At 47.6% G+C, this 70,533-nt stretch overlaps 1 protein-coding gene across 10 annotated transcripts; it reads left to right on the top strand.

The window, feature by feature from the left end:
• The first annotated feature begins 18,424 nt into the window (after positions 1-18,424).
• On the top strand, positions 18,425-52,657 carry P4HA2 (prolyl 4-hydroxylase subunit alpha 2). 10 transcript variants are annotated; one of them, XM_073878636.1, is made up of 16 exons: positions 18,425-18,867; positions 19,604-19,737; positions 27,306-27,405; positions 28,038-28,134; positions 28,492-28,643; positions 31,726-31,863; positions 35,407-35,646; positions 36,909-37,102; positions 37,885-38,061; positions 41,776-41,846; positions 42,095-42,194; positions 47,472-47,525; positions 48,044-48,109; positions 49,863-49,931; positions 50,279-50,375; positions 52,161-52,657. In XM_073878636.1, exons 3-16 carry the CDS (start codon positions 27,318-27,320, stop codon positions 52,229-52,231), a joined length of 1,614 nt encoding a protein of 537 aa, XP_073734737.1. In that variant the 5' UTR covers positions 18,425-18,867; positions 19,604-19,737; positions 27,306-27,317; the 3' UTR covers positions 52,232-52,657. The 10 variants fall into 10 exon arrangements, with proteins under 10 accessions (XP_073734737.1, XP_025716765.1, XP_025716764.1 ...); XM_025860980.2 differs by having other exon boundaries at positions 19,601-19,737; XM_025860979.2 differs by lacking the exon at positions 18,425-18,867 and adding an exon at positions 18,927-19,062.
• The last annotated feature ends 17,876 nt before the right edge of the window (positions 52,658-70,533 follow it).

The raw sequence follows: 70,533 nt of genomic DNA, 5'->3' as shown, positions 1-70,533 counted from the left end.
ACATTGGCTATTCAATAGCATTATCATTGTTATAGGAAATATCATCTTGGCTCACCCCTTGGCCACCACGCAGAGAGAGGCAGGGAGGGCGTGAGGGGCCAGGAAGGGGGAAGACTTCTGCTCCTGCTGCCGTGGAGGTCACTCTCAAGGGACCCAAGTGGCTCAGGGCACTATGCCCAGGCTCTCTGTGAGCAGCCAAGGTCAGGAGAAAACACAGTGCTTTTTCCTCAACAAGCTGGCAAACTCTAGCAGGAGCAGAAGTGGTTGCAAGATGCCCTTGGGGCTGAGGCTACAGTGCAGGAGAGGGAAGCGCTAGGAGAACCTCAGGCCAACCTGAGTATGAGGCCAGCCTAGGGGACAGCCCAGCATAGGAAGCAGACCTGGGTTGGGGGGTGGGGGTGCAAAGTGAAGCTGATGGAGCTGCCCATGAGGATACCTCCCTGCGAGGTGCTAGAGGTTAGTCGGAAAGCTCAGACCTGGACCTGCCCCATCCTGGCCCAGTGGCCACAGGTCTCTGAGTGGAGTCTGCCCCATTCAGGCTCAGCTCCTCAGGTCAATACCTCCCTTTCTGTAGGCCCAGGTTCCTCCCCCAGTCAGTAGCCTGGATTCCAAGGGGATTTAAACCCTTGATGGGTCATCCCCTCTTCATGAGGTACCCAGTCCACAGCACTGACTACTGCAGGGCCCCAGAGGACAGTGAAAGAAGAAACTGAGAAGCCCCCATTTTAGGGTGGCCTGTTTGGCCTCGCTCCCGGTCCTGTAGCTTCTGGTCACCCAGGGGTCTGCTCTCCACGAGGCTTGCTGCTCAAGGTTAGGAGTCTCTGAGTCTGCAGGATGGAGAGAACAGCAATCTGTGGCAAGGCTGGATGAGGAGGGGCTGTGGGGGCCTTCTGTAGGGCTAGGACTTGGCCCTACATTAGTAGGGAGCCAAGGTGGGTTCTAGGCAGGGTTTGAGGGGCTCTGAAAGGAACAGAGGCATCCAGGAGCATGGGCACCAGGCAATATCTAAAAGGAAATCTGGGGTCGTGTAGCCTGTGAGGCGCGTGGAGGGCTGATGCGCCACACATCCTGGGTGGACAGGATTCGGCCAAGGAGGTAATAAAGCTGGCTTTTGAGCTGGGTTTGGTGCCACAGAACACACGGGGGAAGGTGTGCCTGTGACCAAGGGAGTTTCCCAGCTCTAGTTTTGTGCCATTAGATCCCTCAACAAACACGGAGTACCTGCTGTGTGTGTAGCCTAGACCTGATTAACAGGACTTGGAGGTTTGGTGGGGACTTCCCACCCTGCCGCAATTCCCCTGGGGGCTGAGAGGCTAGGGGCTCCAGGGGAGGCCAGTGTCTGAGGGTCCAAATGGAGATAAAGCTGATTTTGACAACTGAAGCCTAGTTCCTGGCTCTGAGCCAGGTTCCAGGACAGGCACAAAAGCAGAACAAATCCCGGTCAGGAAACTCAGCCCTGGGGAGGGCAAGTGACCACCCCAGGCTCATCTAGCTTCTCAGCAGTTCATCTGGGGCTTAGACCCTACCCTGGTGGCTTTAGGCCATGCCCCTTGCAGCAGGTACTGGACATGTCTCAGTCAGACCTGCAACCCCTAACAGCACCCCTGTCAGACCTGCTCTGTGTTTACTTTCACAGAGAAAACCTGTCTACTCTGGGTCCCAACAAAGGGGCTGCCAGGCAGTAGGGCGGGGCCAGGTTTACCCAGCTGGGCCCAGGGAGGCCCTGGCCCTGAGGCTTGGGAGTGGTGGATGTTGGGAGGAGTGCCATCTCACACAAGGGGGAGGCAGCAGACAATGGGAGAGGCAGCTCAGCCAGCTCAGGCAGGGAAGTGACAGAACAGGCCGGCAGCCTTGGTGGTGAGATTGAGTGGGATTGAGTGTTGTGCGCCGGGGCCTCAAGAAGACTGCTTCTAAAGGCACCATGGTCTTGCTCGGCCACAAGGATACCCCCGTCCTTACCTTCCATCCTACTTCTCATTCAGGCCAGAGGGTGCAGACAGCCTGCCCTGGATTACCCAGCCTCCCCTGGCACCATATGTCTCAGTTCTACTTGTATCCTCCAAATAGAAGCCCAACCCAGGGGTTCTCAGGTTTCCAGCTTCCCCTGACAGGTGAGGGCTGCTATCAGCCAACCATGCTGGGCCTTGTGCAGAGAAGGTACCTCCTTGTGTAAATCAGCTGCTCCGGCTGCAGCAGCAGAAGAATCGGGGAGCAACTGGACCACGTACTCGTTCTGTGCCTTGGACACTCTTTTTTTTTTTTTTTTTTTAAGATTCTATTGATTTGACGGAGAGAGACAGCGAGAGAGGGAACACAAGCAGGGGCAGTGGGAGAGGGAGAAGCAGGCTTCCCTCCGAGCAGGGAGCCCGATGTGGGGCTCAGTACCAGGACCCTGGGATCATGACCTGAGCCGAAGGCAGACGCTTAATGACTGAGCCACCCAAGCGCTCCTGTGTCTTGGACACTCTTGACCTTGGCCTGATCATCACCATGCTCTGGCACAAGCAGGGGTGCAGGGCCCTCCCCCTCCTCAGCCCAGGGAGGGAGACATGGCTGTCAGGTGTGGGTAAGGTTCCACCAAAAACAAAGGGACGACAAAGAGGAAATAAGCATGGGATGCATGGAATCCCATTACCAGGGCTCCGCATACACATACCACCACTCATCGGTCAACCTGGACTGCAGCCCCGCCCCAGTCCACACAACCACAGACACATTCAGCTGTGCCCTGGCCAGTGCGCTCTGGTCTGTTGGCTGAGGACCCTCCTCTCCTCCTGACCACTAGAGCTGAGATCCAGGACCTCTCAGAGAGCTAGAGGCCACTTCCATAGTTCTAGGCTCCCCCAGAAAAATAAAAATGGAAGTAATGTAAAAATGGTGTTTTAAGAATTATGGCCTATGTTGTTTATGCTTTGCTCATTTATTCCACAAAATATTTTACTCAATTTTACTCAATAAAATATTCAAATAGCTTTGAGAGGCTTTTATGTCTCAGGCACCGTTTTAGGCCTAAGCACTGAACAATTAAATGTCTGTAACCCACATACAAAACGTATAGCATCATTTGGAGATAACTTCAAAGATTTAAATTCTAGACTTCCTGGCTCTCTTCCTCAGGCTGGACCTCCACAGTCCTCATCCCCCATGATTTTCTTTTTTCTTTATTTAAGGAATCTCTACACCCAACATAGGGCTTAAACTCATGACCCCAAGATCAAGAGTCGCAGGCTCTACCAACTGAGTCAGCCAGGCATCCCCATAATTTTCTCACTGGTATGGGTTAGGCTCTGTCCCCTGCTCCAAGAGGTCCTGTGGCCCACAGTGAGATTAGTGGACTCAGCAGAGGCTTCACTGGGAGTCCAGCCAGCCTAGACTGTCTCTAGCCTGTCCTCCCAGCCCTGTCCTTTCTATATCTTACAGCTGCCTTCTCCTCTGCAGCACCAGCCCCTTTAGTCACTGATCGGTCTTGGTGAAGTGTCCTGCCCAGTGGTGCGCAGCACCGCCCCGTGGTTCCTGTGGTTCCTCTCGTGGCTGAGTCACAGGCTGGCAGGACTGTTTGGACTGACCTCACCTCCGGGCCTGGCCTTGGGACACCCCAGCTGTGGCCACCTGGTGTGAGCCTGGCTGCCTGTGTTGCTGGGAGACTGGGGCAAGGCTGTGCCACCAGTGCGCTGCAGTCTGGGAATCCAGGTGCGGGGGGCCACGGGGATTAGAGCAGGAAGAGCCAGATCCAGGCCGGCAAGGGTGAAACTGGGCTGAGGCTGCTTTAGGCCTATGCTGAGAATGGACTGGAGCAAGACCCATGAGGCAGTCTCATGTCCTGGGTGGCTGTTTGCTTGGCTCCCAAGAATCTTCAGAATCCTTTTCCACTTACCTTCCCTTCCAAGGTTAGGTCGATAGCTGTGCAGAGCCTGGCTCAGCAGTGGGGAATGAGTGGCAGAGCCCCGAGGGGTGGGGGGGCTGCACTCGCACCCCACATCTCTCATACCACCCCACAATGGCAAAAGCATATATTTGACTTGAGCCCCCACTGATCAGATCATTTGCTGCCTGTGAGGTCAGCGAATTTGTGGGAAGGCAGTTTTGCCTAAGCCACAGGGAGGGGACATGCCTCTCCCACATGAGAAGCCAGAATCACTTCAAAAGAATGTATAATGACAACTTCTATGGGCTGAGAATTAAACAAGAACTGTCTCATCTCAGGGAAGAGAAAGAGAAAATGGCAGGTCTGGACTAGGGATGCACTGAGTGTTGGAATGAGTGCTGCCCAGAACCCTGGGACCAGAGGTCCATGAGAAGTGGCTGTGTCCAGGATTAACACAAGCTGACCACAAAGAGCTGTGACATTTGGCATTCAAGCATGAAACATTGTTGGCCCAGAGAAGGAGCACACACATTCTCCCTCACAAAACCGTGATGTTCTAGAGCCAGGGAGAGATGAAGTGCTTCCCTAATCCTTGTGAAGATCTATTTGTTATCGTAACACCAAGATAGCCCCTGCAAAAAAACGACAGATTGTTTAAATTCGTGAATATAACAAATTGTCTTCCATAGTATGTTAAAATAGTTACCAACTTGGAGATTTTCTTGGATTACAAGGTTAATTTAATACTTAAAATCCATTGACTAAGAGATTAAAAGGAAAAAAAGAAACCCTGTGATCATCTCGAAAGGCATTTGATAAGATTTACCAGTCATTCACAGTAAAAAGTTGGAAAACCATGAAGAGAAAGAAATGTTCTTGGCACTTTATTCATTTTTTTTTTTAAAGATTTTTTTCAGACAAGATCGGGCGTGTTCAGTGCACAAGCAGGGCGCCGGGGGGAGGGGGAGGGCCAAAGGGAGAAGCAGACTCCCCGCTGAGCAGCCTGAGCTCATGACCTGAGCCAAAGGCAGACACTTAACTGACTGAGCCACCCAGGCACCTCTTGGGATCTTAAAGAACATATAGTGGAAAGCAAAATCCAATATCGTACTTCACCTCTGAAATTCCCATTAAATGTCTAGATCCAAACAATGTCCCTTTCACTGCTCTTGCTCAGTATTGCTCATGTCCTTACTAGGACAAAAAGGTGAGAAAAAGAAATAATGCTTAAGCACAAGAAATACGTAATAGAAAGCATCAAAATGATCGTTACTGGCAGATGATATTATGATTGTGCCTCCATAAAATCCAGGAAAATCAATTGAAAAACTATTATGACTAGTAGAGGGATCGAGTCAGGTGGCACAGAATAAGATAAATTTGTATATGTGTACAGATTTTAGTAGTTCTTAAAAGTGCTAAATCACAACGAATTAGAGAATATGATGAAAATAATTTACGATTCACAATAACAGTGACTCATAAGAAATATGTGGAAATTCATTTAGGGCACACAGAAAGCATATAAACTTTGTTCTAGGACAGATATAAAAGAAGACAAAATAAATAGATGCATAGGTCACGTACCTGGAAAACTCGATATTTTAAATTTGTGATTCAATAAATGCAATTACAATCAAACTTCATTTGGGTGGAGGGAATTGACAAGGTGACCCTAAGGATCAAATGAAAGAGTTAATATGGATGTGAGTATTGTGATTTATAAAAATTATATATTTGGTCATTCAGATGACTGAAATCTATTTCTCCTATGTATTTGGTCTTCATCCAGCGTCCCTGGCTCACGCCTTAAAACCCTTGGAATTTCCTGCGATAAAGGCAGTAAGTGTGTCTTTTGTTATGTTCATGAAGGTGACTTTTGGTCTTCACTCATGGGGGGGGGAAGCAGGAAGGCCACTAGTTGCCAGGGCGACCAACCAGGTGATTAGAAGATTGGAACCTTCAGTCCAACGCCCTCTCCTCCACCTCTGGGAAGCAGAGTGGCGAAGGCCAGGTTGAAGTAGCCAATGTTCAATGACTTATTTAATCATGACTATGCAGTGAAGCCTCCATTGAAAGCCAAAAGGACAAGGTTTTGAGAGCTTCCAGGTTGGTGAACACATGGAGGTAGGGGAGAGTAAAGGGTCTGCAGAGGGCCCCGAAGCTCTGAGCCCTTTTCCCATACCTTGCCCTATGTATCTCTTCATCTGGTTGCTGATTCATTGTCATTAATCATATCCTTTAATGAACTGGTAAATATTAAGTGTTTCTCTGAGTTCTGTGAAATACTCTAGCAAATTAAAAGTACTGAAGGAGGAAGTCGATAGAACCGCCGCAGTCTTTAGCCAGTCGGTCAGAAACACAGGTAACAGTCTGGGGCTTAAGACTTGGTATCTCAAGTAGGGGGTGGAGGGCAGTCTTGTAGGGCTGAGCCCTTAACCTGTGGAATCTCATGCAATCTCTGGGTAGTGAATGTCAGAATTGAGTTAAATTCTTGGACCCTCTACTGGTGTCTGAGAATCACTTGGTGTTGTGTTGGTGGGGGTGGAAAATCCCTCCACATTGGAATTGGGTTTGGCAACACAAACAGAAGATGAAAAACCAGAAATTGGGTTAAAAGACTAATAAGGTAAGATTTGCCCATATAGGCATCCAGTGTGTGATAAAGCTAAAGTAAAGTAATTAAAGAATGTGGTGGCTCCACAGGGGAAAAAAATACAGTGGAACAAAAGAGAGTTCGCAGCAAGTGATAAAGGAAACATCTTAATTCAGAGGATAAAGAGTAGTTTATTCAATAAATCAGGTTGAGCCATTTATTATGGCCTACACACAAAAACCGATTACAATCCTACATACTATGTACTTCTTCACACTATAAAATGAATTACAAATTGGTTCACCATGGGCTTCTGGGTGGCTTAGTCGGTTAAGCGTCTGGTTCGGCTCAGTTCATGATCTCAGGGTCCTGGGATCTAGTCCCACCTCGGGCTCTCTGCTCGCGGGGAGTCTGTTTCTCTGCCCCTCCCCTGACTCTCTCTTGCTTGCTCACTCTCTCTCTCTCAAATAAATAAATAAAATCTTTAAAAAAAATTGATTCACCGTCTTCCCAACATGTATATTTTCGTAAACTATTTATATACTTAGACACAAGGTCTGGTAGAAAATATAGAGAAATATTCTTTTTTTTTTTTTTTAAGATTTTATTTATTTATTTGACAGAGACACAGCGAGAGAGGGAACACAAGCAGGAGGAGTAGGAGAGGGAGAAGCAGGCTTCCCAAAGAGCAGGGAGCCCGATGTGGGGCTCGATCCCAGGACCCTGGGATCATGACCTGAGCCGAAGGCAGACGCCCAACGACTGAGCCACCCAGGCGCCCTATAGAGAAATATTCTTATAATGAACATCTTTTTCATCAAGGTAAACATTTTACTTTTTTGTTTTTTAAAAAAAGATTTTATTTATTCATTTGACAGAGAAAGAGAGAGCAAGAGAGAGAACAAGTGGCGGGGTGGGGGGATGGGGAGAGGGAGAAGACTCCCCGCTGAGCAAGGAGCCTGATCCCAGGACCTCGGGATCATGACCTGAGCTGAAGGTAGACACTTAACCGACTGAGCCACCCAGGCGCCCCAAGGTAAACATTTTAAATATGTTTTTCTATTACATAGAGATAAAAAGTATCAGAAATACAGTGTAAACTATTGATAGTTGTTATTGCTGACAATAGCATTCGGGACATTTACATTTTCTAGGTTATGTATTATCTAGTTTTAATTTTATATAAATAAATTTGTATTATGGTTGTAACTAGAAAAATGATAATAAAATGGAAAATAAAGGCAAGGAATAAAGGATAAATACTGCTTCTTATATAATGTAAGAATCTTGCCATAACATACTTACCTTTACCCCTCTCTATGTTAGTGTCCTTGTACATTTGCTTGTACAAATGTCATCCACTCCATAGTACATAGTTATTGTTTTCACTTTAAACAGTCAGTTGTCTTAAGTAATTTAAGAAACCAGAAAACATTTTATATTTACTTATTACATTTAGTGATCGTCTTGGTTCTTTTTTTTAGAGCCAAATTTCTGTCAGGTATCACTTCTTTTCAGCCTTAAAATTTTCCTTTCACATTTCTGGTGGTGCACGTCCAGTGGCAATGAATTCTCTCAGCAATATCTTTATTTCTCATCCCCTTTTAAAAGATAATTTCTCTGGATATAGAGTTCTAGGTGGTTTTTTTTTCCCATAGTATATTTAATATTTAACATATTCTGTTTCCATGTTTTTTGGCTTGCTTAGCTTCTTTTTTTTTTTTTTAAGGTTTTATTTATTTATTTGACAGAGAGAGAGACACAGCGAGAGAGGGAACACAAGCAGGGGGAGTGGGAGAGGGAGAAGCAGACTCCCCGCTGAGCAGGGAGCCCGATGCGGGGCTTGATCCCAGGACCCCGGGTTTATGACCTGAGCTGAAGGCAAACGCTTAACGACTGAGCCACCCAGGCGCCCCTGGCTTGCTTAACTTCTGACAAGAGGTAAATAGTAATCCTTATCATTGTTCCTCTTAATGTAATATGTTTTTTCAGTGTTTTTAAGGTGTTATCTTTGGTTTTAAGATATTTGACTATGATGCACCTAGGCGTGGTTTCCTTTGCATTTATCCCACTTGGGGTTTCAGAATCCTAAACTTCTAGTGGTGGTGAGTTAATTTTTACAACCAAATTTAGAATTTAGCCACTTTTTTTTTTTTTTTAAATTTTGCTTCGGTCTCTTTCTCCTCTCCTGGGACTCTAATTTTATGTACATTAGATGTCATTTCACTGAGGTTCTGTTCTTTTTTGTTTTTGTTTCATTTCTTTTTCTTTCTATTGTATATGTTTCTATGTTTCCATTTAGATTGTTTCTATTGCCTTGATGTCAAGTTCACTGAGCTTGTTTTCTTCAGTGTACCCTTTCCTCTTAAGCCTACCTAGTAAAATTTTAATTTTGATATTTTCCAATTTTAGAATTTCCATTAAGTTCCTTTTTAGTTTCCATTTTTCTGCTGAGATGACTCATCTGTTTATTTATTATATCCATCTTACCATTTAAAATTCTTAGATATAGTACAATAGCTGTTTTAAAGTCTTTATCTAATTCCAATATCTCTATTATCTCTGGATCTGTTTCTATGCATTATTTTTTTTTCCTGGTTATGGATTATATTTTCCTGCTTCTTCATGTGCCTGGCAATATTTGAATGTATGTTGGGAATTGTAGATGGTACATTGTTGAGAGTCTGGATTATGCTGTCTCCTTTACAGAGTGCTGAGTTTGTTATGGTAGGCAGTAAATGTACTTGAGGCTCGATGTGATCCTGTTGAGGCTTGATTTTAGGCTTTGTTAGGGTGAATGTAAAGTAGTGCATACAAAATGGCTAGCGTAGTTCCTATTCCTACGCCATGGACTTTCTATGATTTTAATTAAATGCTCATCGTGGGGCGCCTGGGTGGCTCAGATGGTTAAGCGTCTGCCTTCGGCTCAGGACATGATCCCAGGGTCCTGGGATCGAGTCCCGCATCGGGCTCCCTGCTCCTTGGGAGCCTGCTTCTCCCTCTGCTTCTCTCTCCCTCTCTCTCTCCGTCTCTCATGAATAAATAAATAAAATCTTAAAAAAAAATAAATGCTCATCGTATTCGGCAAGGTCTTTCCACTCTGGCTGGCCTGTGTGACCTTGGAATCCCCATTTAGTTCACAGACCCAGGAGTTGGTTTTGTTTTGTTTCGTTTTTAAGTAGGCTCCACATCCAACATCGAGCTGGAACTCACGACCCCAAGAGCAAGAGTCACATGCTGCACTGACAGCCAGGCACCCCACAGACCCAGAATTTTTAACCCACCAGTCCTCAGAGAGCCTTTCCCTGATGCATGCAACTTAGGTGAAATCTCAAGACAACCTCTACGCATATTTCTAGAGCCCCTTCTCCACGTGGTTCCCTCCTCTTCGATGCCCTGCCCCTCAAATTCATCCAGCTCTTCATCTTTTATCTCTGATATCTGTTTCCTTCACCCAGCGAGACCATTGCACCATATGGGTTCCACTTTCCTCTGCCATAGCTTGGAAAGTGCCCCAGGCAAAAACTTCAGTGAATGTGGAATTCACCTTTTGTTTTCCTTCTCAAGGATCAAAGCTATTTGATGTCCAATGCCTGTAATCAGTTGCTATAAATGTTTTATCTAGTTTTATAGTTGTTTACAGTAGGGAAGTAAGTTTATTACCAATTACTCAGTCATGTTTGGAATCCAATAAAAGTTTTAAAAGAAGAAAGGCCATTAAGAGTGAAAGGAAAGAAGGAGAGGGGAGGGGAGGGGAGGGCAGGGGAGGGGAGGGGAGGGGAGTAGGGAGCCCTAATTCAGGATGTGGATCTGATGCCACACATGTCTAGGAATCTAATTTAGCAGAAGGCAGCTGGGCCAGTAGGAGCTACCCATCTCCAGTTCTTTCTAATCTGGCATCAGAATTGTACTGAATAAAACATTTCTGGCCATAATGGTATGTTATATCAGACTAATCCTCCTGCCAAAAACAACTGTAACAATTGAACAAAATATATAAAACAACCATTTGTCGTTGCATTGGAGAACAACCAATACAGGTAAGAATTGAAGGATTATGGTCCTTGAGATAAGGGAATAATGTGTGTTGAGTTCCACATTTACCCTGGTTTTTTCCCTGGGGGCATTTCCTACATTGTTGCATGGTGGAGGATGGGGGGTGGGGGAGAGACCAAGCAGAAAGCATCAGTCTTACCGGACAGGGACAGGGTGGGGGGTGGGTTTGGAGTTTGGGAATGCAGAAGAGGCTAGAACTTAGGGGCAGAAGATTGTGGAAAGGAGGGAATATCAGAGAAGGAGCCCAGTGAACAAATTTCTCTGAATTTATGGGTGAGTGAGGGTGTAGTGGGCTTCTGAGACCTCAGGCTGAGTGACCTTGTGTGGAAGCCCTTCTAGAACAGATGGGCCTAGTCATTCCTTAGCATGGCCAGGGCAGCCCAAAGACGATCCTGAGGCTACACAGATCACTGAGCCAGGCCCACAAGTATAGGCTGTAGGCAACTTCCTCAAAATCCATTTCCTCCCCCTGACTGATATTTCCTTGGTATTCCCCATTGGTTGGACCCAGTTAGAAGTCACAAAGCAGGAGAACCTGTTGATGTCATCCACACAGGTCAGCATCCAGGGGCACAGAGCAGGGGCAAAGGTGGGAGAAGAGGAGAGATTTGAAGAGACTAGCAGAGGTTGTCCAAGTCCGGCAAGTGTTAGTTACACTTGGTACAGGGAAAGTGCTCCATATGTTAACTGTTCAATCACAGAAGCAGCTTAGAGCATTAGAAGAACCCACATAAGGACTGCCTGTTCCTGCTCCTCTGGTCCCTCTCCTCCAGGGGCTCGTTTCAACAGGAGCCAGAATATTCTAGATATGTCCAGAATGCTGTCGGTTGTCTCCCCTATCTGTTTCTCTAACCTCACTGCACTATAAGCCTTTGTTTTTTCATTAGGCCTACTGGCTTCTATGCCCTGAGCCTCCTGTAAAGCTCTAAGTTAGCTTAACTGGCTGTGAAAGGCCCTGGTCCACCATGGCTGAGTAAGGGCTTTGGGACCCTCCCCACATCCTCCCCGCCTTCCCCACCACTAGAGGTCGCAGCATTGGTCATTGTCTATGAAAATAGCTCTATCTGCCCCACCTGCTCATGCTTAGTCAGCTCTAAGCAAGGGTTCTGGCTAAACGTTGTCAAGTGGGAGAGATATAGCACTGGATCAGGCCCCGAGGGACTTTTCGAAGGAGACAGGGACTGCTCCTTTAACTGGGTGTCCTATGGTGGGCTCCAGGCACCCTCTACTGGCCGTCCTCATTTCTGCAGCTGCAGCTCTCTGGGCAGGACCGGAATTCCCCCAAAGGGTTCTGACGCCCCATGTGTCTTTGCCTGGGGACACAGATAACTGCAGGTGTCCTGGGATGGAACAAGAGAAAATCTCAAGTCTTGTTGAGGGTAGGGAACAGCCTGGCCTGGAGCTGTTGGGGTGGGAGAGCACGGCTTGCTTCTAGGACTGCTGAAACCCCACAGTATCTAATGGCCCAGCCATTGTGGGAAAGCCATCTTCTCTGCCTTCACCCACTGGATTGCTTACTCTCCAGCCAGGCAGAATCCTTGTTCTAGGCATGCCTGCTCCCCTTTGGGCTCTGGTTCCTGCAGATGATGGAGGTAGACATCTTCCTGATTCCAAGCCTTATCTGGCTGGCTCAGGATCAAGGATAAGGTCAGATTCTGGTTCAAAGTCAACATCAGGTTCTGAGTGAGAGTCAAGGTTAAGGGTAGAGCCAGAGTACAGAGCAGAGGGCTTCTTCCTCCTCGTGCGGGAGGCCAAGTTCCACAAGCGTGTGCATTCATGCACATTCCTGTGTGCGTGTGCCTGTGTGTCTAGTGGTAAAGGACCCTTCCACCAAAAGCTGTGGCCAAGTTGTTATGTCTTTCAGGTGCCAGAGGCACAAGGATCATCGGCTTCTCATAGGTTCACACAAATGCTGGGGACAGGAAAAAAAATGTGGAAAACTATAAAAAGAAAGTATAAATACTAAATGCTAGCAAATGTAGCATTATGTCATGGAAACTAGTCCATTGTGGCTCAGCCATGTTCTTGCTGGATAAGGATAAAATGTACTTCTGTGGGATATGGGTGCGTTAGAATATGTTTGATGTGGTGTCGGGTAGTCAGGCCCTCTAGAGGAATGAGTGCTCTGGCCTTTCTGTGGTAGGTAGGTTGGATTCCCAGGCAGTGTCCCACAGAGGCAGAGGACAGGGCTCACCAGCAAGTTTGGATGATAGTGTCTATTCAAGGGACGGGGGGAGAGTCAGAGTCACAACCAGACCTGATACAGGCAGGAGAGTGGAGGGCAGGAGAGAGCCCACAGGAGAGTCTGGAGTCTTTGAGGCAGGTGTAAGCAGGCCTCTGTCACAGGGGTGACTCAGGCTTCTTTGGAGGTAGATCTACAAAAGCATATGGTGATTTTGTATAAATTAGCAAAGGATACCCGCTTTTCACCTCACTTTATGTTTGATCTACTGGAAAGTTGTTGTAATGAATATGTAAGTCTATAGTGTCTATGATGCGAATGGAGTGCCCCCATTTACAAGGTACGGAATTTGAACAAATTCGTCTGGGCTGGGCAGACTCACAGATGGAGAGACTGACACCCATCACATCTATCCAAAAAGGCACTGAAGGTTCCTTACAAACATGTATCACTATAGCAAGAAGAACTCAACACTTCAGAATCTTTAAAGGGTTTCTGAGTGTATCAGTGTATTAGAATAGTGTTTTATCACCAGCTGCCTTTGTTCCTCGTTAGTGTAACAAATATTTCATAGATGTTTATTAATTTGTTTATCCAAACCATTAATTTTATTTGTTTCTGTTCTGTCTTTGTAATTCAATAAAATTTGAGTACCATGCAGTGGTAAAAAAAAAAAGAAAAGAAAAGAAAAGAAAAATTGGAGGGGACATGAAGCACAGGGAGAGGAAGGGTAACATTAGTGAGCTAGTGTTGAAACCACCATTAAATGGGTGGTTACCTTCTGGTGGAAGGAGTCTGGTGATTAAGGAAACCAGACATTGTGATTACGATTCCTTGTCAGTCTGAAAGCTCGAAGGCTGCTGGTGTGTTCTCTGTGGGTAGCCAACTCGCTCCCCATTCTTGTGCTGTCTGGGGGCCACCACTGATTCCCTTTAGCAGGACCTGCTCTGGGAGCAGGGCAGAGGTGGAGCCATGGGTGAAAAACCCTCATTCTGGACAAGACGTAGGTCCTCATCCCCAAAAAGGAGCTCAGAATAGGGAGCAGAACATTTAATAAATGTTTGGGTGTTTTGTTTTGTTTTGTTTTGTTTAGTTTAGGATTTTACTTATTCACTTATTTGAGAGAGAGAGAGAGAGAGAAGGAGAGAGCAGGAGAGGGAGAGAGAATCTGAAGTAGCCTGCACTGAGCATGGAGCCCGACGTGGGGCTCAATCCCACGAAATCAAGAATCAGACGCTCAACCGACTGAGCCACCCAGGCACCCTTAAATGTTTGTTGAATAAACAAATGAGTGAACGAACACAGCCCTTCCTTTTTTTTTTTTTTTAAGATTTTTAATTTATTTATTTGAGAGAGAGAATGAGAGAGAGAGAGTACATGAGAGGGGGGAAGGTCAGAGGGAGAAGCAGACTCCCTGCTGAGCAGGGAGCCCGATGCGGGACTCGATCCCGGGACTCCAGGATCATGACCTGAGGCGAGGGCAGTTGCCCAACCAACTGAGCCACCCAGGCGCCCTGAACACAGCCCTTCCTATTTTAGCTCTTTATAATTCTCAAGTCTGCCCACTTCTCCCTGTATGCATTGCCATTTCTCAGTCTGGGTCACCATCAGCTGTCGTCTAGACTCTGTACCAGCTCCCTGCCGATCACCTCCAGGCTCTGCTTTTCTCCCTCCTTTCTCCTCAGGGCCCTTTTCCTAAACCCCCAATGCTCTTCCCAGGTCATCTGCCCCTGGGACCTCTGCAGCCTTCCCTCTCATTTCTCCCCTACCTTCTCTACTGGCTCCCTGACATTTTGACAAGGCCTAAAGAAAACAGTAAAACGACTGCACTCTCAGCCTTTTAAGAAAGTAGCTAAGTCAGTTGTCCAATAGCTATCCCAACCCTCGCTCATCCATAATCCCCACCCAATCTCAATTTGGGCTCAAGGTTCGGGGAGGAGGAATTACAATAATAATGACTTTTAAAAGTGTGATTTATCTGCATATATCAAAAATCGGGATTTGTAAGCACCATACCTAGCTAACTCCCAGCCCTCTGGGCATTTGCGCCAGCTGAAGCTTCTTGCCAAAGATGGAAGGGAGGCGTGCGCAGTGAGGAGGGAAGCCAAAGTCTAAGCCTGCTATCTTTATCACAAGGGCTTGCCCTGGACCTGCTGGGTAATTACAGCTCCGAAGGCCCTGGGACTCCTCTCTCCACCCTGTAATGACAGCCCAGCTTGTGGTGGCTCTGCTGTTCTGGGCTGCAGAGGTCCATGGGGGAGGCAGCTGGGAAGGGACTTCCCATGGGGCCTGTCTTACTTTTTGTATGCACCACATGGGCTCAGGGATTTGGGGAGCACTTTCTGGGGACCTACTTGGCTCTGTCCAGGGCTGGCCCCACAGAGTCCTGGGGATTCTGCCACTTTCTCTCTCCTGTCTCGGGGGTCATGCACCAAGCTGGTCCTGGACCGGAGGACCTGGGACGCCCTGCTTCTGAAGCAGTAGGGCCACCACTAGGTGGCCCCACTTAAACTGCACCTCCTACCCTCTGTTGCTGGCCTGGAGTCAAAGTACCTAGTCAGTTGGGACACCCAGGCTTTCCTCAGTCCCCAAAGGGAAGAAACTGGAGTGGGGAGGGTGGTGGTCCCGGAGTCCAGTGGACAGCTGTATGCTGAGTGTGCCGCAATGTACAGATGTGCGTCAACATATACAAGGCCTTCTGTGCAGCATCGGTTGGCCCTGGGGGCCCTGCTCTGGGGAATTTCATGGTGGGACCAGGTGCTCATAAATCCCGGCCAGGCCACCACCGCTGCTGTGGTTGCCAGGGTCTGCAAGAGTCATTAGCAGCCAGGGAGGCCTCAGTGCCAAGCAGTCCAGCCCGCCCCCCTCCCCTTCCCCAGAGATCACAGCTAAGCCAGGGAAATCAGGGGCAGTCTGAGGAGGCCTCTGTTTAGAGGCAAGTACTACACCCACATACCTCATCCAGTTCCCTGTCCACTGAGTAGGGGGTATCCAAGTATTTTTGACATCCTTCCTGGAGAGACACCAGGTCCTTCCCTTGGGATAGCGGTGGTGGGCAGATAAGTCTAGTCTACCAGATGACATCTATAATGGGGGAATGTGGTGGGGAAAAAGATAGAAATGACTGGGATACAGAAAATACTGGAGTAGAAAGAGCGCCGGGGTGTGGGTAGGGTGTGGGGAGATAATTAATTCACTGATCAAGAGGCTGCAAATAAAAGGCTATGTGGGTCTAGAGTGGGTGTGGGCTAGAGATTCAGACCTGAGAGTCATGGATTTCACCCAGGCCCAGTAGTCCCTGGAGGGCATGTTGGAATATCAGGGGTAGAGGGTTGAATGGTGGCCCCTAAAAAGATGTGACCATGTCCTAATACCTGGCCCCTGTGCGTGTGAACTTACTTGGAAAGAAAGACTTTACAGATGTAATTAAGTTATAGATCATGAGACGAGATCATCTTGATTACCGAGGTGGCCCTAAATTCGATGGCAAGCATCCTTATAAGAGACAGAAGATAAGATTCAGGCACTAAGGAATGAGTGGGCTGCAGGACTCTGAGGGCCTGTGGAGGACTTAGCCAGGTCTTTGGCTACTGGTGTGTGGTGGAGCAAGGCGTTAAAGAGACACACATCCCTTCATGTAGTCAGCAAGTATTTATTGAGCCCAGTTCTGTGATTGGAGCCGAGGATATGATCATGGGCAGAAATACAGTTAATGTACTCCTGGGGGTCCCAGGCTGGTGGAGGAGGCAGACAGTAGTCAAACAATCAATCAACTATATCGACTGTGGCAAGTGTTACAAAGCACATAGGCCATGGGAGGCTGTTAAAGCAGGTTTTGACCTGGCCAGGGACATGAGAAAAATCCCTCTAAGGGTAAGGGAAGGATTTGATTGGAGAGGAGGGAAGATTTTCTACACAAAAAGAAAAGCATGTACAAAGGCCTGGGAGTGTGGTGGGTAGGGAAAATGGTCCGTTAGAGGGATGGGAAGAAGGTCAAGCGTAACTAGAGAAGTGAGCAGGGCCCAAGCCATGTGGGGCCTTACAGACCACCTTTAGGACTTTAACTAAGAACAGTGCAGTTTACTAAGCTGGGAGTGATGGGTTCAGACCTGAACTTTAAGGAGACGACCATAGCTGCAGTGTGCATGGATTGGAGAGAGATTTAGGTGGTAAAAGTGAATGCACACGGGATCTGGAAAGACAGGGTCTGGGGGCAAGGCAGAGGGAGATGCTGGGCGTGATTCCCAGGCTTCTGGTTAGGTACCTGATGGAGGGTGGCTCCTTCACTGATGCAGGGAGTGGGAATGTTGGCTGTGTGGAGAGGAGAACGGGAGAGGCCATGAATTCAGTGGTGGGCATGTTGTGGATGAAGTGCCTGTGGACACTCCGTTGAGATGTGGACTCAGCAGGCAGTCATAGGAGTCTGCAGCTTGGGAGTTAGGGCAAGTGTAGAGAAATACGTGAGCCATCTGTGTAAAGGAAGAAATCAGAGAGGAGGCAAGTAGGGTGCTTAGGCCTGAGCTTTGAGGAACCCCCAAACTTTACTGAGTAAGGAGGAGAGGGGGAGGGGAGGATGTACTGGGAGGGAAGAAGCTGGGGCAAGTGGTGGGAAGAGAGGGCCATGGAAACCACGAAAAATGAGTGTTCCAGGGAGGCAGGGGTCAGACACTGCTGGGGAGTCAAATGCTGCTGGGGGCTTCCGCAGAGGAGAACTGAAGAGAGGTTATTGAATTTTGAGACTTGGAAGTTACGGAGAGTTAACTGAGACCTGGTTTGGTGTTGTGAGGACACCAGAGAGCCCGGTGTCGGAGCCTGCAGGGTGGGAGAAATGAGGACAAGGGCCGACAGACTGTTCTTTACGGGGATTTTGCTGGGGTCGAAAAGGAGAGAGACATTGCAGTAGCTGCTGGAGTCAAATGAGGGTTTTGTTTCCACACTAGAGGCCTAAACGTATTTAGAGGTCAAGGGAAGGAGCCAGTTGAGAAGGGGAGGTTGAACCTTCAGCAGAGAGAAAGGATGATCCACAGGGCAAGCTCCTGAGACGGGGGAGAGGTCGGGGAAGTCTGGGCAGACAGAGGGAGGCTCCAGTGGCGTAACAGGATGTAGCAGATGCAGGAAGGTTTCTGTTTGGTTTTAGCTGAGCTCTGGCTGGTGGCCGACGGAGGCCAGAACAGTGGCTTGTTCCTTATTTTCTATGTCCGGTGTGTAGTTCTCTGCGTGTGCTGGTGCTTTCGGCACCGCTGGGCGGCCAGCCTGGACAGAGTGCCATAGGGAATATCCCCACACAGCCTGGGCGGAGGCTGGGCACCTCCCACTCCGGGCTAGCTCCCTGATGAGATTCTCAGACCGTGTTTCCCCTCATTCATGACCAGAGGTTCACAGAGCAGGCGTGGGAACCTGCTCGGCCGCCAGGGCCTCCTCCTAACTCAGGCTGAGATTTTTGCTGCATCCCAGCCTTCATTCCCTCACACATCTGCCTAGGTAAATGAGCTGTCCACTGTTTTTGGCCCCTGTTGAATGAAAAGGTTTGGGCAAACCAAGAGTTGGCCCCAATATGCCACCCCCCACCTCAGTCTTTGATTGGTCCACTTCTCATCAACCCATCACCCACACACACACGTCACCAGGAGGAGTGCCTGACACAGGAGCTGGGGACAGGCAGAATCCCTTCGGGGGCTTGGTCCTGTGGGTGGACCCCGGGTCTCTCGTCTTCTTCAAGGTCTTCTCCACTGGTCTGCCCAGTCCACTGATACCCGAGCCCCCGGCCCGCGTGCCCCGCCCCGTAACCCGAGGGTGGTGATGATGGGGAGGGGCAGCAGAAGCCCGTGCGCCGAGCAGGACCCCTGAAGAGATGGGCAGGAGCGGAGGCCGGGGGAGTCCGCACGCGGGCAGCGGCGCTCCCCACCGCACCCGCGCCAGGATCGGGTGGCGGGCCCTTCAGCAGCAGCCCCGGGGCTGATAAGGAGGGAGGGCCATGGCCCGCAGGTGGAGCGGGCTGAGGGGAGGCGGGCGCGGCGTACGTGCGGCGAGCAGCCGGCCGCATGAAGGGCGCGGATAGCAGCTCCCGCCCGGCCCCCAGCCCGCTCCCGGCGCCCGGCGCCCGGCCCCAGCGCGCACTGCAGCCCGGACCTTCCCTGGGGTCGCTAGTGGGGACGACCCCCGGCCGAGGTAGTCAGGGCGCGGAGCCAGGGCGGGGGGGGGGGTGCCGGCCGGCAGGGGGGGCGGGAGGTGGGGACGTGGCTAAGGCTCAAGCGGGCGGGGCCCGGCCGCGGTGGGAGGAGGAGCCGCCCGGGGAGGAGGCGCTGAGCGGGCCGGGCGCCGCCGCTGGAGGTTCTGGAAAAGCCGGGAGCGGCGCGTGTCCAGGTGAGCACCCTGCCCGCGGCCGCCGGGGCTGGGCTAATACGCGGACCGGGGGCGGCGGGCTGTGCGTGCTGCCCGCGCGGGGCGGAGAGTTGGGGACCGGGGGATCGCGCAGTCCGGGCCGCAGCCCCGAGCCCTCCGCCCTGTTTCTCCTCCCGTCTGGGTTCCTGTCCCGCCGCCTGCGTGCCCTTCCCGAGCTCAGGGTGGGGAGGTCAGCGGCGCCCTTCCTGCCGGTCCCTAGGCGTCCGCGCCGGGCGGGGCGGGGAACTTGGTCGTCCAGCCTCGTCAGGCTCCCCGGGAACGGGAACGGGCGGCCCGGCCCCGAGGGCGGCCAGAGGTTGGAGGCGGAGGCGGGGCCGTCGGCCGGGCCCCGGGGGGCCGCTTAATGTTAGCGAGGTCCGCCTTCCTTCCTCCAAAAGGCTGGGAGTCTCTGGCCTCGGCCCGGCGGGGTCCAGCTCGGTGCTCCTGCAACGGGCTGTTGGTTGAGAAGGTTGCCCTCTCGCCCCAGACATCTCTTTCCAACGTGCTTGTTTTTCCTCAGCAGCTGCGCAGACCTGTGATAACTAGTTAACTAAGTCAACAAACGGACCCTTCTGTGTGTCAGAAACTGCAAGGAGTTGCTAGCCAAGTGAGGCAGACGGATTGAAGAGTGGGAAAGTCCAGGTCCAGAACAGTGTGGTGAGTGCTGTGCTGGGAGGGAGTACCAGGCTGTGGCTCCTTGGTAGAGGACAGGTGCTTCAGGCCAGAGGGCTTCCTGGAGGAGGTGATCTATGAACTAGAACTGGTCTGAAGAAGGTTGAATAAAGGGTAACCTGGAACCTGGACAGAGGAACAGCGCGTGTGCGTGGGAGCAGACTTGGGCACTCCAGTAGAGGCAAGGTGACGAGGAAGGGGCATGTAAGGGGATGGCTGCCCATGGACCCTATCCACAAGAGTTTTAAGTGAGAGGGCAGTGCCTGGTGCTGTGTCCTGCATGTGGATGCTGCTCAACATGAGCAGGTATCAGGGCACTTTCTACTTCAGGACACTTGGGCCCCTGGCCTTGTATTCTAATGTGACATCTTTAGGATGGTGTAGAACATTTGTGTGCCTCCCAAGACTGAAGCTGGTGTCTTCTATTGTAGAGGGACACCTAAGGCTTGTGCTTCTTAATGTGAACTATCTGAGGCCTGAGAGCCTCAGCCCCCTTGCAGGAGCTCCTGGTTCTGAGAGCAAGGGTTGGGGCACATCATCTTGTAGCTGAGGGCATTCTCGCATGTCCCAGATTTTGCCAAGATCTGCTGTCCACCTAAAAATTTGGAGAATGTTTTTGCAAGCTGCTGCTGTAGCTTCTCACCCTGTATCACATCTGGAACAACAGGTTCTGTGATTTAGTTCTCTGTTAAATGAACCGAGATTTCCTTTGGCCTGTGCTTAAACTGCCCCTGAAGTGTCTAGGGTGCAGTCTCTCACTGTGGTTCCGGGACTCAGAGCCCAGCTTCTTCTGTTCACTTCAGCACGCTCACAGGAGTGTGCTTTGAATCCTTTTCTTCGAGGGCTTTCTTATTCTCTGATGGCCAAGTATGTCCACTGTGCGGCCCAGCCAAGGAGGCCACGTAGCAGGGATGGAGTGAGTTGGCTGGGGACCTCATCCCAGAGATGCTGTCATGTCGGGCCACCCTCGTTCTCTGAGAGCTCAGCGGGCAGACATGACACCTAGGCATTGCCTGTGACTTGTGATAGGCCCTTTTACCCAGTAGGAGGCTCTGAAATGGGGTGCCTGGGAGAGTGCTTACTTAGCCACTGCTTTAGCCTGTACACAGCTGATCTCTGTTCATTCCCTGTGCCTGGCTTCTGCTTGGAGTGTGCCTTGGGGTGGAATTAGGAGGGAGAGGAGGAGGGGGAGGTGGTGGTGATGACACTGTCCTTGCTCGTGGGTAGCTCATAAATCTCCCCGAGATTGCTGCTTCAGGCTGGCAGCTGGCCACGTGGCAGAGGAGGAGCTCAGAGTGTGAATACTCATCGGAAGGAGAGACTGTGTGGGTGCAGCCCTGAGGAATGACTAGGGTGAGGGAGTCTGGGGTGTATGCTTTTCCTGACAGAGCCTCGCTTTTTACTCTGCCCTCCCACGTCCATGGGAGGTTCTGAGGCTGGATGCAAGACCTTGGCCGATTTGTGGCCACGCTGGCCGATAGTGTACATTGGGCTGGTGGGTGTGTCCCTGGCTCTTGGGATCTGTCAAGAGTTTAATTTTATGCAGATGGTCATTGGCAGGAAATGCTCTGATGCAGGCACGTGCAAGCCTAGACAGAATGCTAGAGCCAGAGTTAAACTGAGGTTGCCTGAATCTAGCAGTTTGGACTTTTGAAGTGCCCCAGAGTGGGACATCAGCCTGTCTTAGAGTGAGAGGGCCAGTGCTCCTGTGGTGTCTGGGGTTTTTGCTGGCGATGTGGACTGAAGGATATAGTTTTTATTCTCAGAAGGGGGGATGAAAAGTCTGGACTAGACTTCTTGGAGCCCTAGAAGAGAGTTTTTGTTCAAGTGGTGTCGTTGCCTGGCAGAGGATTAAGTATTTGGGGAGTGAGTTCTCCAGCTCAGATTGGATCTGTCTGAGCCTGTTCACAGACCAGTACGTGCTCTAGACCTTTCAGGAAGTGCTTGCTAGAGTAGAGCCTGCTCTGTACCTGGCACTCCCAAGGACCAGGGTGTGGCCGAGATCCCGAGGCCTGGTACTTGTAGGAACTCAGAACCAGAAGATCAGAGGTATAGAAATACAAGAGATCCTAGATTATTAGTCCAGTCGCCTGCCTTTTGCTGGAGAGCTTTCTTCCCTTGATGAGCTTTAGAGCCACTATTTGACCTATTCCAGGGTTATTCCCTGATGGTCAGTGTGCTCCATTATGTCTGACTCTGCTCTCTCCTAAAGTAATGTTTCATTTCTTTTGACCCTTGTGGGAATTGGAGATTGCCCAGTATCTGCCTCGTTTTCATCTTCACTGTCCCCTAGACTGGACTCTTCTTCTTTGCCAGGGATTAGCCAGGCAGCTGGCCGCTTAAGGTCTGCTGATGTTATTCCAGTATCCTGGATGCTGATGTCTGGTATAAGCTGTGTTTGATGGTAGGCTGCCCACGGATAATTACCATCTCATTCAGTCCTCGCACCAACCCTGTGAGATGTAGGTCCTCATGTTGTCACCATGATATAGATGGGAAACAGGCTCAGAGAGATCTGGAACTTGTGTAAAGTCACAAAGCCAAGAAGTGATGGTGGAGCTGAGATTGAAGTTAGGGTTGTCTGACCCCTGACTAGACAGTACTGCCCTGCCCTGAGTGGGGCTGGGTGGTCATTGCTGGGTGCTGTGATGTCTGAGGCAGGAGTGACTGCCCACCTGAACTTGAGGCCCCATGTTGCCGTCCACTTTTGGTGGGATCCCACCCTGCATGTCATGCACCTGATTTGTGAACCATGATAAAGACCTTGACCTGGGCAGGCCTGCTCCGCTAGGTCAACGGGGCTCCTCCTTGTGGGAGACCGTTGTGCTGTAAGACAATGGGTGTCACTGAGTGGGACAGAATGGTTGCAATATCTAACAGAAAGCGTGTTTTGGGTTTGAGTCTCAGCTCTGCCACTCATTTGTGGTAGCATGTCAGGTGTGCAGGAAACTCTCGCTCAGCCTTACTCATCTAGCTTCTGTATCTGAAACGGAGATGATTATCTCGTTTACAAGGTTTTGGTGAGGATTAGATGGTAGAAATGAAAGATTTTTGGAAATACAAGTAGTGGTTAGCTTAGTTCCCAAAAAGAGCAGAGCCTGAGGCGGTGCTTCATGCTTTATTGGAAGGTGCGGGGCAGCAAGAGTAAGGGAAGAGAAACCCGAGGGAGAGAAGGATGGAAGGCACAAGGTGGTGCTTCAGTTGGCTGGACAGTAGCTGCCATGCAGGATATATCTGGGTGAGCTCTACAGCAACTCCATGCCACAGAACAGTTTGTCAGCAGAGGCCTGGTGGGGGAGTTTATCGGCCGACCTCCTCCTGTCTTCTGTCTTCATTGGTCAGAGTTGCCTCATGGGAGATAGCTCCCTCTTGCTCCTTGGTTGCACTACGAGAGTCCTCCAGCAGCCACCGGGGGGCGGCCAGTGTGGCACGTCTGTGGAGTTTGGAAGTAGCGGGAGGAGCCAGAGATACGGGGCCTGCACACACTCCGCCACTGACTCTGAGGCCCAGCAAGAGACCCAGGGCCCAGCGGCCTGGTGAGGCCAAGAGCCTATGAACTGGGACATCGGAGGCATCCTATATATTGCTTTGTGGATTTTGTCCTCATGTGTAGTCCCTTCTTATGAGTTAGTCTCACTTAGGTTGCCAAGCCTCTGCCAAGACCCTGACTGGAAGTCCAGTTTGGACTTTGCATGTTGATCTTTATAGCCTCTGCTCCTCCACTGCCTAGCTATGGAAACAGGAGACGCTGTGGTTTTGATGGTACCCAAGTGGGAGGTACAAATCAATCAACATGTTCGTAGACCTGATAGAGAAGCGTAAGGATGGATACAGGTGAACATCGAGGTTTCAGTGAAGAAAGTCCTCCGTGAAGAATATTTTTCCAGGTGATGTAGCATCTGAAGCTGGGAAACCTAGAGTCATGAGATAGGGCTGGAGAGGGCCGTAGGACCATGTCATGCAGAGTCAAAAAGGCCCTTGGGGCTAAGGAGTTTGGACTTGATTCCGAGGGCAGTGGGGAGAGAGACCAAATGAGGGGCTGCGGTAAGCCATGCTGGCTGCCTTGTAGGGCAGAGGTGGGGGGGACACCAGATGAGAGGAGAGACCAGGACGGGCAGGGGCCAGGATGGCTGTGGGAGGGAACTGGGGGGGTGCTGAGACCAGGGTGATGACTGAAGCCTGATGTCAGGTAAGGAGAATAGGGTGCCTTCCATCCTCCCTGGGGGTCAGCTTCTGGGCCTGAATGAACTTCCACGTGCCCAAGTTCCGGAGCCTCCTGAGCCTCTCCACAACTCACAAGTCCTTGTGGCTTTGGTGGTCCAGAGTTGGCCACACCACTGGGAGGCAGGGCCACTGGGGGGCGCCCTTTTCAGACAGGTTTTTGCTCCTTCACAGAAGGCAGGCAGCTTCTTGATTAGTGCCAGGCAAGACCTGCTTGTACTCAGCAAACCCATGTTCTGTCTCTAGGCTGTTAAATACATTGTTAAAATTCAAGCTGTTGCCTTTGGGTTGCAGCTGGGAGCTTGGCAGAGGTTCGTGCCTGATGAGGTAAGGGGAGAAGCTAAGGACGCTGCTGGTTTGCAGCTGGAAACCTCTTTTCATGGCCATTTGGCCAGATTGTAAATGTCCTTTCCAAAGAGCAGGCTTGTGGGGCCTCTGATTGTATGTCTTGGAATTTGCCTGTGCTTAGAAACAGTGCTGGTCACCTGGTGAGTGAATCATTGTCACTGGGGTGTTGGTGGGCTTTGGGTAACTTCCCTGTGGGGGTCCAAACTTGGGACTTAATATGCATACAGTGTCCATTCTTAACAATCCATTATGTGGAAAAAATGTAAAATTTTTTGTTGTTGTTTCTAACCTGAACAAGTCTGTGGTGAAGCATTATTTGTTGGATGCCTGATATGGGGCAGACTTTCTAAGCTCAGGACGCAGTGCAGATAAAACTCCATGTTGGTTTTCTCCTCAGGCTTGGTGCCACTTTGTGTTTTGTTTTTCATAAAAGGAGGTTTGACATTGCCCATTTCCAGGTCTATTCAGCATGGATTTCTGAGAGTTCCTAGAAGGGATTTTTGGCAGCACAGGACACTTGGTGGAGGTGGGGGGGCACCAGGCATGCACACACATTTCCACCTGCTCTGTCCTAAGCAAGCTCTGGGTATAGGTGTGAGATTGGACTGGGGGCAAGGCAAGTAGGGGCTTCCCAACACTGTGGGACAGTCCCTCTTGGATGCTGCCTCTTCCCAACCTGACCCTGATTAGATAACTTTTTATATAAAGCCTTTAGCGTTCAGGGTCAGGATCCGGAGAAGTGTTGGGACCCTAGGGCATCTCTGCCTGAGGTGACAGTCTAGGGGCTGCTTGGGGGTACCTAGCTCTCTGGCCAGTGGAGTTATCTCCCCCCCCCCATCAGAGCAGGACTTGGCAGGCTCTTGTCAAGCCATTTCCCAGAACCCCATCTGTGATTCTTTGGGGCTCTGCCTCCGGGCTGGTGCTCATGGATGGGCTTAGTCTAAGCCAGATAGTTCATTCCAGAGAAATAACAGCTGGTATTCATGTAATGAAGGAACCTGGCTGCTCTTTCCTGAGTGCTGTGAGGCACGAACCCTGGACAGTATCACCAGGAGGATTTGAGAGGAACAGAGAGGTGTCTCCCTCCGTTGAACTTGTTACCCCATCTTTGAAGAGGTATGCCACTGCAGCCAGTGACAGCAGGGGAGAAGCGCTGGGTTCCCCTCCTTCCAACCGTGTCTGGTCTGGTCTCTTGCCTGGGCCCTGCTCTCCCACAATCCCAGCCTGATAGGTAGTTGGCTGGTCCCTCACTGTCCAGATACGACCTCTTGGCCCTGGATTTTACTGTTCCTTCTTTTCACGTATAGAGGGTGCTTTCCTGAGTTAGTTAAGCCTCTTGAGGTATAAGGAACAGACACTACTCCCTGTAAAGGGGCTCATGTAAGCAAGACGAGGAGCCTTCATGAATCCTGGGCTGGAGATGCAGAGGATGTGAGGCCTGGGAGCAGACCTGTGGCTGGGACGGGGAGGACCTGCACTCCACCTTGGGGCCGATGGCCTGCTCACCTTCTCTCCCAGTGACTTGCTTTCCTCTGCTGCCCTAACTCCATAATCCATCCCTTAGCCTGATACTCCGTGCCCTGCAGCAGGTTCTGGCCCCAAAGCTCTTGCTCTGTGCATCTCGGCCGCCAACACCTAGGGCCCTGACGGGCATGCTGATGGCTCTGCAGACATCTAGCAGGGACATGAACAAAAGCAGCCATTCAGTTATTCTCTCCTCTTTCTGATAGAGGAACCCGTTTGGGGGTGGGCCTTGTGGTTCGGCTTCTCTGAGCCTAACCTGGAGCCACAGTGGGTTGGAATTTCTTCTAAGGCGAAGAATGGTAGGCATGACTGTGTGTCTGATCAACCAGAGCAGGCAAAACACTGATGAACTGGCGTTAGCTCAGACGTGGAATTCTGTCAGGTAAGGCTTACCTTTTGGGGAGAAGCCTTTCTATTTTCGTCATTGTCCTTGTTTTCTCTGAGTATATGTCTGGTGGGGCTTGGCTGATGTCGAGCAGGAAGAGAAGGGACTGGTAGAGCTGGGGCTCCAGCGTGCCTTGGGCCGCATGGCTGAGCTGGGAGACTATGTCCAAAGTTTCCGTTATGTACTTAGGTCCACTGCCAGTGAGGCTTGCCCCAGCTTGTGCCTGCTGCCTTCACAGCCAAGTCTGGCTATTTCTAGGCTGACGAGAAGCCAGAGGCTGGTCTTCCATCCATGTCAGCAGTCCAGCCCATCCCAGGGTTTTGGCCTTGCATGGCTGATTGATTTTTATATCCCAAGTGCCTAACTCGGTGAATAGCCTATGTGGATCTTCAGCAAATATTTGTGAGTGGTGACTTGCTAGTGAGGACAGTGTCTGGTGAGGTGGCAGGCAGGAAGGGCAGTGTCTGCCCAGAGTGCCTGCTCCCCACACTGCCTTTGCTGTGGCCAGGTGCAGTTTTATTCCCCTCCTGGCCAGCCATCTGCTGTACACCTCATTTTGGGGGTGGAGTCCCTGGAGCCTATTGTGTCAAGTTCTCTGTCTGTCATTGTTTCTCCTGTACTTTCAATTTTCTCGTAGGCAGGAGCTACATGTTACCTGTGGGTCCCCAGCACCTGGCACCGTCCTGACACATGTATTGGAAAGAAAGAAATAAGACAAGCAATTTGTGAAACGAGAAGGGGTGGGCCAGAATCTTGGACTGACCATTAGAAGCAGAGGGGACTGTCTCCCACACATTCAGCTTTTCCATGTTGCTGGTCGTTACTGGGAATCTGGAGGGCAGGGGCTGTCCCAAGGGCACATGGCCTCCCGGAACAGGGGCCAGAATTGAGCACACATCACTGGTTGCACACCCTGGCCTCTTTCCACTGCTGGTGCAGAATATCCTTGGTTTCTGTGTCCTAGGTCAGGATTTTGGCATGTTCAGTGTATCTATGTGCACATGTGTATCTATCTCTTCACCTAAGTTGCTTTTTTCACCTGTTGATCAAGTGGCTGTCACTGAATACCTTGCAGACCCTGCTCTCTATGACCATGAAACGCTGGCTGTCCACATTGCTAGTGGCCTGGTTTGGTGTCCTGGGCTGTGTGCAGGCTGAAGTCTTCACTTCTATTGGTATGTTGTGCCAACAGGACTGTCTTCTCCCTGAGCGATCCTTGGCTCAAGTACTGGGGAATGTCACCACCCGAAGCCTGTTCTCACTGAAGGTGGGATGGCTCAGCCACTGGTTTTGACCAGTTCTGGGGAAAGGGGGGCTTGCGGAGCTGCCGTTTCCCCTTCTGAGGCCCTGATGACCTGACTGTCCTTTGCTGGGAGCCAGCTGTCTCAATTGGATCTCCTCCCTGAGAAGCGCAGGCTGCTCCTGGGCTCCCTGGCCTTTCTGACCATCTTGTCCAGGGCCAGAGAGTGGTTCTGAGCAATGAAGCCCTTAGGACGTCCAGGCCCGGGAGCCATGACCCATCCGGGTGCCAGTAGGAGAATGAGATCTGGGGCTTCTTCCTTAAGGCACTCCCAGTGTGCTCGTCTCCCCCTCCCCTTGGAGTCTCCACCCCTGTCTTACTGAAGCTGGGGGCCAGGACCATGTGAGTACCTAGGCCCCCTTTAACTCCCAAGTCCCCATGATCCCAAGAGAGTTGACATGCCAGTGATCCAGAGAACTTGACTCTGCGCTGGTGTTCTGTGCCTCAAGGAAGGGGGAGGGATGTCCTTCATCTGTTTCTTACTGGCCCTTTTCTCTTTCCCTGCAGGGCACATGACTGACTTAATTTATGCGGAGAAGGACCTGGTGCAGTCTCTGAAGGAGTATATCCTTGTGGAGGAAGCCAAGCTCTCCAAGATTAAGAGGTATCTGACGTCCTAAGGCTCCACCCCCACCCCCCAGAACCCATCCAGTGCCCATAAGAGGAGGCCCTTGAGAGAGCAGCGAGGGGCTGGCCTGGAAGTTACTTCATGCCCGTCTTCCAGAGTGGCTCAGTACGTGGGCTAAGGACTTCCTGCTTTTCCCTATTTAAGAGCCTTTTTGCATACATTAGGGTTCCTACCTCTTTTCTAGATTAAGGGACTGCAAGTGTCAGTGGGCAGTTGCTGTATTCATTTTATACTGCCTTTTGATAGGAAAGGGAATTTCACCAGGGAAATTACCACAGATCAAGACCTGCGTGAGTGGGTGTGTTACATCTTCCTTTTCCTCTGTTTCCACAGCTGGGCCAACAAAATGGAAGCTTTGACCAGCAGGTCAGCTGCTGACCCTGAAGGTTACCTGGCCCACCCCGTGAATGCTTATAAACTGGTGAAGCGGCTGAACACAGACTGGCCTGCGCTGGAGGACCTTGTCCTGCAGGACTCGGCTGCAGGTGAGGAATGGTGAGCAGGTGCTTGGGGAGCCAGTGTGTCCGTGTGCTTGTGTCTGGGGAGTGTGCGTCTGAGCCTGTCACAGGTCTGCAGGTGCTGGTGGGCATGTACAGTGTGTGGGTATGCACCCTGCTGGGCCTGTAGCCGTCTCCCTTCTCTGTGGGCACCTAGCAGTTGGCTGTCCTTGTTTTTAATATGTAAGAATAATCAGTTCTTGCCTTGTCCTAGTGTTTTCATTTCCTCTTTTTTTAAATCATGCTTTACTAATGTGTTTTTGTAGAAAAGTTAGAAAACAAAATGATGTAAGAAAATTAGAATTCTTAACCCGGTTGTCTAGTGATAAGCACTATTCAGATTCCAGTCTTCCTGCATTTGCATTTACATTAAAAGAAGAAATGGACCCATTCATATAGTCCAGGTAATGCAAACTCACTTGCTTTGCGGGACCAGATGAATTAACAAAAGTGAGTCAAGTGGGCTGAGTGACGGGGCCAACGTAAGCTGGGGATTATGGGCCTCATCTAAATCCATTGCCATTCATACCTTTTAGAAATAAAAACATATCTGTGGGCAGATTTGTGCCATAAGCATACAGTGATTTCCTGAATTTTCCAGCTTCTTTAAATGTCCATTAAATGTTATACAAAATGATTTTAATGGCTACACAGTAATAAGTCAAACCTATGTAGTATAAAACTGGTCAAATTAGTGGACGTGGGATTGTTTCCACATTATCAGCAATTGTGCATATACATGTTTGTGCCTACCTCTGAATATTTTCTTTTTTAAATTCTCTTTTAAATTTATTTTTTTTTAAAGATTTTATTTATTTCAGAGAGAGAGTGTGTGAGCCAGTGCAAGAGGGCGGGGAGGGGGCAGAGGGAGAGGGGTGCCTGGGTGGCTCAGTCGTTAAGCGTCTGCCTTCAGCTTGGGTCATGATCCTGGGGTCCCGGGATCGAGCCCCGCATCGGGCTCCCTGCTCAGCGGGAAGCCTGCTTCTCCCTCTCCCACTCCCCCTGCCTGTGTTCCCTCTCTCGCTGTGTCTCTCTCTGTCAGTTAAATAAATAAAATCTTAAAAAAAAAAAAAAAAAGGGAGAGGGAGAAGCAGGCTCTCCGCGGAGCAGGGAGCCCGACACAGGGGCTCGATCCCAGGACCCTGGGATCATGACCTGAGCTGAAGGCAGACGCTTAACCGACTGAGTCACCCAGGCACCCTCTCTGATTATTTTCTTAGTTTAAATTCTTAGACGTGGTATTTGCAGGTCAGAGTATGAACTCTTTTAAAGCTTTAAAGCTTTAACCGTGCTTGGTGTCTTTTACTGTGGTGGCATTTTTTATGCGCTAACATTTTCCTCTCTGCAGGAGGTGGTGGGGCAGGCATGGAGGTGGGCCCTCCTGACTCCAGCCAGCCCTGGGCTCAGCCTCCTGGACCTGCTGCCTGCCGTTTCTCCCTGAGTTGGGAGTGCTGATTAACTTCAGACTGGTTGTCTCTGGCTGAGGCAGTTCAGCCCATGTGGCCAGACTGGGCTGGGCTTGGCTGGGGGCAGGGTGGCCTCTGGGGAGGGATTGGTGAGTTCAGCCCTGCTGGAGCTGTGCCCAGTGAGCTCACTGCCTCCAGAAGCCGTGGCTGCCTTTCCCAGCCCTCTGTCTTCCAGCCTGGGGCTGTAGCTCAGAACGGGCTGTTCTGCCGGCATTGCACTGCGGGGAGAATAAGCCTGCTGGGGTGACCTTCCGCTCCCTCATCTTCCTCTCCGTACCCCGCCCCCACCGTCAACATCTGGTTCTCGTAGAAAACCTTGTAATTACCAGAAGGCAGACAGGACAGGCCCCGAGAGCAATAGGTTGTTTTCACCTCTGACTTGAGAGTTCTTGCCTCTGAAATGAGGGGGACATGCTGACGGTGTGGCTTTTTCTGGGGGCATGTTTTCTTCTTCCTGAATTCCAGACTCTTAGAATCCCTGACTGGGCAGCCATGAGGAAGGCAGGATTACAGCTTCTTGATCCCTGGGCATGGTTAGAAGTGGGTGTTTGAGCCTGGGGTCCTGAGAGTAGGTGGCTGTGGGTACTGCAGCCCCGAGGAAGAGACCAGGGAAGAAAGGGCCCTGGGGCTCCACTCCCAATGCTTAGCTCACAGGCAGCATTGAAACTCCTGAATCAGCTTCCCTCCACCTGGAGTCCTGAGATAAAAGAGGTGCATATCTTGCTTAAGAGCTAGGGCTTGGAGTCCCAGAACAGCCTCCTTGGGCACGTCTGAGGTCAGGGGCTGTCCTAGTTTCCAGGCTGTGGTCTTGAGCGCTTCATTCAGGAAGCTCATGCCTTTCAGCTCATGGCAGGTCTGAGTTGTGGGAGTCCCCTAGAGAGCAAGAACCAGAGCCAGTGTGGTCTCTCAGGGTACTATGCTGGGCTTGGGCAGTCCCACTTCAATGCTTGATCTGGCCAGATGGTCCCCCAGTCCCTAATCTGGAGGGTAGAGACAGCACCAAATCCCTCCCAAGACTGTCATCATCACCTTTCTGGATGATAAGGGCCAGTGGTCAGTAATGAGTGGCCAGGTAAGGTTCCCTGAGTTGACCACCTCTGTCCCTTGGGCTCCTTGACCTGGAATGTGGGCTGGAGGTCTGTTTATCTGCAGCACCCGCCCCCCCCAACACCAGTGATCCTGGATCAAGGTTTTCCATGTGATTCATTTTCCATTAAGTGATCAACAGGTCCTTCCTGAGTCTTCTCCTGTGTCCTTTTCAATTACTGTTTCTGTCCTCTGTCCCTTCTGTCTCCACTAGGGCTGACTGAGTGCTTTGGAGCCAAGACTCTCAGACTCCCACATGTTAACCAGTTTGTGGGGCCATCTTTGTTCAATCCCAAATGAGCAGTACAGGCAGTCCGTTCAGTGAGGAGGAAGAAAAGAGGACTTCATGGACTGAAGCTGTCAGGGAGGGCTTCCTGGAGGAAGGGGAAACTGCCTTTGAAGGAAGGGGCAGGGAGATGGCACTAGCCAGAAACCCTCCACTAGGTACCTTTCTGGTCCCATGGGGAATTGTACCCTTGGATCAAGGGTAACCTCTTGTTCTCACTCTCATTTGGAAGGTTTTATTGCCAACCTGTCTGTGCAGCGGCAGTTCTTCCCCACTGATGAGGACGAAATGGGAGCCGCCAAGGCCCTGATGAGACTTCAGGACACATACAAGCTGGACCCAGACACGATTTCTAAAGGGCAACTTCCAGGTACCTTACCAGTCCAGGCTTTGCCCATCCAGTGGGTGTGCGTCTGCTAGGCGTCTGGACAGGATTGGAGCCACCACCATCTTGTGGTCGTTACCCTCGGGCACACCATCGCTGCTGGTGGTGATGCTCTCTCGGGTTTCCGGTTGGTGCCAGGCCCCCTCATTCACACGACAGCCACCTCCTCTCAGCCCCGCCCCTTCCCTCCCACACCCTCTCCCCTCTCAGAGAAAGCCAAGGCTGCTGCTCAGGACCCCTTGGCCTCTGCCTCCAGAGCACTGCTCAGATCTGCTTCCATACCTGCTTCTGTCCCCACACCCTCTGATTTCTTTTCGACGAAGGCTGATCTCTGGACTCCCTGCCCTGTGTCTTGTGTGTCCTCAGTTAAAGTCTCTGCCCTGTTCATTCTTGGCCTACCCCACTTGGCTCTTCCCCCTGATCTCACACACACCGTGGGTTCTTACTCATCTTACAAACCCCTCCCTCAGGACCCAAAGCCCTTCGAGTCTGCTGTTGATGGATCTCTTGGTTAGCCTAACCTGGCTAGGCTGCTGGACAGTCAGCCACACGCTCTTCGCTTCCTTGCTTCCCAGGTCCTCCTGAACATGCAGAGTCTGGCCTCTTTGCCCACCATCCACTGCTCCTGTCCCTGCCAGGTCACCAGTGGCCACTCAGCCGCTAAAGCCAGCAGTCGGGTTTCAGGCATAATGTCCTTAAATTTTTCGGCAGTATTTGCCACATTGATTGTCCCAGTCTTCCTGATACTCTCCCTCCTTTGAATTCTGGGGCACTGATGTCTACTGCTTCTCTTTCTGACTTTTCTGCTCAAATTTTTTTTTTTTTTTTTTTAAAGGCCCCTTTCTTTTGACTGCCTCAGTATGCTAAGAAGAATATATATTGGGTCTGGGGGACTGTTAGAGGCCAATAAACCCAGGGGTTCAGTTAGACCCCATTAGACTTTGGATGCCACTCGCGCATGGGGCCCCGAAAGAGGCACAAACCCAGGGAATCACAGTGTGTAGGAGAAAGAGGCAATCTGTTGTCGGCTAGGAGAGGCCTAGAATCAGGCACTGAGGAGTCTGGTGAGCCACTGGGAAGGAGTGTAGACTTCTTATCCCTGCCTCAGTCAGGTCTTGGATCAAGCCAGGCCAGAGCCAGTGAGAGAAGGCCCCTCAGGGCACCTGCAAGATGTGTTCCCTGTAGCTGTGACAATGGTTGGTAGGAGGAGGGAGCCACACCCAAGCATTGACCTTGTACATTCAGTTAACAGATCCTTGCCTGTCCTGGAGGAGCAGGGAGGGCAGAAGGGAGTTATTCCGCAGGATTCCTTTATGTAGAGTTTTCTCTAAGCACCTTCTCCAGGTGAGCCCAGCCATTCCCATCGCATATACATGGATGACATCCACATCTGTGTTTCCTATCAAGGCTTACTGCCAAGCCTCCAACCAGTGAAGGCAAATGCCGTGGGGGCATCTCTACTTGGGTGTTCTGTGGGCTCCTCAAAAGTCACATGTTCCAAACTGAACTCCTCATTGCCTTTTTGAAATGTTTACCCTCCTCCCTCGCTCCTTGCCTGAGCAAACAGCACCTCCGTCCACTGGTAGCCCACGTCAGAATCTTAAGGCCCGTGGATTCTGCCTGTCTTATGTCTTCTTCACTTGGAGTCCCTAACTCCAGCCTCATGGTCACTTACTTCTCAACTGGATTATTGAAATAACGTTTTGACTTGTCATGTATCTCCAGCTCACTCCTGAAAATCATTCTCCATGTGGTCTTAGGCACATCTCCTGTTTACATCAGTTCCTGATCACAAAGCTTAACTTTTAACTGCTAAACCCAAGTTCCTCCTATGTGTAGTCTTTGAGGTCTTGCATGATGCCCTCTCCCGGGCCTCCTTGCCTATACTAAGTTAAGTTTGTACTAAGCTACCCACCACCTTGCTTCCTTGTCCATCCCACACCCTCTGCAGGAATAGCTTTACCCACATCAGCTGGGTCTCATGTCTGTCTGATTGCTTTTCAGCATGCAGTTCAGCTGGTGCTCTCCAGAGAGTGCTTTCCAAGGGGGTAGACTTTTGATGGGCTTCTGGGGAGGATGCTGAATATGTGGGAGCTATTCTTGACCTTCTCGGCCTCTGTGAGACGTTTGGCATCCTGGGGATCATAGAAGACATCTTTATATGTCATCTCGTTGAATTTTTGCCACGAGTTCTCTAAAATTGATGGTATTGACTCTAGACCTAAGGGGACTGAGACTCAGAGAGGCTCAGTAAATTATCCATGGGCACACAGCTGGTGGGTGCCATAGCGAGGCCCACACAGACCCAGCTTTGTCCAGCTAGCTCAGCTGCGGTGTTATACTGCCTCTGTCATTGTGAGTTCCTGAGAACGGCATAGCTAAAGGAGATCTGTGGAGGCCCAAGGGATCAAGGGACCCCTTGATCCCTAGCCCGTCTGCTAACTCCATCTTGTGATTACTTTCCTTACCTTCCCATCCCACGTTGCCTATTGCTGCACTATCACAGTGAGCAGACCCCAGTCTCTGAAGTACCCGACCCTTTGCAGTAGGGGTTTCATTGTGGACAGAGCCGCACCTTGGACATCAGGCGGAAAGAAGCCCCTCTAAGGCAGCTCTCCCATGTCACCCATGCCTGGGTGTCTGTTAATGGGGTTAACAGAGATTCCCCTGCTTCCCAGGGAGGGTCACAGCCCTTCCTTCCTCTGCATGGGGCCTGCTTTTTATTGTTCCCTGAGGAGTACACTCATGGTCCCTCCCACCTCACCCCTATCCTAAATCCTACATTTTCCCAGAGGTAGCATACTACATCTCATCCTTCTTGACTTGAGACTATCTTCAGGTCACTTTCCAGTGCCAGACCCATGGCAAATAACGTGTGCTCACAGGACCTGCAGAATTGATGCTCACCGAGGTCCCTGCCGCCTAACGGTCAAAGCTGGCACTGCAGTCTTGGCTGTGACCTCCCTTGGCGTCTGTCCCCGCCCTGCCGCTCTGTTCCTGCTACCTGTCAGGTCCTGCTCAGTGTTAACTCTTTGTCCTTTCTCTGGAGGGTTCTGGCCTTAGCCACGTTCTCTACTCTCTCTTCATACTCTTACTGGAAGTGGTTGTCCTCATCTGTGGCTTTAGCTGCCACCTAAGTTCTGTTTTTTATATTTTTATATATTTTATATTCAACTAAGTTCTCTACTTTCCAGACTCCTAGGGCCAGCTGCCCAGCAGACATCTCCTCTGTGGCTCACAGGACCTTCATACTCTCCTGAATACTACTGCTTCTTGGGCTTCTTCACAGCAGAGGCCCCTTCCCACATGGGAGAAGGGGAGTCTGTGGCCAGGAGATTGGCTGTGAGCCCCAGTCTGAGGCAGGCCCAGCCTGGTTGTGCTCACTTGGAAGTGCACGGTCTGAAGCCCCGGTGGGACTCTGCCGGGATGATGCCCCTCTTCCACTGGCTCAGGCTTCCTCACTGTGGGAAGCTCTCTCCCTAGCCCAGAGGCTCTTTAGAGCCTGACTGTTTGCCCTTCCTGCTGCAGGAACCAAGTACCAGGCCATGCTGAGTGTGGATGACTGCTTCGGGATGGGCCGCTCTGCCTACAACGAAGGCGACTATTACCACACAGTCCTGTGGATGGAGCAGGTGCTGAAGCAGCTCGATGCTGGGGAGGAGGCCACCATAGCCAAGGCTGAGGCGCTGGACTACCTGAGCTACGCTGTCTTCCAGCTGGGTGACCTGCACCGTGCCCTGGAGCTCACCCGCCGCCTGCTTTCTCTTGGTAAGGAGATTCTAGGGGAAGGTCAGAGCTAAAGGGGGGCCGGCAGGAGAACTAGTCACTCCACCGGTCACTACTTGGCCGACCTCCTGGGACTGAGCCGGTTTGACATGTTGCCTGGCCGGTTACCAATGGCTTACTGCTCTCAGGCCCATTCTAGCTGCTGGTTAGCTCTTTACCCACCTCATTTCTGGCCCTAGTCCTTGCCCAGTTGCTTATGGATACACTCAGACCTGTGGCCTTACACACTCCCTTTTAAAATAGGAATGCAGTGGTGCCATGCATCCTCTGCTCTCCAGGGTGAGCCTTCACGTGGTCAGGATCAGCTCAGGAAGCAAACTGTGCTTCAGGATTGCTGCAGTGACCATGGCCTGACCTGTTACTTTGAGGTCTGAGGTCTTACTGGGGGACTTGCTGTGGCCTTGGTGTTGTAAGTGTCTTGGACTGAAGGAGATTAAAAGCACCGTGTCTTTAAAACCTATCTGTTCCACGTTTTACTGGTAGATGGGATAATCATAGTCTGGAATGTCACAGATCAGCAAAGACTTTCTTTTGCTGCTGCTTTTCCTGGGCCTTGAGTCTCATGCCCGCTACCATATGAGTGTCCTGCAAGACTGATGTGGGAAGAAAGCTTTGTAGATGCTGTCATGTTAGTAAGAGACTTGGCCTGGGACTCAGGACGCCTGGCGTCCTATTCAGTCTAACCTTAGCCTGAGTCTATTAATATCTTTGGGCCTTGGTTTCCTCATCTATGGAGTGGCACAGTAATCCTGCCAAGCTTGCTCCTTTGTGTTGTGAGGCCCACAAGATGAGGCTATGGCATTGTCATATGGTGGTTCTTTTTGCCAGGATTTCAGCCTGCCTTGTCATTGTGGCCAGCATGTGATCTGGTCACCGGTAAGGGATGTACTCTAGGGGATGGATGTAAGTGACTCACAGCCAAGTCAGGAAGAGGCAGCAGGAGGCTGGACTGCTTCTCTAGACCTGCACCATTGGGCCCTCCAGGGAGGCCTGAGAGGAGAGCCCCCTGTGTGGCTGGCTATGCGGCCTCCTCTGTGGCTCCTTTCCCATCTCTGACACTGCCGGGAGAGCCCGTGTCGGCTGTTCTGCTCTGACCAGCGAGCCTGGGTTAGATGCTGTGGAAAACACGACACTGCGTTGCAAATGAGCTGCTGGGAGAGAAAACCGCTTACAGAATAATTTCCCTAAATGACCTAACAGATGTTTGTGGTTTCCTTTTCCTTCTTGTTCTTTGCTCTTTCTAGACCCGAGCCATGAACGAGCGGGAGGGAATCTGCGGTACTTTGAACGGTTGTTGGAGGAAGAAAGAGAAAAAATCTTATCAAATCAGACAGAAGCTGGGCTAGCCACACAGGAAAGCATCTATGAGAGACCTGTGGACTACCTGCCTGAGAGGGACGTCTATGAGAGCCTCTGTCGTGGGGAGGGTGTCAAACTGGTGAGACGCATGGCCAGGTCCCACATGTGGACCTAGATTTCGGCTCTGGATGGGCAGATTTGGGGAGGATGTTCCTCTGTGTAGGCTCTTTCCTCAGTATCTTGCCCAGTTCTTCGTAGCATCTGCTGAGGCTGACGGGTGGGTGTTCTCTGAGGTGTAGGATGGGAGACTGTCTCCCCCGATGTCCCAGGCGGAGTTTGAATCCTCTGAGTTATTGCTGAGCTCCCCTCCCTACCCCACCATGCCCAGCTTCTGCTGGACTCATGCTGTGAGGAAGACCATGCGTGTGGATGTGCCCCATGGGAAGCTGCGGTCTCCGTAGTGAAGATGCGGCAGTAGCTAACAGCTCAGTCTCTGGTGTCCCTGATTTTTGAGAGCCCTGGGACTCCAGTGCTTCCTCAGCAGGCTCCGGTATGAGGCGGTCTCTGGGCCTCGTCCATATCTGTATCTGCGTGCCTCCCACTGGCTTCTCCACCTAGAATGGCCTCTCTCCCGCCTCAGCCCTTCTCACATACTCGTATCTCTGTGAGAAGGGTTAGGGATTAAGCTTGTGCCCCAGGACTTGTGGACATGAGGAATTCTTGCAAGAGAGGAAACATTACGTGATTTGTGGGGTATCGTTTCTCTCGGTCAAGCTGTGGGGCTTTGTTTGCTTCTGTGGTGAGGCAGGAGGGAGCGGCGGCTGGGCGCAGGCTCTGAGACCCGAGTCTGCAGCCAGCCAGCCTGGGGCTGAGGATTAGGACTCACTGTGCTCAGAGCCTGTTGCTTTGTATGTTCCCCAGACTCCCCGGAGGCAGAAGAGGCTTTTCTGTAGGTACCACCATGGCAACAGGACACCACAGCTCCTCATCGCCCCCTTCAAAGAGGAGGATGAGTGGGACAGCCCGCACATCGTCAGGTACTACGATGTCATGTCTGACGAGGAAATCGAGAGGATCAAGGAGATCGCGAAACCCAAAGTAGGTGTCTCTGCAGTTCCTTCCTGGGCTCCGTATCCCCGGTGTCATGGGGTGGTTTGTTTGCTTACTCCACTGGCCTTTGCCAGTGTCTAGCACGAGTCTGCTGTCTGGGTCCTGAGGTACTGCAGACTCAGTTTGACCTTGTGGGTTCACGGTCCAAGGGCAAAGAAAACTGAAGGAACCAATGTGGACAGCCAGGTGCTATGACAGAAGGACTCCCTGGGAGCAGGGCAGGTCCACAGTGGGAAGCGTCAGCTCACCTGGTCGGGGGCTGGTGTGTGGGCGAGTTTTGGGGAACTGCCATAGGGTGCTGCCATCCTGGGTCGTGTGGAGCTCCCAGTTAGTACTGCGAAGAAGTGATTGACTTGGAGAATGAACGTCTTTACACTATTCAGTCTTCTCATCCACAAGCTCTCCGGGTCTCTCCGTTTATTCATATCTCGTAAAATTTCTTCATACACACCCAGCACATTTCTTATTAGCTTTATTCCTAGGTGGTTTTTTGTTTGTTTGTTTGTTTTTTTATCATATTTTTACTGGTTACCTTGTTTTATTAGTTTACTGTATCATATGCTGAAGTATTGAATATAAAAGTACATTTCAAAGTAACAGCTAGTGTTTACTGAGTTCTTTTCTTTTTTGAAGATTGGTTTATTTATTGGAGAGAGAGCAGAGTGAGCGAGAGAGAACATGAGTAGGGGAGAGGGGCAGAGGGAGAGGGAGAAGCAGGCTCCCTTCGGAGCCTGACGCGGGGCTCAATCCCAGGACCTTGGGATCAGGACCTGAGCTGAAGGCAGACGGTTAACCAGCTGAGCCAGCCAGGCGCCCCTGAGTTCTTTTTTTAAGATTTATTTATTTGAGAAAGAGCATGCATGAGTGAGTTTAACGGGATGGTGAGGGACAGAGGGGAAGAATCTCAAGCAGACTCCTGCTGAATGCGGAGCCTTCTCGGGGCTCGATTGCATAACCCTGAGATAGTGACCCTAGCTGAAATCAAGAGTCAGGTTCTTAACCAACTGAGCTACCCAGGTGCCCCTGTTTTCTGAGTTCTTAAGTGTGACAGGCCCTGTTTTAAGTGCTTAACATATATGAACTATCTCGTCTGTTAAGTACACTGTCATTGTCTTCATTTTACCCACAGGGAAGCAGACCTGTGCAGATTGCAGCTAGTTGTTCAACTTCCTTACTCCTCTTTCGGGTTTTAGCTGACTCTCTTGCGTCGTTCGGACACCATCATGAGCTGCAAATAAGGAAAATTTTGTTTTCTCCTTCCTAATAATCCTAGTTCCTTTGTTTTTATCATCTTGTTGAACTGCTTGGAACTCCTTGAACATGGTTAACATTTGGCTTCCTGGTCTTGTTCCTGAATTTCCTGGAGATTCCTCTGGTATTTCATGTCTAAGAATGCAGTTGGCTGTTTGTTTCATATATACGTCATTAGGCTGTAAAATTGTTCTTGTATTTCTAGTTCATACAAGATTTGCTCCCATTTGACGTCATTCAAATAGAGCCGCTTCCTGCCATGTCCCCACCCTTTTCCTATCACTGGTGATTACAAGGGGGGGCGTTTAGCTGGATCCTCTGTTGCTCTGCACCTAATAGACTTGTAGTGGCCAGGAGGCCCTACACTTGTGGAGAGACGGAAAATAGGTTCCTATCCCGGCCCCCCTGCACCTCATCTTGAAGCGACCTTGGCTTGAGGTACCAGGACATCTAGCGCCCAGACTCAGCCATTGAGGTTGCTGAGGGACGGTCTAGCCAGTGCGCTTGGAGAATGGGGACCAGGACCCATCCTTTCCACTCCCTGGGTCAGCTGCAAAGTCCTCCAAGGACGAAAATTGTTTCCCTGGTTGCCAGGTGAGAGAGGCTTTGTTCCGCTAGGACCTCCTGAGAGGTTCCTCAGTTGTCCCTCAGGCCAAGGCACTGAAACATTTCTGTGTGTGTATTCATGTTGGGTGTGTGGTGCACATGTGTGGCAGGGGCGGTGTGGGGGGAGTGTTGGGGAAACTTGTCTTTGAATAGAAGCCATGACATGGGCCATTACAAGCTGACCTCTTCTTTCTGGAGCCTGTGAGGGACAGATGCTATTCTGGCTTTGAAGTAGGGTCCATGAGCTTAACTTGGCCTGCGGGGAATGCCTGGCAGCTGCTTTTTTGGGTCCCTGGCCTGCTTTCAAAATAGCCCTGCCTATCTCTGGGAGCCGAACGCGGCCGCCCACAGCCTCCTTGTGGTTGCCAGGCCAGCGCTGAGGCTCAGAGGTTTGGATGGGGCTTAGCTGCAGCTGCACTTGTCATAGGGAGCAGTCGTAGCTAGGAGCTCAGGGAAGTCCTCTGTCTTCGGGGCACTGCCACACTGCCGGAGCTGGGTGCAGTGTCCTGGCTAGGTGATCTCCTGACCAGTCTTTTGCTCCGTCCGGACTTCTCCATCCCTTCTGCCATCGACTCTTGCCTTGAGCTCTGCCTTGAGCTCCTCTCTGGCTGCCGTGTTACCACTCCGGCCCTTCCTTAGTCAGCTTTCCACGAGGTGTCCACATTCTGATTGTGAATGTCCATCACCTGCCTTCCCTGTTTCTCATTCGCCATGAGCTTGCTTCCAGGCCCAGTCTCCACTTGCCTCTTTGGCCTCTTGTCCACAGTCATGGTGTCACACCCATTTTTGTGCCTGGACCTCTGCATTGCTGTTCCTTCCCTGTTCCTGTAATGTTCCCCTACTTGGCTAACGCCTGCTTACCCCTCAGGTCTCAGCTGGGTGGTCTTGCCCTGACCATTCTCGACTGTATAGACTGAGCTCCCACAGACATGAAGCTTTCCCCGCTCCCAGCTCTCCCCACCGGGGTCCATGTCTTGGTCACCCAGTGTAACGCCAGCAACGTAGTAGGCACTCATTAAGTATTTATTGAAATTAGGGGGAAGTGCTGTTGGGGTAGGGTCTGTGGTCCCACCCATGTGAGGTCATTAGGACAGTACACAGCTGAAGCATGGCGAGCTGCTTTTGGGCAGCAAGTGCTTCCTGGGAGAGTCACTGTTCCTGCCTCTGGAGATCAAGATGGTATGAAGTAGGTTAGGGGTGTTCGTGGATGTGTGTGTGTTAGCATACATGTGGACGTAGGTGGCTTCCAGGCAGCAGATCACATATTTCGATTTGTGCAGTCCCTTCCAGATTCTGTCATCTGACCTTGTGAGGCTCCCAAGCGAGTAGAAAGTGTGCCTATCTTTGCTCTTCACAGCAGTGGGAGCCCAGGGTGAGCTGCTGCAGCAGAAGGGTGTTTGGGTACGTTTCTTGGCAGAGGAGACTGCTGTGGTTGAGAAGGACCAGGTCAAGAGGAGTGTACAAGGTTGAGGGGTCTGAATGTGGGGGGAGTAGCCACGCACAGGTGGTGCTCAGGCAGGGGTGGTGCGTGTGCCTGGTGAGGAAGCAGTGTGTCCAGGCAGATGGGTGGGTGGACAACGGGGACTCCAGAGGCGTAGTTCTGCAGACAGCACAGACCTGGGTGAGAGCAGGGCAGTGGCCAGGGCGTGACAGCAGAGCAGGAAATGTGGGGGCCTTAGACTCCTGCCCTTGCCTGGCTTGCAGGATCACGGTGCCTTGTCTAGGGCCAACTGCCTGAAAAACTTCTTTACCCCACTGGCCTGAATGGCAGATCTGGTCCCAGTCTCTCTAGGAAAGCACTCAAGGCAAAAAAGGATAAGTCTGCCCTCTCTTCCTGCCTTCCAGCTTGCGCGAGCCACTGTTCGTGATCCCAAGACAGGCATCCTCACTGTTGCCAGCTACAGGGTTTCCAAAAGGTTAGCAGAGGTGGTTGTGGTGGTGGGGTGGTGGTGGTGGGGTGGCAGCCCAAGCCCTTACCTCCAGGGCTTCCGCGTTTCACTCGAGGGAGCTTGGTTTGGCTTGTCCTTCCTGCTGACACCTTCCTTACTTAGAATACTCATCCTGTCCTGCTTGTTCGTGCTGGCTCTGACTCCGGGCGGGGAGAGTACGAGACCTCATCTAAGCCGCCTTCCCCGCCTTCCTTTCTCTCCCTCTTTTGGCTTAGCTCATGGCTGGAGGAGGACGATGACCCTGTTGTGGCTCGAGTGAATCTTCGGATGCAGCACATCACAGGGCTCACAGTAAAGACTGCAGAACTGCTGCAGGTATGGCAGGCTCCCGGGACCCTGGGGCTGGGAAGCGGGTATTTCTGGCTAGATGGTCTTGCAGGGTGCCCAGAAGCCAGGCTTAGGGGGCTTGCCCAGTGAACTGTATGACTGCACAGTGCTTTGGATATGGAGTGACCTCACACAGGGAAGACAGAATTAAGCATGCCTACTGTCATTCCAATAGTTATCATTCAACAGATATTGATTATCTTGTGTGTGCCCAAGTATCATACTAGGAGCTAGGGGCCAGGGGTGGGCATGGCAGACCCATTTGTATTTCTTGACTATGGAAGCTGAAATCCTGAGTTGTTTTAGGGACACTTCTAAGAGAGCTATAAATATCTTTAGAGGTCTTAGTTCTGATGCACCTGGTTCACATGCACTTGGAGGTAAAGTGTTCTGTGATACATTGGTAGGAAAAGTGAGAGGTCAGGAGATGCTGATGAGAGTGGAGAGCTTTGTAGCTCCTGTGGAACCCTGGCTTTCTGCCTTTATTTCAAAGGTGATTGTGAAGACACATGGCAGTTGGGTAGAGCTCCTAATAATGTATCCTCTGGTATATATTGAGTTCAAATCAGTTTTGGCCATGCTCTCTTCTGAACGTTGGAACTTCTGGGTTCTATTATAAAGTGGTGACCTGAGACACTGCCAGAGAAGTTTCACTGGCAATTTTTTTTTTTAAAGATTTTATTTATTTATTGAGAGAGTGTGTGTGTGCGCGCACAAGCAGGGGAAGAGGCAGAGGCAGAGGGAGAGAGAGAATCTCAAGCAGGCTCCACGCTGAGCGTGGAGCCCTATGCGGGGCTTGATCCCATGACCCTGGGATCATGACCTGAGCTGAAATCAAGAGTCAGATGCATAATCGACTGAGCCACCCAGGTGCCCGTTGCTGGCATTTTTTAAAGAGTCCCCTGGGTCTGTCTGGCCAGAGTTTCTATGTATTTAAGGATTGAACCTTTGATCTTTAGGCTTGGCAACCATAGATTTCATTAGACTATTGAACTGAAGATCATTTGGAAGATTCTCTGAACTTTTGCCTGGATACACTCAAGCAGATCACTGAATTTTTTTTTTTTTTTTCCTCTAGCTGTGTCAGCAATCAGAAAACCAGTTTTGAAGGTCCTCTTTATGGATTTGTGTGAAATCTACCAGTTTTGAAAAACATGCTGATTACCTTTCAGTCTTGTGAAAATTTTATATAATCTTTAGTCCAGTTTAGTGTTGAGTTTGTAAACTTAATTTTTTTTTAAGATTTTATTTATTTATTTGAGAAAGAGTGCATGTGCACATGAGCTGGGGAGCGGGGCAGAGGGAGGGGGGAAAAGCACACTCCCCGCTGCGCAGGGAGCCTGACGCGGGGCTCCATCCCAGGACCCTGAGAGCATGACCTGAGCCAAAGGCAGATGCTTAACCGAGCCACCCAGGCGCCCCAGTTTAATTTTTTTAAAAGATTTTATTTATTTGAGAGAGTGTGTGAGCAGGGGGAGGGGCAGAGGGAGAGGGAGAAGCTCAAGCAAACTCTGCCCCGAGGGCAGAGCCCAACCTGGGGCTCGATCTCACCAGCCTGAGATCATGACCTGAGCGGAAATCAAGAGTTGGATGCTTAACCAACTGAGCCATGCAGGTGCCCCAAGCTTAATTTAATTTTAAGGTAGTTCCATAAACAAGCGCTTCAATAGAGGACTTCTGCCACATTTCCCACTTCCACCATTTCAGGAGCAGTAGGGACTCTGAGTGCACTAGGTGCATCTCTTGTTGGCATTGTTGTGATTCCTATCCTCATGGAGCAGGACTATTGTTAAGACATCTGCCACTCTCAGAGCCAGTGTTAGGACTCTCTTGGCCTCCATCGAGGACAGCATTCTGCTTGACTGGCTGATTCCATACCCTGACCGGTGGGCTGAGGAGACGGGATGGGACCTGTGCCCCCGTTGCCCTCCTGGCTGGCTCCCCGGCTCCACGCTCTGAACCCTGTATCACATGCAGCCGAGAAGGCAGCAGCTTCGTACTTGGACGGGCTTCTCTGCCACAACCCTGCCTCCATCTTGTCTGGCCTGTCATCGTGTTGTAGGTCAGTGATCAGTGGGATCTGAATGCCAGGACTCCTTGTGGAGGGGCTCTTAAAGTCAGGGCTCTGCTGGAAGACCCAGACCACGGCTGCCCAGGGGCTGAAGCCCCATTTTTGTTTGCCTTCTTCTTCTTCTAGGAACTGCCTTGGCATTTCCTTTGCCAGCCAGCAGTGTTGAAAGCTTTGACCCTGCATGGTCTGGGGCACAGGAACCTGGGTTTCAGCACCTCCCTCTAAGTGTTCATTCAGTGTGGACTGGTTGCAGTATAATCAGTGCCTAGGCACCAGCAACAGCCTGAACTCCATGGTCCCTCAGAATGTTACAGGCTTCTGGAAAACAGCTAGTTCTTCTGCTTCCTCTTGACACTCTTTCGCCTGTAGTCGATGTGTTTGCAGTGGATCATTTGGAAGAAAAAGAGCAATTGAGGCTTTCTTATGAACTGGATGAAGGCTTGTCTCATAGTGGAAGAGATGCCACACTGCCAGAATTCTCTAAGACTGAAGGCACTTCTGACTTGATGGCTTAGCCTTAGTAAAGTAATTTCTGACCATTTATTTTTTTGTCTTCACTCTGACCCCAGTACCGTAAATACCCATGGTTTTCAAATGACTGGCTCTTATACCTTTGTAACAACACACTTAATGATTCACATGAATGCCTCCCCACAGGAATCAGTTTTTTTTGGTGGGGGATTTATTTCTTTTTTTTATTTAAATTCAGTTAATTAACATATAGTATATTGTTAGTTTCAGAGGCAGAGTTCAGTGATTCATCAGTTGTATATAACACCCAGTGCTCATTACATCACATGCCCTCCTTAATGCCCATCACCCAGTTCCCCCATCCTCCACCCCCTTCCCCTCCAGCGACCCTCAGTTTGTTTCCTAGGGTTAAGAGACTCTTAGGATTTGTCTCCCTCTCTGGTTTCATCTAGTTTTATTTTTCCCTCCCTTCTCATATATTCATCTGTTTTGTTTCTTAAATTCTACATATGAGTGAAATCAAAGGATAATTGTCTCTCTGATTGACTTAATTTCGCTTAACATAATACCCTCTAGTTCCATCTGTGTCATTGCAAATGGCAAGATTTCATTTTTCTGATGGCTGCATAATATTCCATTCTATATATATATATACCACATCTTCTTTATCCATTTGTCTCTTGATGGACATCTGGGCTTTTTCCATAGTTTGGCTATTGTGGACATTGCTGCTATAAACATTGGAGTGCAGGTGCCCCTTCGGATCCCTACATTTGTATCTTTGGGGTAAATACCCAGTAGTGCAATTGCCGGATCGTATGGTAGCTCTATTTTCAACTTTTTGAGGAACCTCCATACTGTTTTCCAGAGCGGTTGCACCAGCTTGCATTCCCACCAACAGTGTAGGAGGGTTCCCCTTTCTCCACATCCCCGCCAACATCTGTCGTTTCCTGACTTGTTAATTTTAGCCAAGGAATCCGTTTTGATGTACAGTTGCTTGTTACTAAAGTTGTGAGTCTCTGCCTGGAGTTTGCCCGGATGGTGAATCTGATTGCAAATCCGCAAGCTCCCATGACACACTCTTCGGGGACAGTGTTAAATGGTGTAGACACAAGAGCATCAGCACGTGATCAAGTGGGATTCCCAAAACTGTTAAAAGATGAGTCCGCTATAACTACGTGGCTTCTTTCACTCTGTGGGGTCTGCAAGTTTAAGCATCCCATCCCGCAAATGGGAGTATTGGAAAGTACAGTCATTCTCTGCAGGTCCAGCAGCAAGCGGTGACCAAATTTTGCAGAGTGCAGTGGCACGCTAATCCCAGTCATGTTCCAAATTTTCTTCCAAGTTCTCAACAAGTGGACCCAAGGAAAGTGTTTGTATTATCACTTTATCAACTGCTGAAGCCCTTCCTTCCTTAGATGTGCTTCCAGCCTAAGGGCCACGTGCTGAACCTGCCCTCCTGGCACTGTTGGCAGGATTTCCAGGTATTCTGTGCAGGCACCTTGAAGGCTGAAGCAGCCTATGATAGCATGTTTTTGTCCACCGATTCTTCATATCAAAATATTTAGTTTTGCGCACACTGAAAATCATGCTGTGCAGATTCTGGCACTACATCACATTTGATAGATATTGCTTTCTTTTGCAATAAGAGGATTTCCTTTCTTGTAAAGTATCCCCCCCCCTCGCCTCTCCCTCCTGTCTCTAGGTCTCTATTGTTGCCAGTTTTGCAGAATCTCACATCGGACTGTTGGACTCGCCAAAAAAGGATATGCAAAAAAAAAGCAACTTCCTGAACACCGATAGCTGAGGCCCAGAGGTTTTTAGGGTTTCAGTATGATACAGCGCCAAATGTTCCCAGATGGACATTGGTGGTACCACTTGATCTATCAGCTTCTGTATCAGATACTATACTTCGTCTTGAACTCTGTCTCTCATTCTGTCCACTGAGGCTAGAATAACCGTTTGTGACTTAAGACTTACATTGTGCTGATAAACTGTTCAGTCAGGCGTTTACAGCTTATAATCCAGTTACTGACGTCTGGTAGTTGCGGAAGCCAGGATGGCTCCGGTCCTGCTCCAGGCCCAGGCTGCCACCAGGGACGCTGAGGCGGTCGTTGGCTGCCCGGGTCCTGTTGTTTCACTTGGATGCAGAACTGCCCGTGCAGGGAACCACTGTGAGAGGGAGTGGAGTCTGTTCTCTCTGTTCCCTCTGACTGGGAACAGCAACCAGGGCACAGTGACCTGGGGCAGGAGCAGTGTCAGGTCCTCAGGAGCTCCCAAACTAGCATAAAAACGAAGTTCCTGTCTTGAGTTTCTTTTTGGATTTCCTCTGGATTACCTTCCTGTTATCTTGCAAACACATAGGGCCCCGGCCAGGGCCTGCCTCGTGGAAGGCGCTCTCTTCTGCCCTCTGAGTGTCCCTGAAGGGCTGGAGCTTCTCCGCCGTGGCTGTCTGCAGGTTGCCCGTTTTGTTGTGTTTGGGAAACCCCATTCATGCTGCGGCCTGACTCTTGGACACAGCCGTGGATACATTTGATGTGTTCGGTGTCCCAGTGCTGGCAGAGCGTAGTTATCCACCTTCGAGAGGATGCACTTGGGGGTTCTGGTTATTAAGGGATGCAGGTTGTTTTGGTTGTTGTGGGGAGACAGTATCCCTGGGGAGATGGGCTGCTTCAGGACTGTTCATGCTGCTGACAAGATCCAATGCTGTTCTTTCCCACCAGGTTGCTAATTATGGAATGGGAGGACAGTATGAGCCACATTTTGACTTCTCTAGGGTAAGGCCTAAACCATGGGTGTTTCCACAGGGCCCTGTTCCAGCTGATTTGAGAAAGCTGGAGCTTCTCGGAGTATTTCAGCCTCTACATCAGCTCCTCCCACTCCCCGTGCCTTACCAGGACCAGGCCTTTGTTCCTGGAAAAGTCCAAATCAGGAAGCACGGGGCCTGTGGAGCCCAGTGCAGCCTGGCTGTTTCCCTGTGCCATGACTTAGCATCGGCCCTGACTAGGTCTTTGTGAAGGCTCTTCCTGCCCCCTTCCCCTGTGTTTCCTTTGCAGCTCTGGTCCATGGTCCAGGCTGATGTATGGAACACACGCTTAGTGTCATCCCTTGACCCTTTCGGCCCCAGTCCTGTGAGTGGGGGGTGGAACCGTCTGCAAATGTGGGTGAAAGTTGTTGTTTGTTGCAGCGACCTTTTGACAGCGGCCTCAAAACGGAGGGGAATAGGTTAGCGACGTTTCTTAACTATGTAAGTATTGGGGCCAGGTCCACTGTTCATTCTCACTTAATTTTATAGAAAAATGAGCAAGATGCTTTCAAGCGTTTAGGGACGGGGAATCGTGTGGCCACGTTCTTAAACTACGTGAGTATGATGCATGCAGCAAATGGGCCTTTGGGGAACCTGGGTCCAGAGTGCTATCTGACATCCACTCCTGTCAGGGCTGGTAGCACCAGCTGTCGCTCAGTGGCTGGGTTCCTTCTGGCCCTCAGCACTCTTCTTGGCTGGAGGAGAGAGTTGGCCAGTGTTCTCTTCTGTGTGCTCACCCACACCCCTTGATGTTTACATCCCTGGCTCCTTTTGATGGGCCCAGTGCTAGTCAGGACTTTTGGGGTGAGTGCTCTAGAGAGTTCCCTCCTTGGCGGCAGAGTGAGGAGGCTGCCATGAGGTGCTCTTAAATGAAAGATGCCTTTGTTTCCCCAGAGCTTGGTGGCCTGCCTCCCGTCTGCTGCCTGTGCTTCAGCCACAGGCCATTGGGTTTACCTCTCACACGAGGAGCAGTTTGCTTTCCCTCTGCTTAGCCCGCTCTAAAGAGGCATACAAACTGTCAAGTAACTTAGAGACAGAAGCCCACGGCCATCTTTTCCTTTGGTGTCTCATTTAAGTTTTGTGTGTGGTTACTATGTTCTGGGGCTGGCCATGAACATGCTGGTGAGCAGGACACGTGGAGTCTCTCATGGGGTTTACGGTCTAATATGAGGGACTTGCTTTAACCATCGGAGAGGTAATTTATTTAGTTACCATGGTGACAGATACCTTGAAAAAGTATTTGTGGCTCAGGGTTTAGGTTCAGAGAAGGCCTCCCTGGGGAGTAATGTGTCAGTGGAGACTTGAAGGTTGAGTGGAAATTAGTTGGTGGAACATGCTTTCTGGCAGAGGGGAGAATGTGTGGAGACCTGGAAGAGGGAAGGAGCTGGGGATGTTGGAAAAAGGGAAGAAGACGCGTGTGACTCAGAGGCAGTGCTTGAGACGAGAGCGGCTGGAGAGAGAATGGCTGCTGAGACTGAAAGACAGGGCCTTTGGGTTCTAGAGAAGAGCCTGGATTTGATCCCCGGGGCTGTGGGAAGCCATCAGAGGTTTTCATCTTATTCGTTTACCATGTGTCTGTTGAGTGCTCTTTAGTCTGTCTGGCACGCATCCTGTGAAAATATTTTTAAACCTCCACATTTTATTACATTATAGACAAAAAACTTGAAGTAAGACAGCCGGATGAGAGAGAAGTGGTGCCTTGGGCATGAGTTGAGGCACGCTTTGTGGGCATCAGTGTAGCCTCCCTACTGTGGAGCTTGTGTTCCATTTAGTTTGGGGCCTCCCTGGGAGAAAGCAGGGCCTGTGGAACCACACCCTGTCTGCTCACCTAGCTGGCCCTGGGGAGGGCTGCTAGAACCAGAGAAACAGAGCCCACAGTGGGGGCCACAGATGGTGTTGGGAGCAGCAAGGAGCTTTGGGCTAGGGCAGCTCACAGGGCACGGTGCCTTTGGCGTGGCCCAGACTGGGTGGTGATGCAAGAACGGGGGTTCAGGCAGGCATTCTCCATGTCCAGACTGAGATTGTTCCCATCCGAGGACAGCCAGGATTTGGGTCTCCTGCAGGGCTACCGCTCTCAAGTGCCCCTGGCCTGGGACTATCCTGATGAACCGCATAGATTAAGCAGGGTTTAGGGAGGGGTAATGCATGGGATGCGCTTTTCTTGGCGGAAGGGCCGGCTGTGGAGCAGAGCCTTCAAGCAGTGCCACTCCTGCTCAGAGAAAGGTAATCTGCATACTTGTGTCCTTGTGGCTCAGCTGCTCTGAGAGCTTTGAGTACAAGGGCCAAGCTCTGTGCCTTGTGTTCTCAGATGAGCGACGTAGAAGCTGGTGGTGCCACTGTTTTTCCTGATCTGGGGGCTGCGATTTGGCCTAAGAAGGTAAGTTCTGGTTTTTGTGGGTCACTGGTTGAAGCTCTGTTCCCATTCCCTGGCCTCCTTGACTCTTACTGTGAGAGGCCTTAGCCCCTTCCTGCCTGAACTCTGACCTTGTGGCCTCAGCTTCCATCTGGGGAGATGGGCTGGGAAGGGAAGTCACTTTGGGGGAAGGTGGATTATTAAACATCTGCCCCACCATTGAAGGGTGGATACTTCTGTGCTGTTGGAATGCCAGAGCCCTGTCCCTTGGTACACGGGAAAGTGAGGGTGTTTCTGCTTAGGGAGGTGTTCAGGGTCAGGTCCTTGAGCCCTAAATCTAAGAGTGTTGTCTGACGGGCTCTTTTTCCTAGGGCACAGCCGTATTCTGGTACAACCTCCTGCGGAGCGGGGAAGGTGACTACCGTACGAGACACGCTGCCTGCCCTGTGCTTGTGGGCTGCAAGTGGGGTGAGTGGCTTGGTGGTCTCAGCCTGGGCTCTTGTGGTCAGCCTTAGACTCTGAGTTGGGAGATATCTGCTGCCCTATTTTCACAGTGCCAAGACTGTCTTCCTTTTTGAGTTTTTCCTTTTTCCCCTGCTAACTGGTTGTCTCATCTCAGCCATGTAGCTGTCCACAGAGCTGATTATGGGCCAGGACAGCTGGTTGGGAACACACTCAGAGATGCCCACAGAGCTGAGGAAGCTCCAAGGAAGAATAGGTACACAACCATTGTAGGTCCAGGATGGCTCCCAGAGGAGTAGACTCTGGCAGGGGTTCTGAGGGAGCAGTGGTAGAGAACTGGAATCAGAATGGGGAAGGGGTGACCCAGGCAAGCAAGGCTCACATGGAACAAGGCCTACACTAAAACTGACGTCATGGGTGTGGGGACCAGCTGCCTTTGTCACTTGCATTAGGGGAGACCTGTGGCACAGGGGCCATGAGATGAGGCTCAAGGCTGGGACCAAACTTCAGACGCTGAAGCTGGAGGTTTGTTCTGGAAGCAGCTATGGTGAACCAGGGAGAGACTTGGGCCAGGATGATAGGAAGTGATTGCAGACAGAGGAGTTTATATCCTCTTGGAGAGTTTTGGGGGTAATAGTGGTAGGTTCACAGAAAATTAAGCAAGTACAAACTAAATGAAGCAATTGCTGACTTCAGGGAAAAGAAAAAGTTGTACGAGAAATGTCTGCATACACTACTAGGTGGCTCAGGCATGAGCAACATTTACGTGACATGATAATGTTAATTAAAATTTGTGATTTGACACCATTGAGAAGATAGGAGGTGATAAGTATGTGTTTTAGGGGTAGTATAAAAGAATTCCAAAATTGGAAGTCAAGAGATAGCAGCATAAGCATGTTATTTAGGGAAATATGTGGTTGAGTATCAGAAGAAACAACTAAAGGAGGCGAGTGTCCTCCAGAAGTGGGGTTTGGCAGTGGAAGGGGTGGGTAGGAGATTGCCGTTTATCATTATAAGCTTTGTAGACACTTAAATTTTTTTTCACCTGAGTACATTTATATTTTAAAAGCTCTGTGGCTTCAGTAGTGCATCAGGATAAGTTTGTTTTGTCATTCTAAGAGTCTTGTGTTAAGGAACGAACTAGTGGCCCACGTGGATTGGAGGCCCAGCTTTAGGTGACAGACGGTGCTGGCCAGCTCAGCGCCTCTGCTGCCCACAGCGGGTCGGCTGGCCCACAGGTCTTGAGGTTGATGTCCAGGCCCTCCATAGTCCTGACAGGTTTCCTCGTCCTTAGCTTCTGTATCTCAGTTCTTCCCCAGTAATACAAGCTGCTTGGGGTCCTCGATACACACCAGGGTGCTTCATGCCTTGATGTCTTTCTCATCCTGTTCCCACTTCCTGGACCCCCTTGATAAAGGAATCATCTGGTATATCCATCTTCTCCCCTGGATAACTCCTGTGCAGCACCATGGCCCAGCCTGGAGTCTCCTCTTCCCTCACATGGTTAGGTGCCCTTTGGTTCAGTTTCCAGGGCAATGTACACATATGTATCTTTTATCATCTTTGAACAGTTACCTGTTTATACATAGGTCTTCCTTACCAGCTCATGAGCAACTTGAAGTATGAGACCATACCTTACTCATGTTTGAGTCCCAAGGCCCAGTGCAGGATTCATCATGAAGGAGTCATTCATTCTGGCTGCTAAACTGCAGGAGTCATCATGAAGGAGTCATTCATTCTGGCTGCTAAACTAACCAACAGGATTGTAACGTATTTTCTTTCTGTTCACAGTCTCAAATAAGTGGTTCCATGAACGAGGACAGGAATTCTTGAGGCCATGTGGATCGACAGAAGTTGACTGACTTCCTTTTCTGCCCCTCTCCTTCCTGGCCCTACAGCCCATGTCATCCTCAAGTTCAACATGACAGACACCTTTGTATGTTCCAGGCCCTGTCACTTGGGTCTTTGTTGGAGTGAATGTTTGTCTGGAGCAAACGGAGAGCTGACTTGGGAGGGTCCCAGGTGACCTGGGTTCTGACCTCCCTGGTCACCCTGTGCCACCTCTGGCCACAAAGGCTGGGTCAGAGTGGCTGCAGCTGAGTCAGGCTGTCTAGCACCTAGCAAGGTGCCTTTGTACCTCAGATGTTTTCCGTGTGAGGGGTTTCGGTGAACCAAAGTTCTGATACCTTGTTTACATGTTTTTATGGCATTTCTATCAATGTGGCTTTAACCAAAAAATAAAGTGTCCCTGCCGGAAGCCTTAAAAGAGCCTTATTTGGAGTATTTTTTAAGATGGGGGAGCTTATACGAAGTTCACTGTTTCTCTCCTATGCATCTCTGTGCAGGCAGAATCTGGGTCGTGAATACTTGATTGGCAAAACCTTGACCTTGGGTTCTACACTGGTTTCAACACTTACATGTCCAAGCTTCAGTATCCTTTCTGGAAAGTGAGGGAAACAGTCTCTCCTTGCCTTCTAGAAACATAGTGATCACGTATGTTCATGACTATTTTGCTGTTAAAATTTGAAATTTTTTTTTTTTTTGGAATTTCTTATCAAAAAATTTCGAGATACACACACAGAATTATGAAACATAAATGTACAATTTAAAGAATATGAAGGTGAACATGAGCACGCTTATGACCACCACCCAGGTTGGAGAAGAGATCATTTTCCAATTTGCACCTCAGGAGCCCCTTTTGTGACCCTCTTCTGGATCATCTCTGGTCCTTTCTGGTCTAGTGGTTTGTGGCAGTTATTCCTATGTGTTTTAATTTTACTACCCATGTCTACATCCCTAAATAAGTAGTTATTTTGTTTTCCCCGATTTTGAATGTTTTATAAATGAATTGTCCATTTTTACGGGTGTTGGGCTTTTGTTTGACAGTTCTTTTTAAGATTCATTCCTGTTGTGTAGCTCTAGTTTGTTTTAATTTATAGAGTTGCTTCAGTTTTGTTAATGTATATTGTGGAACAGTACATAATATAGCCAATGTACTGTTGATAGTTGAGTTGGTTTCAATCTTTGTATATTATAAAAATGCTGCCATTTGCATTTTTATACACGATTCCTGGTACACATAAACCCATTTCTGTAGAATATATAACTAGCAGTGGAAATGTGGAGTTTTAGTAGTCTTCAGCTTTAACATACAATGTATTCCAGAGTGGTTATCCATATTCTTGTCAGGAGTGAATGAGAGTTCTTGTTATCCCAACCTCTTCTCCAGTATCTGATTATTGTCATACTTCTGCACTTTAGCCAGCTTGTTACATGCATAGTATTATCTATTTTAACATCATTATTGATGACATTGAATACCTTTTTATTAGTCCTTAGGCTTCTGTAAGTGTCTTCTCAAGTCTTTTACTGATTGACTAGAATTTTTAGCATATTATAGACATAAGCTCTTTGATGGCTATAGGTTTTGCAAGTATCTTGCTTTTTCTAGTTTGTCCTTTCAGTCTTAGTTTTGTTTTCTGATGAACAGAAGTTCTTAATTTTTATGTCAGATTTATCAAGCTTTCCCTTTTTGATTTATGCTTTTTGTGTCTTAAGAAATTATTCAATTCTCCAAAATGATAAAGGTATTTCCTGTATTCTTTTCCAAAAGCATTATAGTCTTGTCTCTTACATTTATGTCTTTCATATACCTGGGTTTTATTTTTGTTGTTGCAAGGGTCTACTTAAAAAAATTCTTCTTGCATATTTTGTTAGAATAGGCTTATGCTACAGTAATAATAAAACCTCTAAATCTCAGTGGCTTTTAATATATAAAATTATCTCTCTTCTAAAAAAAAAATCCCTGGGTTTGGGCACCTGCTACTTATCTAATGCCATGTAATCTTCTTCTGGTACCTTCTATTGGCAGATCCTAACAGGATGTCAGCTGGTAAGGGAGTATGGGAAACAATTTACAGAGTTGCAACTCCAGTATAACAGCAAGATTACAGAAAGATTCACTTAGAGCTGAGAAACAACGTAAAAATTATTGGCATGCTAGGTGGGTCTGCCTTTACCCCCGCTGTTTGACAGTGTTCAAGCTTCTCAAAGGTGTATAATAGTATTTTTAATCAGTTTTGGAAAACTGTTAAGCCATTTTCTCTTTTAATATTTTCTGTGTGCCTTCTGGAACTCTGATTAAATGTAAGTTAGATTATATCATACTATTCTTAGCTCTTAACCTGCTTTCATTTTTTTTTATAACTATGCTATGTTTGGGGGTAATTTTTACAATTGTTTTCTAGTTTATTCTCTTTTCTATTAAATTCATCTGCATGTTTTTCTTTAGCCAACTTAAGTGGTAATTCCATTATTTCCAGGCTTACACCATTTCTGTTCAAAATTCAGCTATTTTGTCCTTTTGTTGCTCCTTTGAAAGTAATTTCCCCTCCATCCCCTCCCTGCTGTCTGCTTTGTAAGATCTTTGTTATGGTTTTCAGTGGTTTTACTATGATGTGCCTAGTGTGGGTTTCTTTTTGTTATTTTCTGGCTTGGGGTGTACAGAGTTTTTTGAATTGTGGGTTGTCTTTAATCAGTTTTGGAAATTTTTCAGACATTTTTCAAATACTGTTGCTCATTTTTTTATGTCTCCTCCGAGACTCCAATAGTCTGGATGTTAGAACTTTTCACTGTTTGAAGTTTGATACTCTTCTCTGTTACCCATCCTTTTTTCCCCACTTGTGTGTCAGACTAAATACTTTCTATTCATCTGTCTTCCAGTTAATTTATCACTTCTGCTAAACCCATCTATTGAGTTCTTAATTTGTTTTTTTTTCCGTTCTAGAATATCTGTCCATTCAGTCATTTTTAATAGATTCTATTTCTCTAGGGAACTAGTCTTTTGTGTTTTATCGATGTTTTTCTTCAACTAACGAATCAGTTATTTAAAAGTTCTTGTCTGGGCGCCTGTGTGGCTCAGTTAAGTGTCTGCCTTCGACTCAGGTCATGATTCCTGGGGTCCTGGGATTGAGTCCCGAACCAGGCTGCCTGCTCAGCGGGGAGTCTGCTTCTCCCTCTGCCCTTTCTCCCTGCTCGTGATCTGTCTCTCTCATTCTCTCTCAAATAAATAAAATCTTTAAGAAAATAATAAAAAGTTCTTGTCTGGTAACTCCATGATAAAAATTTTCTGTGGGTTTTTCCCTCTTGGTTGCTGATCATTTAGTCCATTCTGTTGGTATGGCTGATAACTTTTGACTGGATGCTCAACATTGTGTATGACAAATTATAGAGGCTCTGGATGGTGACAATGTCCTACACAATGGGTTCATCCTTTTCCTTTACTAAGCAGAGTGGGGATTGATCCACTTAATCTAATCAGAGTCTGAGCTAAACTTAATGAAGGCTGGGTTTCAGTTTTCTTGACTCTACCTCTAGTTTATCGTCATTTCCCTCCCTCCTTAGAGAACTAGTCCTCTAGGGGTTTTCCAGTTGAGAGCCCAGAGTGCTCACTGCATCTGTCCTTCTGGCAGTTGTGCGGCTCTCATCTTTGTATCCTTTGCATCCAGATACTGCCCAACGCCCTCATTTTTCTTTGTAGGCTTTTCTGCTTCTTAACTTTACATTCTGCATAGCTTCAGAATTCAGAAAATGTCTTAATGGGTAAACAGGCTGAGTGGTTGACTAAGTTCTCCATCCTTCCCTTTTATTCAATATTCAATAAATTAGTCTATTTTTTGCCTTTTAATACCCCCTTGAGACTGCCAAGAGACAGGTCTGATGGTTTCTCTGCCTCTTAGCAACTGCCCATTGCTTGGGTCCTTTATCTACATTCCCAGTTTTTATGCCATGCCTATAATCAGTACATGATCTAAGCGTAACAGAGGCTAGGTGCTTTTGGCTCACTAACTTGAGAATCATTCTTCCCTGGGATCTTGATGCTCAAGTCCTTTTTGTTTCAGCAGTCCGTTGATACCTTAAAACAGATTTTTAAGAGGGCGCCTGGGTGGCTCAGTTGGTTAGGCGACTGCCTTCGGCTCAGGTCATGATCCCGGAGTCCCGGGATCGAGTCCCGCATTGGACTCCCTGCTCGGTGGGGAGTCTGCTTCTCCCTCTGACCCTCCCCCCTCTTGGGCTCTCTCTCTCTCTCAAATAAATAAATAAAATCTTTAAAAAACAACAACAACAGATTTTTAAGAGATTTTATGCAGCTTTAATGGTACTGTTTGACATGAAAGCTGGTCTACCAGAAGCTACTCCATCTTAGCTGGGAGTGGACGTCTCGTTCTTTTGAGTTTAAAAGTCATTTCATAGGGCTCCTGGGTGGCTCAGTTGTTAAGCGTCTGCCTTCAGCTCAGGTCATGATCCCAGGGTCCTGGGATTGAGCCCAGCATCCGGCTCCCTGCTCAGCCGGAAGCCTGCTTCTCCCTCTCCCACTCCCCTTGCTTGTGTTCCCTCTCTCGCCGTGTCTCCCTCTGTCAAATAAATAAATAAAATCTTAAAAAAAAATAAAATGAAAGTCATTTCATGTGAAATAAAACACAGATACAGAAAAACTTATCTTTGATATCTTCCTTTGTTATATGGCCTAACAAGATGTTCCACATTAGTTTTGAACATTTCCTGTGTTAAGCATGGAATCAACCATTAAGGAGTCTGTTATGTCTCGGTGCTTACCTACCAATCTCATTGTGGTCCTGGAAACAAAGGACAACATTAGAGACAGGAAACTATTTTCAGTAATCTTTATTAACTTAGCATTAACATGTTCAATATGACACTAAAGAGGTGAGCATTTCAGTGTGCATTTGGGAATTTGCTAGGCAAACTCACAACCTTTAGAATAAACAAGCTGGAGGTCAGAAAGGTTAGGTAACGTACCTGAGGTCACATGAGCTTTCAATGCTAGTTAGTGAAAAGCTTGAATCAAACCCTGATCTTACCCAAAGCCTTTGCTCAAAATAATTTGTATTTTTGGGATGCCTGGGTGGCACAGTTGGCTGAGCGTCCAACTCTTGGTTTCAGCTCAGGTTGTGATCTCAGGGTTGTGAGATTGGGCTCTGCATTCAGCGCGGAGTCTGCTTAGGACTCTCTATGCCCCTTCCCGTGCACACACTCTCTCTCAAATAAATAAGTCTTTAAAAAAATTATTGTATTCTCATCTATGCAACAGTTATGAAAGATCTGTATGGAAGCAAAGATAAAATACTGCTTTTACATTTAAATAATTTGGAGTAATGTAAAAGATTCTTAAATAGATGTGTGAAACAGAAGTCTGATAACAGAGAACCAAGCACTTGAGTGACGGGAGAGTATCTAAGTTGGCACTACAGTAGGCAACATTAGATCTGGGGCTTGAAGCATATGTAAAAATTTGCTTTCTGTGCTATCCCAGTTAAAAATATGTGCACACGGCTTTGAAATTAAGGAACAACAGCTAACCATGAATAACTTTCCCCCACCCTATTGCTCTCCTCCCCCATCCTTCCTAGAGGAACCTCTTTCCATTGTCTGTTTTCATTTTTCTGACTGTAAATCATATGCTTACAAAGTGCTATCTCTTGATTTTAACACTTTGGAAATTTGAGAGATGATCATCTAGCTATATTCATTATCCTTCATTATATCTCACCTTTTGCTACTTTTTGATAGTTCTATTATTTATAGTCCTCTCTTGGTTGCCTAGTAACATAAACCTCCTTTTTGTTCTGTAGGCCTAAGGCTGTATGTACGACAGCCTAGTATGTGAGATGAAGATCTAGACTACTGTTTGACCAAACAACTGGTCACAACAGTCTAGGCAAGTTGACATATAAAATTCACCATTACATGCACTTTCACTTCACAACTTGTCAGTTATACTTTAGACATTGTTTTAGTTTCCAGGATAAGTAGATTAGTACTCAAAGTTGAAAAACCAATTACTATGTTTCCTTATTTAACTGAACTTATTATAATGTTGATGTAGCTATCATAAAAAGGAATCTGTGCCGTATTTGTATAATAAAATTTAAAACTTGTATGTTTACTAAGGCTGTCATAATAAAATACCACAAAGTGGCTTAAACAACAGACATTTTCTCACAGTTCTGGAAGCTAAAAGTCCAAGATCAGGGTGTGGGGAAGTTTGGTTATTTTTGAGGTCTCTTTCTGGCTTGCAGATGGCCAAATGCTTACTATGTCCTTACTCTGGACACCCCTTGGTCTGTGTGTTGTGTATTGCCTCAACTCGTCTTAAAAGGATACCAGTCATATTAATTAGAGCCCCCCAATAATGACCTCATTTTACCTTAATTACCTCTTTAAGGCCCTAGGTCCAAATACAGTCACACTGCATTCCAAGGTACTGAGGGTTAGAACTTCAACATATGAATTTTAGGGGAAACATACAATGCTATTTGGAAACCGTGTCAGGTCTGAAACACTACTGGGAATAAAAGAAGTAACATACTTTTCCTTATTCTTTGTATACCACAGGCAGCCCATCTTGAACAAATGTGTCAGATGATTAAGTATGTTTGCATTAAGAATGTCTTAACAATAGATGAAAGTTTTACTGATTTTATTGAAGAGAGAAGAGGATATGGGCTAGCTAATAAAATTTTTAAATTGGAAAAAGTACTGACAAAAAATCTTGTGGAGGCCAGGGTCATGATAATGGAACAAATATAGCAGGATATACAAACCATTATTTTCCCCCAAAATGATTATGCTAAATTTGTGCCTTGTTCAGCTCATAATCGAATGTGCAAAAACCCTGCTTTCAAGGAATTCAAATATAGCCCTTTTTTAGTACTGGACAAAGGATATTTATGTCTTTTGTGAATTCAATGAGCAGGCAGAATATTAAGCCTGTTCTAAAAACTACACTAAAACACATGGATCCTAAGGGGAGGGGCGCCTGGGTGGTTCAGATGGTTAAGTGTCTGCCTTCGGCTCAGGTCATGATCCCAGGGTCCTGGGACGGAGCCCCACATTGGGCTCCCTGCTCAGCGGGGAGTCTGCTTCTCCCCCTCCCTCTGCTTCTTCTCCCCCTGCTCATGCTCTCTCTCTCTCTATCTCTGTGTCTCGAATAAATAAAAAAATCTATAAAAAAAACCCAACACATATGAATCCTAAGGGGAATCAAGATCAAATGCAATCAAAGCACTTCACACAAAGGTATCTGTTAAAGTATTAAAATAACATCAAATGACAAAATACAATGTGCTTAAATAGCAAGCATCTTGGTCCAAAGAGATTACAAATTTTTATGCATCTTACCTGTATGGGATGGTATTTTGAACTAAGTAGAAAAAGTTAAAGGTTGTTACAATAAAAAACCCCCATGACTATATACAAAGCATGTTGCCTGCTTAATAGAAGGCCTGTCCCTTTGCTTTTAAGAAATGAGAGCAAGTAACTCAAAGTATGTTTGATTAATGTAAAACATTAGCAAGAGATATGAATATACGTCTTGAACTTGAAAAGAGACTGGAAATGTACAAATCACCAATGAGTGTATCAACTATTATAGGAAATATGTTTATCAAATAGAAGTTAAAGAAGATTACAGATGTTCTAGAAATGGAGATGTCTTCAGATACTTTTAAGTTGGAGAACTTATTTTCTATGGAGAAAGGTTATTTTCTATGAATACAATCTGATTTACAAAAAGCAAAGAGTAGCGTAATGATTTATATCCTGTGGAAATTTCATCTGGAGAAGTTTTAGGCAGCAAACAATTTTGTAATGAAAAAATCAGCATTGTGTTTGGATCCTGTAAAACAGATTCACAAATTTTTCTTAGTGGAATCCTATCCAAATATATAAGTGGTCTCAGGAAATTTTTTAAAACACCAACAGTCACAGTGGTGGCATCCTACAAAGTAAGTCTCAACAAACTCATGTTAATAGAAAATTATTTAGGACTATACTTGGTCAAGAGAAGTAAATCTTGAAAATTTTATTTATGAGCTTCCATTAAATCCAGGAAAATTAATAATATTTTTTATTTTTGGTATAAATATTTGAATTTTAAAATGTGAATTTCAAAATATCAACTCAGTTTTTCAGTATTTAAAAACTATTTTGGGAACATTAGCCATTAAAACACACAAACACACACAAAAACATGTATGTAAGAGGTACATGTTTCTTTTGCCTCAGGCTCTAATAAGGCTTGGCATAGCACTGCTCCTGTTTCGAAACTTGGTGTCTTAACTCTAGCGTTATGGTTGCCAGATTTAGCAAATAAAAATACAGGCCACCCAAACTTCAATTTCAGACAAACAACGAATAATTTCGCATGAGCTATAACAAAAAATTAGTCGTTGCCTTTCGGAACTTCAAATTTAAGTGGGTATCCTGCACATTATCTGGCAATCCTCAACATACTTATGTTACATGGTTGACAAAGCTGCCTCCTTCTTGGTCCAATTTTACTGTCCCACCAACAACTCTGGTTTTGCAGGGGTGACTTGGGCTCACACGAGGGTAGTGTCTCGCTGACCGGCCTGTGGGCACCTCGGATCCCTACCTGGTCTGGGAGGCCCCGCGTCCCCACCCATCACCCTTCCTGCTGCCTCTGCCCCAGCCACACTCGCTTCCTCAGGGCCATTGTGCTTGCTGGTCCCTCTTCCCTGGAACGTTCTTCTTCCAGGTAGTCACAGAATTACCGCCCTCATTCCCTTCGGGCTGATCAAATACCACCTTACCAGGAAGGCCGTATCAGACAGATGACTGATGACTACTAGGAAGGCAATGGGTCCTCATTCCCCTCCCCGGCTTTTTCTTTATAGCACTTACCGCCGCCCGTTAAATAATATATTTACTTGCACATTAGCTTATGGTCGGTATCCCTCAACTGGAATAGAAGCTCCTTGGGGGAAGCAGCTCTGTTTCTCCACTTCTCTAGCCCCTGAGGCTGAAAAGGCGTTTGCCACGCTACAACCCGCTTCCGGCTCGCTGGACAGTTACGGAAATGGGCTTCCGGCAGGGAGCTCAGTACCCGGATGAAGACCGGCGGGGGCGGGGCTTGGTGCGGGAGCTTCCGGAAGGGGCGGTGCCAGAGGCTTCTGGAAAGGCTTTGGCCCTGTGGCTGTGCTCCCGTTGGTGAGAGAGAGAGTTTCCCTGAGGCAGTGAGTCCTGGGTGACGCTGTATCTGCCGCTGCTCTGGTTTGGGGCTTGTGACCGCTTCTCCCTTCAGCTTGTCAGCCGGAGCAGCCGGTGACTACTCACTTGGCGAGGCTAGGAGGGCTAGTGTGGGCTCTGTTCCTGCCAGGGGCTTGCTGGACAGGTGGAGTAGACAGTGTGCCCTGAGGAGGGGTGTACATGTTCCCAGTGGTGTCTTGGAAATCATTTGCAGGGCTGAGGCTACTTTGTGGAGGTTTATTTATTTTTTGTGCAGACTCATTATTCTTTTGAAGTCGGGGAGAATAAAATTTTTTATGTATATATGTTTTTAAGTAGGCTTTATGCCCAGTGTGTAGCCGAATGTGGGGCTTGAACTCCTGACCCTAAGATCAAGACCTGAGCTGAGGTCAAGAGTTGGATGTTCAACTGGTTGAGCCACCCAGGCACCCAGAAAATAACTTTTTTGTAAAGCGTTTGAGGGTTAAGAGAAGTAGGTGGTTGGAAAAGGCCACAGGCATTAGACAAAGCCAAAATTTTGTGTTTTGAGCGAATCTCTCAGCAGCTCCCCCAACCCCACCACCAGGTCTGCCTTCTCTGATATTTCTGTCTTCTCTGAAAAGTCTTTCCCTACCTCCTGAATTTTCTAAACCTCACTAAAGTAATAACCAAACCCTCCCTTGTACATTATGGGCTCGTGGCTGTCACCTTGTCTATCTTCTTGATTTCACTGGCAAGCTATAAAACTATATGCCGTATTTACTGCCCTCTCATTTCCCTGTCTTCATTTTTTGACCCAGTAAGTCTATCCCAGCTAATTCCCTGAAATTTTCTGGTCTGATGGTCAGGGTCCTCCCAGTGGCCAAATTCGGTAGGTATTTTTTACTTTTTTTTTCCTTGTTAACTGAAGCAGTGATCCTTGGTTTTCCCTTTTTTCCCAGACTCCCTTGCTGGCTCTTCTTCATCAGCCCACCTTTCTCCAGTATGTGTTCCCCAGTCTAATTCCCTAGCATGTGTTCCATAATCTAATTCCAGTTTCCTTTTCACAATGCTATCCTGTAGGAATAAGGATCTTATCCACTTCTGTTACTTTAACAACTGTCTGTATGCTTATGATTTGTTAAACTGTTTTTTGCATTAAAATCTTTCTCTTAAATTCTCTTCTAGACGTTTATATCCAAGTTCCTAGTGGATGTATCTTCCTGTTCTGCCCACGTGCATCTAAAGAATGGATGAAAATTATTAAATGTATGATCATAAATAGGACCGAGGTAGGAAAATATGAACTTACAGTGCCTTTTAACCCTTGGGGTGACAGGCCCTCTTGAGAATCTTATGAAAATCAAGGACTTTCTCCCTAAAATGGTGTACACTAATTTTTGCCTCTAGTTTTGGAGCTTCCCAGACCTGGTGTAGTTCAAGAATACAGATCTGGATTAGGGCTTTCTAAAATAATGACAAAATGCGGAAGAGTGTTTTCATAGATATACATTGGATTTAGAAGCTTACAATGAGAATACAATGTATTCTAGCCTCCATGCCATTAACCCAAATTAATACATCAGACATATTTATGAAACCTTGATATTTAGAAGCAGCATCTGCAATGAAAAGTCTGGAGCCCAAGCATGATAGTTTCTGATTAACTGTGGATGGTGTGTTTCATAGTCCAAATGGGATCTGCCTTACATTGGTCAGAGGCCAGAGTGCTGCAGACCTTTCAGAAAGTGTTTGCTAGTGAGAGTGTAGCCTGTTCCTCTCACTAGGTTCTGAGGCCTGCTGCTGTCTGAGGAGGCAAGAATGATAGAGATGCAAGAGATTTGAGGGGTTTTCTTTTAACAGAACCTTCCTTTGATGACTTGTAGGGCTGGTGATTTCTCAGCTCTAGAGTTATTCTTTTATTTTTTATTTATTTTTTAAGATGTGAAAGGGCCCTTTTTTTAAAGAAATAAATAAAAATATTTATTCATTTGAGGCACAGAGATAGAGAGCATGAGCAGGGGGAGAGGCAGGCCCCCTGCTGAGCCAGGAGCCCGATGTGGGGCTTGATCCCAGGACCCCAGGATCACGGCCTTCATGGCCTGAGCCAAAGGCAGATGCTTAACCATCTGAGCCACCCTGGCGCCCATAGAGTTATTCTTTTAATGGTGAGTGCTACTGAGATTCACCTCACTCTTTCCTGAGTTGAATCTCTTTCATCTCTTCTTATGCCAATAGGCTACTTAATATTTCTTTTTTATAAAGGAGACTTTAGCTATTCTTTTTTTTAAACTCATTTCTTGGCTCCCATGACCCTTCTGTCTTCTGTTTTTTTATCTTTTGGTGTTTTTTGTTTTATCCCCTTTCTCTCTGAGTACAACTTCTCTACTCTCTCCTGGTCCTCCTTTCTCACTCCTCAGTTATGGTCAGTTTCTTTGTGGCCATTTTGCTTTCTCTGAAGGCTCATGATTGCAAATACTACCTATGTATTGGTAACTCTTGGATCTTTAGTTCCTATTTTTATCGTTTTCCAGCTAGCAGCTCCAGCTCTACTTAAATGGCCCTCAGGTTCTTCCATTGTAATATATCCCAAACAAGGCTTATTTTATTTCCCTTAAATGGTTCTTATTTCTGTTTTGCCTATCTTTGTGAATGGCAAAAATAACTGTTTCTCCTAGTCACAAATTTTTATGTTGTTCCGGATTCCATCTTCTCTCGCCACTGCTCTTAATAACTATTCATGTGAAATAACTTTCTTTCATTTTTTTAAATGTACCAAAAAAATGATTTGTTTCTATTTTGTTTTTTAATATGTATAGTTTAGGAGTTTAGGTATATACTTCCCATTTTACCCATGAGGAAATAGGCTTTCTTTGTAAATTATTAATGGTTATCGCTTCTTGGCCTTTTGTCTAAGATCAAGTGTTGTAAATTATTAATTATATAAAGAACATCTATGTACATGCTCCCTCTAAACAATTTAGGCAGAACAAACAGAGCAAGATGTTAAAATGCCTTCTTTCTCCATTTTCCTCCTATCTCTAGAGCAGTGGTTTTCAACTGGGCATGATTTGCCCCCACCCCAGTCCCCCCAGGAATATTTAGCAAGGTTTGAAGATAATTTTGACTGAAGACAAATTGGTTATGACTGAGAGGATACTACTGGCATCTACTGGGCAGAGGCTAGGGTTACTGCTAAATGTCTACAGTATACAGAACAGCTCCTAAAACTAAATAATTTAAATTTAGTGGTGTTGTGAAATAATTCAGTTTCATAATTTAGCAATTGTAATTTTACTTTTTAAGAAGTTTATGTGCATGAATTTCATGTATTCTTTTTTATCTAGTTTATTTTACTCAGTGTTATGTGGGGTTTTTTTTTTTTTTGCCCTTCAATTTTTAATTTTTAAATGTGCCACTTTTAACGTCATCAGTTACAAACTACTTTCTGAACTTAGTGTTATGTTCTTAAGATATACGCATTGTTGTTTTTGTGTTTCTGTAGTTCATTCCTTTTAAGTACTTTGTGGTATTCCATTTGGATGACTGTATTATACCTTATTTATCCGTTTTCCTATTGATGGATGTATGAGTTTCTTCCACTTTGGGGATATAATGAACTCTGATATGAATATTCTTGTACTTGTTTCCTGTACACACATTTCTATTCATTTCGTACGTAAGAATGGAATGTTTGGGTCATTGGAATTTACTAGATTATGGCACTTTCTCAAAACAGTAGTATCTTCTCTCTGACCAACTATGTGTGAGCATTTCCATTGCACTGTTTCCCTCCCAGGTTTTTGTGTTTGTCACACTCTTAAATTTCAGACTTTCTGCTGGTATGTGATTGTTTCTTGTAGTTTTGTTTTGCATTTCTCTGATTATGAATGATATTGAACACATTTCATATATTTATTGGCCATTTGGATATCCTTTTATGAGTTCTTTTTGAGTCTCTAGCGCATTTTCCTGTAGTTTTTCTTAATCATTTGTAGGAATACATATTCTTGATGCAAGCTTTATACTGTTTTATATGTTGCAAAGATATGCTCTTGCTTTAATGCCTTGCCTTTTCTCTCTTAGTGATAATTTTTGTTTTGAAGAGAAATACCAGACTTTCTTCCTAAGGTCATTTAGCAGAAGCAAAATAATGCTATGACAATGCCCTGTTTAAGTTGGCTTAGTTCCTCATTTCCAATGTTTACAATCACTTCCATATAATCTAAAAAGAAAAAAAATTCTATAAATCATAGTCTTTGTAAATTTAATTAAATTTTCTCTCTTTTTTTCCACATCTCCAGTTTTGGAAATAGCCACCAGTAAATCATCATCAAATGTCTATATTTGGACATATCACTTAAATATTTAGAGCATCGGTTTCTTCCAAACAGAAGGGAAATACTTGTTTTATCTACCTGTAGAGTTCACTGAATGCTGTATTAGAACTAGTTGATACTAACTTAGAACGTGATTATTCACTTTGTAAGCTCTTGCTATCCTAGTTACACAATAAGGTACCATTTACTGGGTAACCTAGGGCAAGTTAATTTAATGACACTCTGCACTAATTTCCATTGCTATAGAAATTGGACAATAGTCAATTCCATAATTTTGTTATTATAACAAATAGCCTGTTGCTTAGATAGAACAATTGAAAGAATTTGTAAACAAAAGGACTAAGCAAATGATTGAGTTTTCCTAATTGGTCAGGTCAAGGGAGAGTGGTATAAGAACTGTAGAGTTCTGGATGAAATTATGGTATCACCTCAGAGACATGGCCCCTTACTCTCTGGTTATGTGTTATTACTGAAGTATTTTTGGGGGATGTGGGAGTGAAGAGGGTGTCATGAGCCTGACCTCAGGTTACTAATAGGGAAATGAGTGTCCTGCCCATTTATTTCAGTGGGCTAAGCATAGTTGTCCTCAAGGGAAGACTTTCCTGATGCTTCAGGTAATAGAAGTCCTTCAGCTTTGTTCTTTTTCAAAATTGTTTGGCTGTTCTAGATCTCTTGCATTTCCACATGAATTTTAGAATCATCTTGTCAATTTTTGCAAAAATGCTAGGTGAGATTTTGATAGGGATTGCATTGAATCTTTAAATCAATTTGGGGGCATATTGCCAGCTTAATATTAAGTCTTCTAGCCCACAAATACAAAATGTTTCCATTTATTTAGACTTTTAAAATTTTTTCTCATCTTTGTTTTGTCATTTTCAATGTGTAAGTCTTATGCTTTTGTTAAATATGTTTCTGTGTATTGCGTTCTTTTTATTTTATTTTTTAAAAATTTATTATGTCAGAGAGAGAGAGAGAGTACAAATGGGGAGCAGCAGGCAGAGGGAGAAGCAGGCTCCCCGCAGAGCAGAGAGCCCAATGCAGGACTCGATCCCAGGACCCTGAGATCACGACCTGAGCCGAAGGCAGACGCTTAACCAACTAAGCCACCCAGGTGTCCCTTGCGTTCGTTTAAAAAAAAAAAACATATTTATTGTTTTTTAAATTCCAGTGTAATTAATGTACAGTATTATATTCATTTCAGGTGTACAATATAGTAGTTCAGCAATTCTATACAGTATTCTGTGCTCATCACAATAAATGTACTCTTCACCCCCTTCACCTGTTTCACCCATACCTCCACCCTCTTCCTCTCTAGTAACCACCAGTTTATTCTCTATAGTTAAGAGTATGGTTTTTGGTTTGTCTCTTTTTTTCTTTATTTGTTTTGTTTCTGAATTCCACATATAAGTGAGATCATACGATACTTGTTTTTCTCTTATTTCACTTAGCATTATACCTTCTAGATCCATCCAATTTTTTGCAAATATTTTTATGCCTTAGTAATATTTTTTTTAAAGATTTTATTTATTTATTTATTTGACAGAGAGAGACACAGCGAGAGCAGGAACACAAGCAGGGGGAGGGGGGAGGGAGAAGCAGGCTTCCCGCCGAGCAGGGAGCCCGATGCGGGGCTCGATCCCGGGACCCCGGGATCATGACCTGAGCTGAAGGCAGACGCCCAATGACTGAGCCACCCAGGTGCCCCTATGCCTTAGTAATATTCTTCCATTGTGTATATATATACATATACACACACACCATATCTTCTTTATCCATTCCTCTATCAATGGACACTAGGGTTGCCTCCATATTTTGGCTATGGTAAATAATGCTTCAGTAAACATAGGGGTTCATGTATCTTTTTGAATTCGTGTCTTTGTATTCTTTGGTTACTAGCAAATAGAGTATTTTTTTTTAACCTCTAATTTTTTGAGGAACTTCCGTATGAGTTTTTATAGTAGCTGCACAAGGTTGCATGCCCACCACAAGGTTGCATGCCCACCAGGAAGGTTTCTTGTCCTCTTCAGTGTCATCGATACTTATTATTTCTTGTGTTTTTTAGGTCAGCCATTCTGACAGGTGGTGGTTTTTATTTGTATTTCTTTGATGATGAGTGATAATTGAGCATCTTTTCATGTGTTGTTGGCTACATGTATGTCTTTGGAGAAATATCTGTTCATGTCCCTTGCCCATTTGGGTTTTTCAAAGATTTTTTAAGATTTTATTTATTTGATAGAGCACAAGCAGGGGGAGAAGCAGGCTCCCCACTGAGGAGGGAGTACCCCCTCTTCCAGGCCCCAGTGCAGGGCTCAATCCCAGGACCCTAGGATTAGGACCTGAGCCAAAGACAGATGCTTAACTGATTGAGCCTCCCAGGCGCCCCTGGATTATTATTTTTGTGTGTGTGTGTTGTGTAAGTTCTTTATATATTTCGGATACTAACAGTTTATTGGATATGTCATTTGCAAATATCTTCTCTCATTCATTAGTTTTTTGTTTTTGTTTTTGATTGTTTCCTTCTCTGTGCAGAAGCTTTTTATTTTGATGTAGTCCCAATAGTTTATTTTTGCTTTGTTTCCCTTTCCTCAGGAGACATATCCTGAAAAATGTTGCTGTGGCTGATGTCAGAGAAATTACTGCTTGTGTTCTTTTTTTAAAAGATTTTATTTATTTATTTGACAGAGAGAGAGATAGCAAGAGAGGGAACACAAGCAGGGGGAGGGCGAGAGGGAGAAGCAGGCTTCCCACCAAACAGGGAGCCCGATGCGGGGCTCGATCCCAGGACCCTGGGAACATGACCCGAGCCGAAGGCAGACGCTTAACGACTGAGCCACCCAGGTGCCCCTACTGCTTGTGTTCTTTTCTAGGATTTTTATGGTTTCAGGTCTCACATTTAAGCCTGTATTGTATTCTTTTTGATGCTGTTTTAAGGGGCTTGTTTTCGTAGTTTCATTTTTGTAGTGTTCATTGAAAGACATCATTCATATATAAATACAATGGATTTTTGTGTATTGATCTCATATTCTGTGATCTTGCTAAACTTTTTGATAAGTTCTAATAGTTTTCTTATGAATTTCTTGGATTTTCTATTTGCAGTCTGCAAATCACAGTTTTATTTTTCCTTTCTAAGTTTTAAAAATAGCGTTACTGCCTTGGCTACAATTTCCAGTATAGTGTTTAACAGAAGTGGCAAGAGTAGACATCCTTATATTGTTCCTCATTTTATCAGGGAAGCATTCTGTCCTTCACCATTAAATATGATGCTAAATTGTGAGATATTCATACATATTTTTTTTTTAAGATTTTATTTATTTATTTGACACAGAGAGAGAGAGAGAGAGAGACACAGAGAGGGAACACAAGCAGGGGGAGAGGGAGAAGCAGGCTCCCCACTGAGCAGGGAGCCCGACGTGGGTCTCAATCCCAGGACCCTGGGATCATGACCTGAGCTGAAGGCAGATGCCCAACGACGGAGCCACCCAGATACCCCTTCATACATATTGTTAAAGAGAAAATCATAGGCCCATGATAGAGTTATTTAGGTTAAGAACCCGTGTCAACAAAACAAGACTGAATATCTAACTTAACTAGTTTCAGGCTTCCGAGAGTGTAATCTTTAATCACTCAACATGGAATATCCTGGGCACTACTAGGAAATTTACTACAGACCTCGTTCCATTCCCCTTAGAAGGGCAACTTTGCGTAAACAGTGCATTCCTTTCTCATAAATTCCTTTTTATATGCCTGATCTTTGCCTTTAGAAACCTTCCTTTTGTTTAACATGGGTGGAATTCCCCTCTACTTGCTAGGTGGAATGCTTCCTGATTCATGAATCATTTTAAAAAGCCAATTAGATCTTCAAATTTCTTGGTTAAATTTTGTTTTTTAATAGATTTGGTGACAACATCAGGAACCCAAGTGAACTTCTGATGGCATATAGGGATAAGGAGAAACACTGGGGTGGCACTCCAAGAACTCTTTTGAGTTCATAGTCTGTCTCACCATTTCCGAGGGCTGTTGGTAAGTCCCTCTCAGTTTCAGCCCTGTTCTTTTTTGCATTTGAGCTACTGATCTAACTGGCTTTCCAGCCCAGGGTAACAAGTCATTCTAGCCCGACACAGGAGTTGCTAATGGAGCACTAATTCTTAGCCCTTGGTTTAGTCCTCAATTCCACATTGGAGTCCTTTCCCCATTTCCCATTTGTAGTCCTCATTTCCTGGGGTTTGCTGGTTTAGTCCATGCAGGGAATTGCTGGGCATTCACATGGGGCCTTCTGTTGACCAGTCCACCGTGATATATTTTGGTTAATCCTGATGTGCTCAAGTGCACATTTGTTTGTCTTGTTCTGTGTAAATAAAGGCTATTGCTAGCCGGGATCTTGGAGGCCAAAAAGCCCTACGAACTGGTGGGCACAGGTCAGGCATTTAAGAGCTATTAGAATGCCTGCTTCCTAACTCAAAGACTCCTGTGTTAGGATAAGTTGGTTACAGAAACACTGAAACGGATGGTAAGTCACCTGCCTACCTCAAGAAGACACCTGTGCAATGAGGCACACTGTAAAACTTGCACAAACCCGAACTCATTACCATATCCCTTTTAGGTTTTAGTTCAGCTCTAAGAGACCCAAAGGCTTAGCTAATGGGATCCTTAAATTCTAGAGTCAAGTGCACCACTTTCCAGCACACATGCTTATTTTATGTCTAAAAACTATGGTTCCAGGAACTGTGAATATCTTTGAAAATGGCAACATTTTACTAAAAACAGCCTAGAATTATAGTGGCCTTTATGGGGAACTT

The sequence above is a fragment of the Callorhinus ursinus genome, unplaced genomic scaffold, assembly GCF_003265705.2.
Source record: "Callorhinus ursinus isolate GAN/ISIS: 27379988/994484 unplaced genomic scaffold, GSC_fseal_2.0 scaffold30, whole genome shotgun sequence".
Classification (NCBI taxonomy): domain Eukaryota; kingdom Metazoa; phylum Chordata; class Mammalia; order Carnivora; family Otariidae; genus Callorhinus; species Callorhinus ursinus.
The sequence above is the reverse complement of the archived record's forward strand: the minus strand, read 5'-3'. Positions and strand labels throughout refer to the sequence as shown.

Excerpts from the sequence above, each read along its gene's own strand:
- P4HA2 (XM_073878641.1), top strand. The coding sequence starts at position 27,318 with ATGACCATGAAACGCTGGCTGTCCACATTGCTAGTGGCCTGGTTTGGT. Across the intron at positions 27,406-28,037 it reads TGAAGTCTTCACTTCTATTG|GGCACATGACTGACTTAATT; the intron begins GTATGTTGTGCC and ends CTTTCCCTGCAG. Across the intron at positions 42,195-47,471 it reads AGACTGCAGAACTGCTGCAG|GTTGCTAATTATGGAATGGG; the intron begins GTATGGCAGGCT and ends CTTTCCCACCAG.